This window comes from Polypterus senegalus, chromosome 3 (assembly GCF_016835505.1).
Source record: "Polypterus senegalus isolate Bchr_013 chromosome 3, ASM1683550v1, whole genome shotgun sequence".
In the NCBI taxonomy this organism is placed as follows: domain Eukaryota; kingdom Metazoa; phylum Chordata; class Cladistia; order Polypteriformes; family Polypteridae; genus Polypterus; species Polypterus senegalus.
In genome coordinates this window covers 206,482,755-206,554,843 of record NC_053156.1, presented here as the reverse complement: position 1 = coordinate 206,554,843, position 72,089 = coordinate 206,482,755, and positions in this window count along the sequence as shown.

Sequence of the window (72,089 nt, the reverse complement as noted above, 5' to 3'; positions counted from 1 at the left end):
GTAAATAAAAGTTTTCATCACATTTTTTATAATGGTAGAATTACAAGGGAATAATAGGTTTTAACTAAACAAAACCATTGAGGCAGTTAATTTTAATTGTTTAAAAATATAACCTAATAAGTTTGTTTTTGCATTTTTGCACACTTTAGTCCTTTAAGTACATAACGTGCAGTCAAAACTTTACAAACAGCACATTGCATACAATACTTAAGTATACAATTTGTTTGGAAGGACATTTTCTATAACTGTTATTAGCATTTTGATAAACAGTGATTTAGTTCTACATTAAAAAAGTGAATGGCTGGGGAAATTCAACTAATCTCAGTTATATGGTTCAATGGAGACAGTCTTGCCAAATATAAAAGATCAGTTTTTACTTTTGTTCCCTTTCAGATAGGAACCTCAAAAAGTAATTACAACTAGAAGGTCCTTGAGTGTGCCACTGCATAAAAAACATAATGTGATTAATATTACTTCATGGTAATGAAATGCTCATTTATACATTGTAATCACCCCAAAGCCATTCAACCTAGTAAATTAAATTTTCTTCTTTTAACAAAGGTCAGATCTTGTTAGATTAGACACATAGTGTTAAACAAAAGCCTGATGGACATGAAGGTAGACTACACTGATACTGAAAATATTTTAACGCGCCTACTAAGTGAAGGATATTACAATATCTAAACCTACACACTGTACATTTCACTTAAAAATAAATAAATGAAACTCAGATTTCCTGTGAACACTAAAATGTTTCCTTTATGCTTATTCATTCTAGAACTTTTAATTGGTAGCAAGGTCAAATGTGATTGAACTGAACATCAATGAACTAGACTCCTGCTGCAATGAATACTTTCCTTTTTTTTAAAGAAGTACCAAAATTTGAAGAACTACCTTTGTCTAAACACATATAGTACACATGTCAAAAATGAAAAGATTAGTTTTTTCTAAAGCTTTCTTTCACTTTATAAAATATATTTAATGTGGTTTGGAAACTAAGACACTGTGTAAATGTTACTAACAAAACTAACAAACTCTTTGGATGAATTGATCTTCATGGTCGCTTTACCTTAATGATGTTATGATTGCAGAGTTAAGAAAAACAAATAAAAAGGAAAAGATTTAGATATCAAGTGCATATAAAATAACATACTGTAAAATAAAATACCACTCAGTTCAAGTTTGGTTAAAACCTTGCACATGATGATGGTATTGAAACCAGCCCCCTTGACTCTAAGCGGATTGAGCATCATTGATAAATAGATAGTGGATGAAAAATAAGATTACAGGTAAGGGACAATTGTTTATCTAATGATACAGTTTTACAAATATAAAAGCACAGCTCAGATTCTATCTGCATGGGTTTCTTGTCAATTTATTCATTTATTCCAAAAATCTGTCCAATCAGAATGGAACAAGTATACTGTGATCAGGTATATCTGCGTTCAGTAATGTTTCAAAAAGGGATCTGCACTAACAGATGAGTGCGTCATAAGCTTTAACCTTCCAGTTCATTTAAAGGCAGATTATATTACGGTTTGGTTGTTTTGGCAAGTTCAGAGAAATAGTACTTTATAAATGAAATAGTGCTCAACAATATGAAATCAGTTTGTTATCACTAATTCTAAACTGTTTATTTGATTAGTTTATTCAAATTTCACAGGATACCTATATAATAAAATTGACCCCATTTTCATATACAAAACATTTATTAATTGATAAGAACTAAAATCCAGAACAATCACTGCGTAGATGAAAGTCTTATTAGATCAAGTATTTATAACTTACAAAACTAACATAACAAATACTCGAAATATTGAGAGTAAGTGCAGAATGCTTCACATCCAATTCCACTTTATACAGTCAGGAGAGTTTTTGAATACAAGTCACAGCAAGAATTAAAAGTTTTTTCAAGTCCAATTTCCCAATTCCTAATTAAAGTCATAAGAGTAGTTTTGGATCAGCAGTTCTTAATCCCAATAGACAATGCTCAATGGTTTCTTCCAAAATGAGTGTTGTTTAGTTTCAGATACAGCTCAGTAATATAATAGCTGTTGAGCCCTGCTTCAAAACTCTTTAAGATTAGTTGGGAGCATAATATAGCCAAGCAAGAGTCACACATACTCAGAACCTCAAATAAAGTAAAAGACTTTTAAAGCAAAGAGGGTTTTATTGCAATGGAAATTTATGTCTCAGTCAAGTTGGCTAAATTCCTTTTATCCCCGATTATTATTGCTTTTTTATTTTTATTATCATGTTAAAAATAAATAAAATTATGTTAAAAAAACAGAAAGTAAAGGGTTATCATTGTTTGTTGCTGAAATTTGGTTTCATTTTTATTACTCCAATTCTCGTAGCATAATAAGTAATATGTTAAGAACTATTTATGGACAGTGAAAACAAAGAAAAGGCTGTTAAATATAAGAAGACACAGTTGTCTAGATATGTGGTAAAAGGATGAATGAGTGCTAGAAGAGCAAATTATTGAAGAAACATAAATATTCTAAAAGTGAATTAATAGGTTCAAGTCAAATGGATAAGAGGTGGAAGAGAGATCGTAAGGAAAAAATTCTAGATTTATTAATAGAATAAATGTAAAACAGGAGCTATTACATTAAGATAAGCATTGCCAATAATTTGTCGTTAAACCTTTATTTTCTGTATGTTTTGCTTCTAAGGTTTCCTCTCATCTCCTGCATCATATTAGATAATGAAAATTTAGACGGATTTCTTAATAGTGTTGGACATAATAACTATTGTTAGATAAATGTGGATAATTCAGTGTGTAAAGGTAAGTGACATACTAAAATGTGCCTATTTGCCATTTTATTCTTTTCCTACTTCGCTTGTCTGCATTATAGAAGTTGTATCTCGGTATTCTGCAGGAATACAAAAATGATAATATTCACTTTTGTGATTTTATTCATTGAATATAAAACACATTTAAAGTCATCCTGCAGTTTGCTAGAGACAACAATTGCTTTTATGGCAAACCTATCAGCTATGTACTGTATGTAAACAATCTATTCTTATCTGATGAAAAGTAATAGTATGACTTTTTTTTAATTAACAAATGTTTACAGGTAACATATAAGTAAAAAAGGAGAGACTATGGTACATGGACTGGTACTGCTGCCTAATACCATTGAAGTCCTGGATTCAAACTGTAGCCTGGTCACCTGATATTCGATAATTGCACTTTTTACAGTGTCCAGCATGCACATCTGTGGATTACCCTCAAAGCCTCATCTAAGGTATGTGTCACCACCCAAGGATGAGACGGAGTGCTGGAGCTAATCATGTCCTCTTCCCTCCACAGCACTAAGAAGACGCCTAGTGAGGGCAACTGACCCTTCCACTTCTGGTCTCCTGCCTATAAATAAAATTACAAAGAACTGCAATAGGTAGTAAAAACTGCCCTCTTCATCATTGGGAAACCTCTACAAACAATTATTGGGCACTTACAACAACAGATGACTCTTCATTACTCCATTAATAAAATGCTCATATCTCAAAAGGTGGTATGGAAATTAATATTGAATATATAACTAATCTGTGTTACCTTATCTGTGATAATGATGCTGTCATGAAAAACACTTGCATGGCCAAACGTCCATAGTGGTTTCCAATCACTATCTTGTAACTACAGTATTTATTAATATTATTACTTTTTTTTTACCATTTTTGTGGTTTTACACTTTAGCACATTTTGTAATTTTGTCCCACTACCTGCATGGCTAGAATAACAAATAAACTTTTATTGTTCAGTTGTTACTTATTGTGTTAGTAAGATGCATATTTCTAATGTTAAATTTATTGGTAAAATGTACATATTCATATTTCTTACTTATAACCAATGTTTGTTTGTACTCAGTAGACTATCATCAAATGGCAGAAAGAACACTTTCAAGAATTCCAATACCCAGTGGAGGCAGTGCCACAAGTGTTATTTGAGATATGCTTCTCCTTTGAATGTGAGCTTTGTGCTGTGATTAAAAAACTATTACAAGTGGGCAGTATTATAAAGCAATGGATGTAGATGAGATTTGACCAGATATCTTTTGGGAATATTTTGACTAAATGCTTGTTCCCCATTTAAAGGTAGGGACAATGCATCAAGCTATGAGAGGCTGAAATGTCTCATTTTTAAAAAAAGAGTAAAGGGAGGATATGTTCCATTTGCTAACAGATCATACAACCATCAGTTTCTCTCGAAAATCCTGTTCTGGAGTAGCAGAATGGAAACTCAGATACAGGAGGAGAAATGGCTTTAAAACATGGATCATCTCTTTGTCCTGGGACAGATAGTTGATGGGTCATGGAATTTTAAGTCCCATATGTATGTGGACTTGAAAAAGCCTTTGAATGTTCACTTGATGGTATCATCCATTCAACAATGAGCAACTGCCCACATGTAAAAGTTTAAGTAGCATTTTTCTTGCTCATAAATTATTGTAGCAGTGATCATGGTTTATTTACCTTGGCAGTGACATTCCTGTCTTTGGTGATTCTTCCTATGAAGTCAGTAGATGGATTGGGAGAGCATGAGGGGTCATGAGATTGCTGGAAAGGGGGTGTGGCGCTCCTGATATCTATGCAAAAGGACGAAGGTCCAAGTTTTAGAGTCCTGGTGCTTCCTGTCTTGCTATATGGTTGCGAGACATGGACACTATCCAGTGACCTGAGACAAAGACAGAACTTCTTTGATACTGTGTCTCTCCGGAAAATCCTTGGGTACCGTTGGTTTGACTTTGTGTCGAATGAGTGGTTGCTCATGGAGTCCCGAATGAGGCACATTACCTGCATTGTGAGGGAGCGTCAGTTACAGCACTACAGCCATGTGGCACGTTTCCCCGAGGGTGATCCAGCTCGTAAGATCCTTATTGTTGGGGACCTGAGTGGCTGGACCAGGCCAAGGGGTTGCCCACGCTACACCTGGCTGCGGCAGATAGAGGGTCATTTCCGGAGGGTGGGACTGGACCGCACGTCTGTATGGGGGGTTGCAAACCAGGATCCCAAGTTGTTTCGTTGTGTAGTGGGTGCAGCAACGCATGCTCCCCAACTTGACTTGACTTGATCATGCAAATTGATGCAGACACATAGTTTTGCACACAGTGGTGTCAAAGGTTTCAGTTTTACCATCCACATATGGTCATAGCTTAAGTGATATTCCTGCACATGGCCACTGGGGATACTTTTTGGCAAAGAGAGGAGGATTTAACAATATACAAGAACCTTACAGATATTACACTGCTTCTTTGGATCAAATGGAATGAGTTGATGTTGTTCAAACATATGGTTAGGAGGTCCAAGTCACCAACCATGGTCGATGTATAAGGCACAACCCAATGGGAGGAGATCCAGAGGCTGACTCAAGGATGGATGGAGGGATTACAAATACCAAATTCTGGTCAGTCCAGCTCAGTATGTAGCCACTGTAATCCTCACTAGAGATTGAGGAATGAAGGAACGAATGAATGCTGTACTGCATTATAGTATCATGAAAATCCTGTATCTGATTGGACTGTCAAGAAATACTGTACATTACATTCTATTTTACCTAAACATAATGAAAATAAACTCCAGTTGACATTTTGCATAACTTGGTAAAGGGGATTTGGAAAATATGAACAAATCTATAATAATAAAAGGCAAAGCCCTCACTCACTCACTCACTCACTCACTCACTCACTCACTCACTCACTCACTCACTCACTCACTCACTCATCACTAATTCTCCAACTTCCCGTGTGGGTGGAAGGCTGAAATTTGGCAGGTTCATTCCTTACAGCTTCCTTACAAAAGTTGGACAGGTTTTATATCGAAATTCTACGCGTAATGGTCATAACTGGAAGCTGTTTTTCTCCATTTACTGTAATGGAGATGAGCTTGAACGCGTGGGGGAGTTTCGTGTGACATCATCACGCCTCTCACGTAATCACGCAGTACGTAGAAAATCAGGAAGACCTCCAAAAAGCGCTGAAGAAAACATGCATTATATAATTGAGAAGGCAGCGAAACAATAAGAAGCGAGCGAGTGACATATACAACTATATTGATGAGTTCTGCTACTTCGGAAACAAAGCACGATGTAAACCTACACTTTAAATTAAGTTCATAGACAGGCTGCCACTGGCGTTTGTAATTTAGTGCCTGCCCATATAAGGCCGTCTGTCAGCGGCAATCCAATAGCAAACTCCCACATACATACAGGCATATTCATAAATGCTGCTACTGTGGAAACAAAGCACACGGTGGAAAAAGTCAATGTCCAGCTAAAGGAAGACAGTGTAAAAAAAAACCCGTGCATGCAGTGTGTCAGGTCTCGGATAAAGAAGAAGACGAGCTGTTTATTGATGCAGTAAGAAACGAATCGATGAATGAAACCTGTCATCTTTACAACGATTGACAAACACGGAATGTAACTTGAACACAACACATCCTACAAATACAAACCTGATTGAAAGAAATAATGATAATCAAATCCTTGATGACAGCAACACTCACAAAACAAATACTGTATATTGACAGTCATGTTACGTTATTTTTAAAATGTTCCCTTTTCTTTTTCATAACTTCTACTTCTCCACTGCGATACGCGGGTATATATTTAAATGTATATATAAATCCCGATCTACAGTACATACTCTCGCATAGACAAGCCACACGCTGTGGCTCAATTGTAGAGTCTTAAGCCTCTAATGCGGACATTCGAGGTTCGATTCTCGAGAGGGGATGCACTGAGTATGTACGCGCGCTATCCGATTCATTTTACCTTCGCATCTTCTTGGTTTGGGACGTATGAAAAAATATTCGGTTAACGCAGAATCATGTTACGTTATTTTTAAAATGTTTCCCTTTATTAGCACAAGCACAGCTGAGAAGCTTCGATGCATGTCCTCCATAACGCGTTAAAAAAATAACGCATTTAATCACACTTTCAATTCCAAGCAAACGGGAACTTTTGTCAATGCATGATTTCCTGGTACATCCATTACACTGATGCACACATCACAGCTACAAAAATGTTAGAGTCGAATAAAGCGCGTTCCTACGACTGATCATTTCGACTACCCGAGCGAAGCCTTGATAAAAGCGTGGTTTTGTGCACACTGAAAAGCAAGCAAAATTAGATGCATTACTTTGTGGCTCTTACTGGGGATCATTGGACTTCCGTGACCGTTAGTAATTCTAAATACATCTAATTACAAAATGTTCAATGATTACACTGTTTTAGCCTAATGTACAAAATAATTTTGGCTAAGGTTACTCAGAGTTTAAAGATTAAGTTGGTCAAATTACCTTTTATGTTTCTGACTTATTTTTTTAAGAAGAAAAACTGTACTTGATGTTGAAATTTTGGTTATTATTATTTAAAGACAATACTATTCTGAAAATCTACTTAAAGTACTTAAACTACCACTTTATTTTTAAGTCTGCCCAATTTTAACCAGGGATGATATTTTTGTTTCTGTTTTGAATTCAAATGCAGTTTAAAGGCTTTTTTTTTCAGAAATTAAAACAGCTTCTGTTTACAATATTCATGTACATGTCTATTATTTGATTCTGTCGCCCACTAAAACACTTTTAAATTAAAAAAAAAAAAACATTTGCGATTTGGGGCAAATTTACGTGTGCGATTACATACTAATTAATTGGATTAATTTTTTAATCGAGTCCCACCCCTAATATATATATATGTGGATATATATATGTAGATTTGTATATATATGTGTATATACAGTATATATGTAGATATGTATATGTGTATATACAGTATGTATATATGTGTGTGTGTATATATACAGTATGTATATATATGTATGTGTGTATATGTGTATATATATATATAACTGTGCATATATATGTGTATAGATGTATATATATATATATATATATATATTTATATATATATATGTTTGTATATGTGTCAGTGTGTGTGTGTATATATATATATATATATATGCCAGCAACACTCATGACAATGACAAAACAATTACATTGTCAATCATGTTACGTTATTATTAAAATGTTTCCTTTTCTTTTACTTGTCCGCTGCCAATCACAGGTATTTTGATATATATATATATATATGTATATATATATAGATATATATAAATATATACAGATATATATATATATATAAATATATATATATAAATAGATAGATATGACAACAACACTCAATATCAATGACAAAACAATTACATTAACAATCATCTTACGTTATTTTTAAAATGTTTGCTTTTCTTTTTCATAACTTCTTTAACACACTACTTCTCCGCTGCGAAGCGCGGGTATTCTGCTAGTACCTTATATACCACGGGTTAAATATAACGGCAGTATAAATTGATAATGACGTGAGCCTGAATAAAATGATGTAATTAAAAAACACAGCTATGTAATGTTTGATTCATCCCCTGGGAAATGTGTATATGGTTTAATTAGTCTGCTAAATTTCTTAGGTACATCCTTGGGGAGAAAGAGAAAAACATGAATGAAGCTGGGAAACAAAGCCATTCTAATTAAAGTTGTTTGTGTTTTTAACATATCAAATTGCCGAAAGCATTCACATTTTCATTGCAGTTATCAATGATTAAACAAAGCACCACAGGCATACTAAATTTATTCTGTGCTAAAACAAATATACATATTTGTCATTTGAAGTTCCCTGATGGTGCCACATTCCCTAACAATCAAACAAAATACAGAGATTACAGTACGAATACAAATCAAAATCCAGTTTTATCAAGAGACAATTTAAAACCAGTTTCTTTAACTATGCTCAGGAATGCTAGCTTGTTAATCCTAGCACAAACACACATTTCTTAGTGGGATATTTATCCTCCAACAAATTCCTGGGTATTTTTTTTACTGTGTCAGTGATAGAAACGCAGACAGTCTAGTTGAAAACACTCAGAAGCTGAATAATAATAATAATAATAATAATAATAATAATAATAATAATAATAATAATGATCATGCAGCAACTGACTGAAATAAAACAAAAACTTTGCCTTCTTGTTCCACTCTGCTTTGAATATAATGCTTGGGATTATTCATGTCATTTACACTTTCCAAAAAATTTCTTAATTTGCTATGAAATGTGAAAAACTGATTCCTACACAACTTCAGACAAAGGCCAAATAGAAATCTTAAAAATGTCATGAAATATAAACCATTTTTTTAGTAAGAGTGGCTAAGGTCAAGGCATTAATATATAATGGCAGCCTCCTAGGTAATTATAGGTAATTAGAACGGGCTTAGAGCTTCATCAAGTATGACAAGTTCAACAGGGCCAATTTTACTTTTCAAAACAACTGAGTAATGATCTGTGTATTTCTGTATTGGTTAAGATGTTGTTTAATACTTCAAAAGGACAATTCGCAACAGATTCGGGTTGTTGGTCAGGAAATGCACCAATACTGGAGAACCACAAGGAACAGTCCTGTCCCCTCTCCTGTTCACCCTGTACACCTCTGATTATAAATAAAACTGCACGTCTTGTTACTCACAGAAATTCTGTGAAGATTCTGCACTTATGGGGTATATCGATAAGGGGGTGAGACAGTGCATAGAACACAGATCTTTGTTTCTTTGTGCAAAGAGGATTGTCTGCAACTTAACATCAGCAAAATCAAGGAAATATTTAGTAACATTTGCTGCACCAAATAGCTTCTATGCCCAGTCACTATTCAACGAGTGTATTTAAAGATGGTACATTGCTACAAGTAATTGGAGGTCCACATCAAAGTCATTCTGGGCTGGTCTTGTAACACAGAGGAACTATTTAAGAGAGGGTAGAGCAGGCTCTTTTTTCTTTGGAGACTTTTAATATGGGTACTGACATCCTTTACGTGTTCTACAACTCTGTGACAGCTTATGAAATTTTCGGCTGTGACCACCAGGACATTGCAACAAACCATACCCCAGACATAACTTCACAGACACAGGTTCTAATATAAAAAATACCTTTCACAAAGGCTTTAAATGAGGCATAAGCCAACCCAAGTACAATTTTTCTTTTCTGGTTTTCTTCTCCACACCTCCCAGATGACCTTTGTCCTGTTTCCACCTGATTCTAACTCAAATGGATGAGGATGAGTGGTGTCTTTTATCTTGGACACTGGCATTTTTTCCTGTGCTATAGCATAGCAGTGCTCATATCCCTCAGTTGTTCCATTGTATTGGCCTCCCAATCAGGTAACGATCCTTGTTTATTCCCAGTCACTGTGCCAGTCCATGTGTGCCATCCATTACATGACTCTGGTAACAATCACTTTAAGAGAGACCAGTGGAATCAACAAGCTGTTTAAGAAGGCAGGCCCAGTTATGGGATGTACTCTTAAACTGCTGAAGGTGCTAGCTGAGAACAGAATGATGACAAAACTAATGGCTGTTATGAATAATGCTGTGGATCTTTTATGACATACTAACATTGAATACTTTCAGCCAACAAGTCAATTCAGCAGAAATGTGTCAAGAAACGCTACTGGGTTTTCCTTTATACCAATATATATATATATATATATATATATATATATATATATATATATATATATATATATATATATATATATATATATATATATACAGTGGAACCACGGTTTGCGAGCATAATTCGTTCCGGAAACATGCTCGCAATCCAAAGCACTCGTATATCAAAGTGAATTTCCCCATAAGAAATAATGGAAACTCAGATGATTCGGCTCCACAACCCAAAACTATTCATATAAAAATGATTAATACAAAATATAAATTAAAATACATAATACAAATTAACCTGCACTTTACCTTTATAAAGAATCATGGCTGGTGTGAGTTTCTAAACTCATGTGGGATTCCACCCAACGGGACAACACGGAAGCGCCCCAAAGCAATCGCAGTCTCCCAGCTCTGTAGCAGTTCGCCGTATAAGCGCATCCAAAAAGATCGCAGACATGCTATAAGCGCCTGTTGTCAATGGGTCATACAAGAAACATTATAAAGATCCCGGTACAATAAATAACAGCGCTGTTGCTGTTTCAAGCTGAATAAAGCTGTTGTTAAAGTACTGAGACTCAGCTTTGTGTTTTGGGGAACAAGATGGGGACTCGCACTTCACAGCGCACACACACAGTCACAATGCTGTAGTAAACAGATGTTGACTATATGAGTAAGGCACACAGACTCAGACGGAGAATAGGAGACGATTGCCAGAGAGAGAGAGAGAGACGGGCTGGGCGAGCGAGCGAGATAAGCAGAGAGAGAGAGAGACGTGCTGGGCGAGTGAGCAAGATAAGGAGAGAAAAAGAGAGACGCGCTGGGCGAGCAAGATGAGAGAGAGAGAGACGTGCTGGGCAAGCGAGCGAGATAAGGAGAGAGAGAGAGAAGAACCATCAGCTCAGTTGTGATCACATAACGCTCAGCAGACAAAGTGTATCCATACTACTCGTATTGCAAGACATCGCTCGTTTATCAATTCAAAATTTATTAAAATTTTTTGCTCGTCTTGCAAAACACTCGTAAACCAAGTTACTCGTAAACTGAGGTTCCACTGTATATATATATATTGTAATGGATGGCCGGCCATTTATCCCGGCCAATACCCCCAAGCCGCCAGGTGGAGCCCTCCTTGCAGCGTGGAGGTCCCCAGAAGACCAGCAGGGCATCATGGACATTGGAGTTTTTATGCAAAGCCCTGCTGGATGCCGTGGGGGCCACAGGAGGGAGCTGCAGGGAGGACCGAGGGCTTCTTCGTGCCCTGTGACCCGGAGGTTCGTCACAGGAAGAGCGATGGACTTCCGAGTTGAAGAAAGGGACTATTTACCCTGACCCGGAAGGAAAAAGGACTTGTGGACTATTGGGCAGAAACACTTCTGGGTCAGGGATTATAAAAGGACTATGGGAACTCCCAGACAACGAGCTGAGCTGGGTGGAAGGGTGGCAACGCGTCTGGGAGCTGGAGGATTGATTTATTGTTTATTATTGTGTAGTATTGTAATTATATGAGTATTGTGGAGAAGAGTGTGCTTTGTGCACTGTGGGAGAAAAATAAAGTCAACTTGAGGACTTTTACCTGGTGTCTGGAGTCGTGGACAGGGGTTCAAGTGAGCGAGAGTGCCGCCGTCGGCAGGATACTCTAGCGTTGTTTGCAGAGGACCTGAATCAAATATTTCTGTGGATAACAAACCCCGAGAAGACTACGGAATCAGGAATCACCACAGCATCGCCAAAACCCGAAAAAACCGAGTCCAAAATGGGAAAAAAGAAGGGCAAGCAAAGCGAAAACGCCAGCGGGAGTGCCGTAGGTGCAATGGCCGATGCTCAGGAGGAGTTAAGGAGAGGCCTTACAAGTCCGGAGAAACCTCCAGGAAGCAACGATCCCTCTAAGGTACGTGCCGGGAACGACTTTAAAAATCCTTTTATTGTTTCTCACCTTGTCCCGTGCATGTACCTTGGAGATGACCACCTGGAGGCTCTGAGGGGAAAAGGAGACTGCCCCGAAGACGACGACCTTCTCCTGTCAAAGCCAGAGCACCTAGAAATCGACTTCCGCATGATGGCAGCCGACAAGGGACATGGTAGCAAACCCGGTGCATTCTGGGAAGGAGGAGCTCCGCGTCCTGCTGTTTGCACCTTCGAGCCCGAAGAAACGGACTTGGTCTTTCCGAAGGGGAAGGGGGAGGCGAGCGAGGCATCGCTCAACCCACAAGAAGGTAAGGAGGGTCGGGAAGTAGCTGATCGGGATGTCGCTAAAGTATTAAAGACAGACCGCAGTTTGCCGAAGAAGGCAACCCGACCCTCCGAGAACTCCAAGTCCCAGAAGCCTCCGCGAGACCCGTCAGAGCACGTGCCTGAAGCGGGCGTGCTCATTGGCTCCCGGTCGGCAGGTAACACGAACGAGGAAGTGAGTGTTCTGCCGGTCGAAATGAATAATTATATAAACTTGCGGGAGCTCGAAAACTAATCAAGCCCGTAGCGAGTGTCTTGCAGGTCCTGACGACCACTGAAAAGATCGCCGGGATTTGGGAGCGCAGCCAGAGAGCCGTTGGAGAAGGTGAGGGCCTACGTGCGGCGATTTGGTGGGAGCCTCCGTAATGAATGATGCGGCGATACAGGTAAGCGAGACCCGTATCGTATATAATAGAGGGACGCGTGTGATCCGGGCCCGCTTTAATAAGTAGCGGGTGCCAATACACGGCGTACCCTACAAGAGAGGTCGGTACGTTAACCGAGTGGTCGGCGGAAGGGCTAATCGATCCGGGACAGCTAGACGGTGCTGACTCCCGGAGCGAAGCAGCCCTGAAGACGCCGCCGCCGGTAATTTGTAAAAGTAAAGGGGTGCAAACAGTAAAGGGTCTCTCTTTACTTAATAGAGAGACTCAGACTGTGGACAAGCCCCAGATTAAGCAGGAGATCCCGAAAATAAAACGGGGTCTCCTGACAAGAAAGGAAAGAAGCAAAAAGAGAAAAAGCACCAGTAGAGGCGGCAGGGGTTTCTCTCCCAGCAAAAGGGGCGGACCTAACAGTTCCTTATTGTTTTCAGTCCCGTAGGGGAAGAATACCAGGAGGACAGAGGCAGTGTTACGGGTGCCGAAAGGTTGGGCCATATTTATGGAACTGTCCTTGGAGAGAGGGGACAAGATGTCAATTTGGAATAATATTCCCCTAGGTTCTCCAGGGACCAAGATGTTCGTTTTAATCAAGGCTCAACCAGGACGTCCTCTTGAGGAAGACTTCCCTCTCGGCAGGCCGCTCCGAATAATAATTCGTCGCTGGGGAGGGGAATACTGTAATGGATGGCCGGCCATTTATCCCGGCCAATACCCCCAAGCCGCCAGGTGGAGCCCTCCTTGCAGCGTGGAGGTCCCCAGAAGATCAGCAGGGCATCATGGACATTGGAGTTTTTATGCAAAGCCCTGCTGGATGCCGTGGGGGCCACAGGAGGGAGCTGCAGGGAGGACAGAGGGCTTCTTCTTGCCCTGTGACCCGGAGGTTCGTCACAGGAAGAGCGATGGACTTCCGGGTTGAAGAAAGGGAATATTTACCCTGACCCGGAAGGAAAAAGGACTTGTGGACTATTGGGCAGAAACACTTCTGGGTCAGGGATTATAAAAGGACTATGGGAACTCCCAGACAACGAGCTGAGCTGGGTGGAAGGGTGGCAACGCTGCCTGGGAGCTGGAGGATTGATTTATTGTTTATTATTGTGTAGTATTGTAATTATATGAGTATTGTGGAGAAGAGTGTGCTTTGTGCACTGTGGGAGAAAAATAAAGTCAACTTGAGGACTTTTACCTGGTGTCTGGAGTCGTGGACAGGGGTTCAAGGGAGCGAGAGTGCCCCCTATCGCTCACAATATATATATATATATATATATATATATATATATATATATATATATATATATATATATATATACAGTGGAACCTCGGTTCATGACCATAATTCATTCCAAACCTCTGGTCGTAAACCGATTTGGTCATGAACCGAAGCGATTTCCCCCATAGGATTGTATGTAAATACAATTAATCCGTTCCAGACCATACGAACTGTATGTAAATATATATTTTTTAAGTTTTTAAGCACAAATATAGTTAATCAAACCATAGAATGCCCAGCATAATAGTAAACTAAATGTAAAAACATTGAATAACACTGAGAAAACCTTGAACAACAGAGAAAACTAACATTGCAAGAGTTCACGCTATACTGTAGCCTTATGACCCGATCACTGTAAACACTCTTCTTAAATGAGTTTTAAGCACAGGGGGGAAAAAAAGGAACATTTGAACAAATCCGAACCTTATTTAAAAACCAAACATAAACCACCAAGAAAGTAACATTGCAGGAGTTCACGCTAATAGCCTTACAACCCGATCACTGTGTAAACTTTTTTTTTTAATGAGGTTTAAGCACAGGGAAAAAAATGAACATTTGAAAAATCAGAAATTTAATAAACAACCAAGAAAAGTAAAATTGCAACAATTCACGCTACGAACTGAAAAATTAACATTTGAAAAATCCGTAATACAAAAACTAATCATAAATCACCAAGAAAACTCACCTTGCATGAGTTGAGTTCCGACATGAAGGAAGTGAGGAGGAATTGAGTGGAGAGGAGGTTACAGATTTGAGGGAGAGTCTGGTTACGCGATGGAGGGCTGTTCTCCTTCAGGTGTTTTCTCTGTGATTTCTTGGGTTTCTGGTGTTTTTAGCTGTTTAGCTGGTGGATCAGACGTCACGAAATAGCGGTCTAATGTGACTTGCCTTTTCCTATGCATTCAAATTTTTTGCACAATATTGTCAACCAAATTTGGAGGGTGTGCCAGTGCATTGTCCATCAGAAGAAAACTTTTGCAAAAGCCTCGTGCAGCCATACCACAAAACAAGGTCCTTGTGACACACCCCTTCGTATTTGCCCTCCACATCACAGGCAGTCTGGCTTTGTTTACATTGTGCTGCTTGAAAGCACGAGGGTTCTCAAATTGGTAAACAAGTACCGGCTTGATTTTTACATCGCCACTAGCGTTAGCACACAGCAAAATGGTTAACCTGTCCTTCATTGCTTTATGGCTGGGCATAGCCTTCTCTTCCTGGGTAATGTAGGTCCTCTATGGCATCCCCTTCCAGAACAATCCGGTCTCGTCACAGTTGAAGACTTGTTGCGGGATGTAGCCTTCATCCTCCAATAACTTTGTGAAATTTTTCACGAATTCTTTTGCAGCTTCAGCATTGGAACTAGCAGCCTCTCCATGCTTTACCACACTATGAATGCCACTTCTCTTGCGAAACTTTTCAAACCATCCTCTACTGGCTTTAAATTCCTCACTTTCCTCTCCCTGGCTTTCTTGCATAACATCGCCTCACTTACGCTATCCCCTGCAAATTGCTTCTCGTTCAGCCACACTAGCAACAGTTTTTCCACCTCTTCCAGCACTTGAGGCCTCTGCCTGATTAACGCTGTAACTCCTTTTGCAACATCAGCTGCTTTAATAGATTCTTTCTACTTTAGAATAGTCGAAATCGTAGATTTTGACTTCTTGGACTCGGCGGCAAGATCAGTAACACGAACGCCACGCTTATACTTTTCAATAATTTCTTTCTTTACTTTGATTTCAATTTTCTGCAAAACTTTCTTCTCACCACTCTTCACTTGCTTAGAAGCCATGGTTAACTGCAAAAGCACACAAAATACTGTAGAGCACAAAGAGTTTACAGGTAAAGCATGCACGTCTGACTGAGAACAATGAACAGGGAGGCTCAACATGTGCTTGAATACAGTAATCGGCGCGTACGAACCAGAAGAGAAATGAAATACAGCAAAAAGAGTTCACAGCGAAAGCACGCAAGTCTGACCGAGAACAATGCAACATGTGCGGAAATCATCGGCACGCACAAACCGAAAGGGAAACTGGCTTGTTTGTATACCGAGTGTATGGTCGTGAACCGAGGCAAAAGTTTGGCAAACTTTTTGGTCGTAAAGCGATTTGTACGTGTACTGAGACGTTCGTAAACCAAGGTTCCACTATATATATATATATATATATATATATATATATATATATATATATATATCAATATGTGGTTATGATGCCTCTATATATTTATCAATATTGTACAAAAGTGTTGTGCGGTAAATTTGCAACACTGGCACACCAAAATAATCTTGTTAAGTTTCTGCCTTAATTTTAGTATAAAATGGCAGCACACATAAATGCAGCAGCTTCTCTAGGTCCTGAAAAAAGTGCATGTTATTTTCTTGTCCGTCCTGAGTGTCCTGAGCATCTCACGTTAAGGCATGATCGAGACATGCTGATTTAAAAGGCATCCACAAGAAGCTTGTTGGATCGTGATCATCTCATGCTAAAAAATCTGAATTACAATTAATTACACTCACCCCAAGGATTATGGTTTTCTCTGGATTTGTGTTTTTGTCCTGTGCCTGCTTGCTGTTTTGGTCTTGTCTGAACTGGACATCATCTTTGGAGTGCTCACAACTTTGGCAGTTTATCACTGTGCACACACATCAGGGTACAACAAAACTTTACATTCAGAATGCTGTTTGCTGGGGATCTCAATTAATTCATCACCATCATCTGCATTTGTAAAACTAGACTGTGTTTGGACTGTGCCATGAGAGTATACCGTTAATCACTTAGTGTATAGTATTTCGTCATTTCCTGCTGTGTCTGTGTTTAGTTAAATAGTTACAGTCATCTGGGTTTTTTTGTGTGGGTTTCTGGGTGCACAATTGTCAGAGGGGGACAGTTTTTTGTACACTAAGTCATTCCATTTCTCTCTTAGGAAAAGAAACATGTCAATATTACATTTAAAACCCAACAGATTAACAGGCAATAGACACCCATTGTTGGCACTGGGGATGAGAAGTTAAATGGCTGTTTGCAGATTTTAGGTACTGGCTGTATTGCAAAGGTGTCACCATTTTGAAGTTTATGGCTGGTTGAGATTTACAAACAATACCACGTGTGATAACAGAACTAATGCTTCCTTGGAGGATCCTGGATAATCAGGTTACTGATTGTGTCAGGATTGTTTGTGTAAGTATTTGCTGTCTTGCAAAGGAGTCGCCGCTTTGAAGTCTGGTCTTGGAGGATGTCTGTATTTACCGGACTTGAAAATATTGGTTTCTAATCAGCATATCTGTACTTATTCATGATTGGTAACAATTCCCTTTTTTAACTTGTGTTTTCATTAATTGTTAAACCCAGGAAACGCAGATGTACCATTGTTTAATCTGATTGTCCAGAACTGATAATGGCAGGGACTGAAGTAGATAAAAACTCCTGGCAGCAGAAGGCAGGGCGGACAGTCCACGCTGCCAAGGTACTCGGACAAAGCACAGGGGATTGCAGGCAGACAAAGGTACCTGGCTGGCACTACGTGAGGCACAAGGACGGCAACACTTCCAGGGGGGAAGAGACAGTTCCACAAAGAGACGCCGGATGTTAGTTCAGTGAGAGAGGGAATCCGCATAAAAGGACCAAGCGAAGCTGACAGACGAGAAATGAGGCGTGCCTAGGTCCCAGACACACAAAGAGCCCAGAGTGAAAGAAAAAGGAACAACGAAGAGACGCTGACAGGGATTCAACAATTTGACACAACTTCTGTAGGGGAACGAGTGTCCAGTGAACAGAGTGCATCCATGGACAGTTGAACGATTAAGTGTTGGGGTAACACTGAGAACAAACTAGACTCTGCACCACTAAAGGTTGTATCCTCCAATTCTGTTTTTGATGGACTTTTAGAGTGTGGACTGTGTGTTTTCCTTTTAGAAAAAGGAAATTCATTCTTGATATTGTTAGATTTTGTTTATGTTCATTTTTTTCATGTACTTATTATTGTCTAGTGTAATAAAAGTTACTGTTGCTTTTCCTGATATTACTGTTGTGTCTTTCATTGTGTGTTTACTCACCGCCCAATTTACTTAGAATACTGGGTGCTATTAATGGTAAATTTCAGGAGTTCCCAGTCTCTTAATAAACTGGGTGGCGTAGTCGGATATTTAAATGGTGTCTTAGATTACCTGTAAGTGTGACCAGACACCTGTCACACAATATTTTGCTTTATTGTTTTTCTTCATTCATTATTTATTCAATACATTCTATATCATTTTAATTGAACTACTGTTTTCATGTCTCTTTGTGTATATATTGTGAGTTAAGGCTGGGTTGTGTTCCTGGGGTCCCCTAAATAAAATAAAGAAGACACTTTTGTAAACACTGTTAGCACCTCACAGCTGTTACAAATCTGCTACTAAGACAGTTTAAGTAAATATGATAGGTCAGACTGTGTGCTTAGTATAACATTGTTAATCAAAGTAAAAATGTTTAAAGAGATAACATTTAAAATCAATGATGTTTAATGATGAGTATTGTATTTGAGTCAGTTTAGTGATAAGAAGTATCTGATTTTAATTTTAGATCTAATTATGCTCACTGTTAGTTGGCTCTCAGTTTATTTGGCTTCTTAAGAGATATCCTAATATTGGAATTTTGGGTTACTGGTAGTGAAGAATAGGTGGGATAAAAAAACAACCTGCTATTTAAGATTAGCCCACTGTGGCCTGGATGATGTTCAGCTCATTAAGCGGAGTACATTTATAGTCATATTATTGGAGAAAATGTAAAATCACCCTCCAGTTATGGTGTAGACTGTCTGTCTTAAAAGTGCAGTCCTTTCCCAAAAATCATTTCATTGTTTATTAAGTCTATGCTTAGAATATCTCTTAAGGTTTCTAACCAGCATGAAGGAATCTCCAAAACAGAATCTTGGTACTTTTACAAACATAAGTAAGTTGAAAACATTTTCATATACCTCACATACTGTTCATTTATATTGTCGTGATTCCTGATACACTAACCTCAAAAAGCAGAGCAGGTCAAAAAAAAATTAAAAAATTAAAAATAAACACACATAGAAAACACTATTGGAAGGGCATCATATAACAATAAACACAATATCAACAAAATAATATTACATAAAGACTAACTGAAACCAAAAATAGACCAGGCTTTTGAATTTTCCCACTGATGATTTTCACTGAGACACTGCATTATTATTTCTAGTGGATGGCTCCACCTAGTTTAAATCCCATCTAAATATGCCCTCATAATATGTCCTTATGAACCAAACTCTGATCCTATATAGAAATGGAAACATTGCACAAATTCAACATAGACTGTGACTGACTTAGCAAATTAACCCAGGCTTCTGGACCAGAATTCCAAGTGCCACTAGGATACCCCAAAGCAGTGGGAAAAACATCTTTATCTTCTTCTTCCACTTCATCTTTTTCCACTGCTCACCAGTCAAGCATTTTCCTTCAGATCTCCACTTTGGCCTCCCTCATTTTCTCTCCCCCCTGTACTTTCATTCCAATCACTTTTTTGCCCACATATTTATTGTCTCTCCTAATCACATCTATGTATCACTTCAATCTACTTTCCTATACATTCTTAGATATCTCTTCTACTTTTGTTGTACCTCTGATTGTCTCAATTCTTATTCTGTCCTTTTTTGTAACTCCACACATCCATCTCAACATTCTCATTTCTGCTACCTCTAACTTCTCCTGCGCTACCTTTACTGCCCATGTCTCAGCTCCATACATCATCGCTGGTCTTATGATTGTCTTAAAAACCTTACCTTTAACCTTCACCTTAATTCTTCGATCACACAATACTCCTGACACTGTCTTCCAGTTGTTCCATACACACTGTACTGTATGGGTTGTCTCTTTCCATCTTGGGCTACCACTGATCCTAGATATTTAAATGTATCCACTCTTTATAACAGATCCCCTGCAGGCTAACATCTAAATCCTAATCATCATTAAACCTCATATGTTCTGTCTTATTCCTATTTGTCTTCAGTACTCTGTCTTTTAAAGTCCTTCTCCATTCTTCTAACTTCCCCTCCACTTCCTCTTTCTGGTGCTATGCAACACAGTGTCATGAGCAAAAGGCATGCACCAGGGGGATTTTTCTTTTATCCCATGACTCAACATCCAATAACCAGATCAAAACAGATAAGGACTTAAAGAAGATCCCTGGTGCAGACCTACACTACCTGGGATCTTGTCTGTTACCCTGATTTGTATGAGGAAGTGAGGAACTGGGTTAAAAGCAGCGTTGAGGTGACAGAGAAGGTTAGTGTTTATATGTATTTTTTAGAAAGTAGATATTTGTTAAATTGGGAAGTGGAGCAAAAATATGAGATGGGAGAGAAGCTGCAGGAAATACATATACAGGTATTTTATAAGGATAACAAAAACCCAAGGGCAGCAAATGTCAAAGCAAGTGAAACCCGGGCAGCAGAGACAGAACCCTTCAACAATAATTTATTATCTTTTCTTGGAAAGCTTGTTCAAGTTTGTAGCAAAGGTCACCGGTAACAGGATTAGTATTATTTTTTGTGTTCAGACCTTTAATGTATATAGATTCCACCCTTGCTCTTTTCTTTTTCTCTGTACATGCCACTAATATACTTTTGTTGAGTTTATAACTATATACTGATATTGATGCAACCCATTTTGACCCTGTATAATTCTAAAACTAAAATTTTGCTTCTGCACTGAAAACACAGGTTAGAATGGTGGTCAACAGCAAATATTTGTTTTTAATTTGTAGCTGTACAAACAAAACTTTTAAGTACATCTAAGATACAGTATACTGTAATTAGCTGTTGTGGTGATATAAAATACAAAAACAAGTCCTTCACATATAGACCCTTGACTCTATCACAGTTATGTTGATCTTGATGCAACCCACTTTGTCTTTTTTGTAAGCAGTGTACGATATCCAATAAGTAAAATATGAAATACCTGTCCCTAGGTCTGAAATTAATAGTCAATATAATTTTGAACTACCATCAATGCTAATTTTAGCTGTTGACATGTCGATGGGTGAACAACATAACTTTGAGATAAATGCTTACTTGCACCAGTTTGAGCAGAGGATGAGAAACTTAAAGGATAGCGGAATCAAAAATAGAGCCGACAAAAATGGCTGGCCAAGACATTACAAAGTCTGGGAGTATTTTTCAACAACTCAAACCAAACAGTAAAATGTAACATTTTACAAATAGAAGTTGCTTTCCACAGCATCATGACAGAGCTGCACGAACATTTAAAGTGTAAATATTTGAGAGCCACCTCAACCATATTTCCTAGGTGACTTTCTGACTAATGGTTTCCTGGAAACTTGTAAACTGAAATTTCTCATATGTCCAACCTATAGCAAAGCTTATTAAACAGTTTGAAAGTTTATTTTATCACCAACTAGTATATTATTTAATAAAGAGCTCAAGTAGCGTGTTGTAAGGAGAAATTGCAACAAACAGCTGACAAAATATGCAAGCCACTTGAACCTCTCCCCTTAGATCATGCAGCAACATTCCTGTTACAGTATATGCAGTGTTTGTAAAAGCTTTATGTCTGCAATTAGTTTCTAAATTATTTGCTTAATATTATAACTATTTTCTCAATTGACACTGGGACTGGACAGTTGATGCACAGCAAGAACTGGCAACACATACAAGGGGCAGTTGTGGATTGAACTGACTTCAACAAGACTCATCTCTGGCAGCGTGTGGAGTTAGCGTCACCATCTTAAATCAGTTGAAAGAATGGATTTCCAGAGGTCTATGGGCAGAATCTATTGGTTTGTAAACAGCTGTCTTGCAATTTTTATGTAAAGGTTGTGGTAAAAAAAACATCACAAATACCAAGATAAAGTTTTGGGGACCGTCCCCATATATTGTTGTCCAGACAATAAGAGAAAATGAAGTGATTCAAAGCCTTGAAAAGTACAATGAATGATTTTACTGTTACAAAAGGTGGTTATATAGGAGAACAAAAACATGTGACAGGAAATGGTTGGCATATGGTGACGTGGCAACAGGACCCGGAAACAACGTCATTCTGATGAGCCGGAAGTGAGGTGATTTGTGGGTGCTGGAAGTAACGTCATCAAGATTGGCCGGAAGTGCCATCATCGCGGTCATTCTGGGACCCGGAAGTTGCAAAATTATTTTTCTTCTTGTTTTCTGTGGGACCCTTCTTGTTTTCTGTTGATGAAAGAGACTTCAGGTTAGTACCATGTGACAACCCCTTATCTCGCGATGTTTTACTCACCTTTAGGCTCTTTGATTGCCTCCTAATCGCACATGTTTGACAGGTGGCTAACAAGTGGCATGCAAGTAATATAATTAAATCAAAATGATACATTGATAGAGTGAAGGTATTTGGTGTATGGCCGGTGAAAGTTGTGGAACACAACACTACCATTTATCATTATTTCTAAAAGGAGAAAACAATGTTTATGCAACCCGTAAGTAAATTGAAATCTCCTGTAAAGTTTTTTCTAGGTTATTTACTTACTTGTTCATATTTAGCTTTGTCATTGAGAAGCAGGAAAAAGCATACTTTGGGTATACTTAAAGGATCCGGATTTAAGGTAAGAGTTATATTCCCAAAAAGAGATCTTGTTTTGAATTTACAGATGGTCTGAGTTCTGGTAAGAAGAGGCTCTACTGCATTATGTAATTAAACGATGATGTGTTCCCATCTGTAGTGAATTATTTTCCCTTGTTCAAATGGGAAGTTGAAAAGACCAGTGTGGACTGCTGCCTTCCTCAGTATGTCATGGAGCTTTCAAACCTATTGTGATTATTTTGTTTAAAATTCTGCTGCATTTGAAACCTTACAGTTTTTTTTCTTGTAATTGTTATTGCTTATTGTAAGATAAAAGAAAAAAGGTGATAGAAACTGTCTGCCCATTAAGCTAGGACACCCTGACTTCATTTGTACCAGCACATTTTTGATTTTAAAATAAGAAAGATCATACATAACATTTAACTGTATGTTTTGTTCTGTAACTGTTTACACATGAGAGGTCTTATTTCCTAACACTTTTAATATGTTTAACTTGTTTGTGACTTTACATAACACTTCATTTAGAGGTGTGTTTCTGGAATATTCCATCTATGTAAAGCTGATTGGGGAAAATGAAAACATACTGTATTGAAATGTATTATGTAAATCAACCTAACTTATAAAAAAAGATTTTCTCTTATTGTTTTAGTCTGCCATGATACTTCGATGAAGGCACACGCAGGCTCCGCCTATAGATACAAAAAATGAAATACACCCATGTTGGAATTTCATATATAACAATGACTTAAGACTCTTTTCTATTTAGTATTTTCCGCAACACTCATGCCAAAGCTACAAGAAAATTCAGCTTTACCATATAAAATCTGAATAATTGGTATATAATAATGATAATTGGTATAATCTTAAAAACTGTAGTTATGAATCTTTTACTTACTGTTAAAATTCATAAGTGCATAACGTTTAACACACCACATTTAAAATCACTATATGTGATGCAGATGTTCTATTGCAAATAAATGTCACTTAGAACAAAATGTTAATATTTTTCATCATGCAAGATAATTAACGCTGTCCACATTTGCATTCGGGCTGGTCTTCTACTATTTCATTACTCATTACCTTAGTATCTCCTTCAAATATAGACACAACAACACAAAATTTCCACTCCATTTCCTACATCTTTCTGTGATGTGATTTACAGACACCTCTAAGGCTTCTTCAGCCCACATGGTTGGCTCTAGCGATGGACATTTGAAATTAAATTACCATGGAAAAACCATTAATTAATGTTGTATTTTCAAATTTCCTGATGTTTTGCAAATGTTTCAAGCTTGGTGCATTCATACAGAAGCAGTAATGCTGGTTTTACTATTAAACTGTACTATTTAAGTGTTAATTGTACTCAAATCCTTTGATATTTGTAATTCTATCAGTACATTCACTGTTGTGACTCTTGAAAATTTGTATCCAGAATTCACAATCCCCAAATTCTTAAATATATATCCAAAAAAGTTTCAAAACACACACATCAACTAAACCATTAAAATTGCCTGCCATTCGAGGGACATGATGAAGAGCAAGCCACACTCACATCACAGCTGTGCATTGGATTTTGTGTTATGGTCTCACTGTTTAAAAGTGTTGTACCTTTTATTTTTAACCATTATTTTTACCCCATTGTTAAATACAAATGTCTACAATGAAAGCACACAGACTCAGTTCAATTCTTCAGTGAGTAATCATTCTTTTAAAATGGCCTTGTTTAAATTATTTTGCTCACTTTTACATGTGTTCATAATATGTTTTCATTGTTTAGTTATATTACAATGAAGAACAGTGGACTGTGTCCTGCGGGGGGCACTCACTCCCTCGGAGTGATTTCTTTTGTTATTGTGTATTATTATTTAATCCGAATCTATATAGATATAACATAAAAGACTATATCCCTCCCTAGTAAGAAATTGCATAGAAGAAATAACTTAACTTTGTTTAATGTCAGCTTACACTGCAGATAGTACAAAGGCAAATGAAGTCAGTGATAAGAGGAGTGGAGTCTGTCGGTGTTGTCATTGCAGATGCGGAATTCATTCTCAGGAATATGTGATGACGTCTTCCTTCTGTTTGTTGGCTTCAAAAGTGGGCCGGGCAATGTTCCAAGGCTTTATACTCTTTCTCTACGCCCAGGGGCCCCTCAGACAAGCATGCAATTCCAAACAAGGCAAAACAAGGACACAATTCTGTGCTGACTTAATAGATAGAAACAGCACATGGTTACAACTCCCACTGTCTGATTGTGCATGGTGTCCATTTGTCCAAGTCTGTCTTTTAATCATATTGCTTGCTTGGCAGCACTTAATCTAGCTATGTGTCTGCTGTACCACATGTTAGTAACAAAATCAGGTTTTTGTGAAACAGATTTTGCACAGAGCACAGTGACATATTAAATGTATGCTTACAATCTCATATTTTAGTGTTAACTTGCATACTGCATACAAATATTGAGTCTATTGAGTTTTAAACAGTAGGTCATTGTTTTTTTAAGTGTGTGTGGATACTGTAACATTTTTGCTCACTGCCAGAATGAATCCTTTTGCTCTTTACATGGATCTTTTAGGTGGCTCACTATCCTTAAACAGACTGATCACCATTGCCACACTAGATGGAATTCTATTTGTGACATTGTAGGCTTGCCATTTTTACAGGAGCCCCTGATGCTAGTTATGGAATGCCAACATACACTATGAGTGTCTCATCCCCTGGCTGGTGCAGCTTGTCAGTGCAGTTACAATATTTTATTAGCCTGGTCAATAAGTAATTTCCTACAGCACTGAACTTCCCTAAATGAATACTACTAGCAAATTGACATAATAGAGCAGCTGCAGTTTTCAGTCATTTCCCATCACTTTCTGACATGAAAATTACAGACAATTGATTAGCTGAAGTACACTGATCTTTTTCTTCATATTCAACAAGCTGTTCTTATTGCTCTAACATTACCTATAACAGCTTGCAGAGTGGAAAAGTCGTTTAACTCATTGGAAAATGTCAAACATTGGCCAAAAACAAGCATGTTAAATGCATGTTTATCTGGATTCTAATGGTTTGGTCTTTACCAGACTAGGTTTCTTGTAAGAATGTAAGAATGAACTAGCTGAAAATGTTATTAAGTTTGGACAACATAAGTGCCAAGTACAACTTTGATTTAACTCTCATTATAGTCTTCTCTCTTCAACCTTACAATCTTAGACTTTACCAGTCCATTGGCCTGCTAGCCACACGACCTATCGAAGACAAGTAATAAAATAATTAAAAAATATTGCCTATCTCTTGCCCCATGAGTACTTTCAGCTACTTTCCTTGGCAATCATGTGTGTGAAAACGTTTCTTCCCTATCAAGCATGTTGCCGTTAAGTCTGTTTCTCAGACTGTTGTCATTATTTTCAGGACAGCTTTCTCACATCCTGTCTGTTTTTCTGCTTGCTTCCAGTGAAGGTAACTTTCCATATGCCTCCCATGCTGTTTCTCCTGCTTGTATGTCTGACCCTCGCACTTGATAATTTAGTTGCATCACCAAAGACTGCTCAGAAGGAATGGTCACACAGACTTTAGTGTTTTATTATATAGCAAATAATATCACCAAATGATATACATATTGTAAAAAATGCATTTAGAATCAAGAAATTTATTTGGGGTTGTTTAATATTTCTGTTTAATATCAGTCAAAAATAGAGTTTAAGTTGACCTCACTTTCTTATTAGAGCTACTGTATTGTTTTCTATGAATGTTGCTTAATTTTGTGGTTCACAGAAAATTCTGACCCCACTACCCCCTGTCGCAACCCTTCATGAAATTTCTCGCAGACGCCCAAGCCTATACAGTAGTTTTAATCCTTTTACTGATCTCTGCATCATACCTGATGCCAGCAGTTTAGGCTGTGCCTCACATTAACCTGAATAGATTTAAATGATTATAATAACTGATGCGAGGGTAGTTGTCCTTGTCTGCACCCAACCTAGAGCCAAGAAATTTCAAAATGAATAATTCATATGTATTAATTGGAATATGGAATATTATTATCCTGCTGCAATTACATTAAAATAACAATAGAGTACTTAGTTTACTGTTGTGTATATTTGGTTTGCTTTGATTTTCTTCCATGAGAAAATGTTCATATAATTCAACTGCTTTTTCATTCATTTCTGTATTTTTTCCTTGAAGCATTTTAGAAAGGAACATCTAGCCTTTGTTCTCTTGAAGTGGCCACCACTGCTAATTGCCTGTTTACCCAAATTGCAACTTGGTAGGGAGCTGAAGGTTTGACAAGACTGAATGACTATATGAATAATTCATTATAATTACAATATAGTTCAAAAGATGACATGATCCATACAACCAACCTGTTTAATCCAACTGAGGGTTGCAGGTAGATAATATGATTTAAAACAATTTTAAACAGTGTGAGTGCCTTTCTTTAAAAAAGCAACCCAGTTTATTATTATTATTTTCTCCTTGAGGCTGCCAGTAGGAATGTATTGAATTCTATGACATGGCAGACAAACCTTATAAATGTTCACAATGACATGTTTGATATGCACATAGGATAACACAAAGTTGCACCAAAACAAGGAGGGTCCAGCTTTTCAAAATTCAAGTTATAATGTAAAAACCTCACCTGAGAATGAAAACCCTAACCTTTTTCTATAGAATAGTTTTTTTAATTAAAAAGAGGCAAAAAAAAATCAGCACAAAGAAGTATGTGTAAAAAACTATAAATAAAAAATGATATAGTAAAAATAATTTTAAAAATAAAATGAAATGGACACCCCTCCCAAAACATTATATACAACATGTAAGAAAACAATTGAAAAGACAAGTTCACTAAGTTCAAACTAAATGTCTGTGTAAAAAGATTAATAGATAGAATTGTATAAAACTGACAGAAAACCTGAAGTATGCCTCATTTTATGATTTATTAACTGCAATCCCCTGACATAAAGTATGACAAAGGCACAGAAGAGGACGTGACCCTTAGCTCACTCTGTCATTCAATTTATTGTCATTTTGAAGTCACTTTAATGTTTTTGACATTTTAAATAACTAAACATTTAACATGGGCATTACGTCAATCCTTGGTATTGTTCATACTCACAAAGATTCAGAATGGGTGCTAATGAGCTCACCTAGCATCACTGCCATAAGGTCATGTGCTAGCTTGAGTGTCACTGTTATAGAATAAAGATATAAAAAACAATCAAGAAATGTAAAGCAATTTAATGTCTAGAAAGCACCATTTAAAGATGTAACCATCATTTTTATTGGCCACATAGCCGTGACAATTTGACCTTATTCTGATATCAGTGGGACTGTTTTGCCCATTTATATGGGCTATGTCCCCTGTGATTTACTGACACACTGATGCTGTCTAGATAAGCAACAAATTGCAGATTGACCTTTGCAGCAGTTAATTACAGTTTGACCTAATTTTATTTTGATTTACTGAATTTGTAGAGGAAGGCAATGGTAATGTCAAAGACAAGACACACAACTTTTGGTGCCTTTATGTATGATTTGGAATAGTACAACAATGAGAGAAAACTACCATGATAATTGCAGTGTGACCTCATTTTGCAATGTTGATTTACTTCAAATGCAAAAGGAAGCAGAGGTAATGTCAAAGAAAATGCATAAGCCCCTGAATATATGATTTGGGTTGGAAATAAAAAATTCACTAGAGAAGTTCATCTGAGGAACTGATTGTGGTTACTTAAAATATGAGAAGATTACAGAATTTTTCATTTCATATTTACTTTAGATGAGAACTATAAAAAGTCCAAGCATTATGCTGTTCTACACTGCAAAGTATGATTGAATCAGTTACGCTTTATTTGGTATAGCATTACAGGCATAATCTCAATATAGTTACAACACAAAGAAACCCACACGATTATGAGGAAAGTAGTTGTAAGAGCAGAAAATACAAAATGTAAATCAGTTACTGTATTCAGTCCAAGATAATCTGGGCTTTCCAAATAGAGACTGCAATGCCATTTTTGGTCCTTGCATATCCTATAATGACGTGATGTGAAAGCAATGATAAAACATGAGATTTGATCACTCATGAAGCCCATTAGAAAGATAAATGTATTCCTTTTAGAAATTCACAAGTCAATTGCGGCAAAGGATAAAATATGCTCTCCAAATACAATAATTTGTGGATTACACAGCGAATAAAAAAGGACAGCTTCCCAACACAGATTGTAGCAAATGTAATGCTCTGTAAACACTAAAAGATTTTGCATTTTAAAAGCACTGTGAATGAGCTTTCAGACAGGCAAGCACAATGACAAGATAATTGATGGTTGAATACTGTGCTCACTCACACATTGTACAAGAGACTTTCTGTATATTTTCATCTGCCAAGCACAGATGAAAATAACAATGACAAGCAGCAGGTGAATGCAGGGAGATCAGCATCAGCCACCTGTAGACTGAAGCATTCTGGATCTTGTCCATTAAGCAAACATCACAGATTAGGAAATGTTAAATGTCACTTGTAGAAGTATATTGTCACATTTCAGAGGCCTGAACATGGTTGTCTATATTATTACAGTCATCCATCCATCTTTTTTCTACCACACTTAAATCATTCAAGGGACTGTTGCATGCAAGGTAGCACTGGATGGGTTCCTGTACACTGCCAGGTACATTCATGCACTCCCACATTTACTTACACAGGGTCATATAAAAATTGACTGATATTCATCCAGTTTGCAATATCAGTGAATTTGCAGAGATTCTAACTAATTTTGTGTGGTCCTCTGGAGGGAATGACAGGTATAGCTGTATATCATCAGCATAGTACTAATACTAAAAACCATGGGTCTGGATTATAGAAACTATTGAGGAGGTATAGAGAAAGAGGGCACAGCACCAACCCTTAGGGCACTCCAGTGCTTGCCTGGTGCACCATAGACATCTTTCCACTCCAGTAAACATGGTAGGATCTGCCTAAGAGGTAGGACTCAGACTACACAAGAGTAGTCCCAGTGATGCTAAGGTCAGAAAAGGTGCAAAAAAGGACCTGGTGGTTGACTGTATAAATGACAATTTAAATGCTTATTCAAAAATGTTATTGATTAGATCCTGTCAGGTTTTGAAAAAGTTTTGTACAGAGCCTTTAAGTGCGAATTAGATTCAGAATAGTAAATAACATTAGTTACCCACTGACTTAGAATAGGAGAATTAGGATTCTTCCAGTTGAGCAAGATAAGTCTATGTGCCAATAGTGTAATAAAGGCAATTACAATTTGTTTGTCCTTCTCCGCTTTAAGCCCATCTGGAAGTACACCAAACACAGCTGTTTGTGGATTAGGAGGGATTGTGACACCAAGGCTGTCAGAGAGGCATTGAAAGATTTTGGTACAAAATTATGTTAATTTGGTGGAGGCCCAAAACATGTGGCCCAGTGAGGCCAGAACTTGATTGCTGCATTCGCAGGTTGGATCTTGCCCTGGAAACATTTTGGACAATTTTAAACAAGACAGATGCGCTTGATATATAATTTTGAGTTGAATAATTCTATGCTTTGCGCATATGGAGTTCGAGTGAATTCTGTGCATTGCTACTTTCCACTTTGGTTCTGAAATGTTGAGTGAGAGATCCTTTTCCCACTGTTGTCTTGGGTCTTTGAAAGGTATGGTCCGTAAAATAGTTTTATTTGTTACAGAAATGCTGTCTGAGTCCTCGAGACAGAGCAATATTTTTTCTGGCATAAAGGTAGGTGGGAAGTGAGGAAAATTGGGCAGGTTCTGTTTAACAAAGTTTTGAATTTGAAGGTAGTGAAAGAAATGTGTTGCTGGAACGTTAAGTTTGGGGTGTAATTGTTCGTAGGATGCAAAGTCGTCGTCTATGTACAGATCTCTAAGTAATTTAATCCCGAATGTTTCCAGGTATTAAAAACTGCCTATGTTTGAGCGGGTGGGAAAAGGTGGTTCTCGTGCAGAAGTGCCACAGAGAAAAGCTTCTCTGTCTTAAAATACTTCCTACATTGGTTCCATATTCTGATTGAGTGAAGCACAATTGGGTTGTTAGTATATTGGTGATAACTTGTATTCATTGAAACTTTCTGTTCCAGGCCTTCTCTGATAATCCCCTTCATCTCCATAGCATTTCGACAATGAATTGCCAGTGGCTCAATGGTGATTGCAAAAAGCAGTGGTGACAAGGGGCATCCTTGTCTGGTACCATGCTCTAGTTTAAGGTACTATGAATTCATTTTGTTAATACAAACCCAAATTTCTCTAATGTAGTGAAAAGGTAGTTCCATACAACCATATCAAATGATTTCTCTGCATCCAATGATAATATCTCTGTGGTACTTGACATTGTGGGTGAATATATTACATTAAACAGGCATTGAATATTGCAAGCTAAGTGCCAGCCTTTAATCAATCCAGTTTGGTCTTGTGATATTACCGAAGGCAAGACTTTCTCCATCCTTCTAGCTAGAATTTTGGAGAGTATCTTAGTATCATTATTCAGAACTGAAATTGGTCTGAACTATGCACATTTTAATTAGTCATTTTTTTTTTTTTAGGAAAGATGATCATTAATGCTTGGTGAAAAGTTTGAGGTATAATTTTATTTTCTCTAGCTTCTGTAAATGTTGCTAATAGAAGGGGAGCTAGCTGAGTTGAGAATTTCTTATAAAATTCGGCAGGGTAGCCATCAGGGCCGGCTGCTTTCCCACTCTGCAGTGAGTTTATAGTATCTAGTAATTGTGATAGTGCCAGAGGTTTCCAATTCCTCTGCACTAAGATTATCTATTTGTAGTATCTGTGATGCAACCAGAAATGCATTAGATTGTGTCTTGTCTTCTTTAATCTCAGTAGAATATAAGGATTTATATTAGTCTCTAAATGCGTGCATGATATTTTTAAGGTCAATGATTTTGTCTCCATTTGTGTTGGTGATTGCTTGGATTGCATTGCAAACTTTTTGCTTGTGGATTTGTTGAACTAAGATCTTATTAGCTTTCTCTCCATGTTCATAATAATGATGTCTTGATTTAAGTATGAGTTGTTCAGTTTCATTAGTCGTTAAGTGGTTGAGCTCTGAATGGAGAGCCTGTCTTTTCCTATGAAACGCCTAATTCTCTTGTTAGGCAGGTTCTTGATAAATTCTAGTAATTTTGTTGATTAGCTCTGATACTTTCTTGGTTTCCAATTTATTTCTGTGGGAAAGATATGAGATAATCTGCCCTCTTAAGAAGGCCTTCAGGGTTTCCCAGAGTATTCCTGCAGAAACCTCTGAGGATGTATTTGTCTCTAAAAAAATTGATTTGCTTGGATATAAATTCTGTACAGCTCTTGTCTGCTAATAAAAGTGTATTAAGATGCCATCTGCGAAATGAGTATGCGGGGCATACTGATTTTAGCTTCAAAATCAAGGGGGCATGGTGAGTGATGCACTGGTGAGTAGAAGCAATATGTTCTTGAGTTTGGATTTAGAAATCTCCAGTGGTCTGATAAGTTGTGGTCAGTTACAAATTGTGTAATTGTCTTTGCAGTGTTAGGTGTCATCACCCATGTGGCAGAAGACCTATCTAGATCTGGATTTAAAACACAAAGTCCCCAGCCATTATAATTTTTTGAGTGTTCACATTGGGAATGGATGCAAATACATTTTGCATGAATTCCCTATCATCGACATTGGGTGTATAAATATTTATCAAAATCACTTTACAGTTAAATAAATTATCTATGACAATCACATATTTACCTTCAGGATCAGATACTACATCTGATACTACAAATGAGGCTGTTCTATGTATAAGAATTCCCATACCTCTAGTTTTCTTTGTATAGCTGGAATGGAACATTTGGCCAGTCCAGTCTTTGTGCAGCTGAAACTGAACCTTGCTTCATAAGTAGGTCTCCTGTAAAAATACTATTTTAGGGTTTAGGTTTTTTAAGTGAGAGAATACTTTCTTTCTCTTTAATTCATGATTCAGGCCTTTAACATTTCAGCTCACAAAGTTAACTCTCCAGTCCTGAAGACATTGCTTCTGAACATTTGTTGTCATTTTTAGTCTTAACTGAAAATAAGACAGCTTTGACCTTAATTTCCAATTTTCCCAGGAGTTATTACCATGAAACCTATTGTTACGTTGGCACATAATTATAAGGATTAAAAGGATTGAGTAGAGATAGCTTGCTCTCTTTCTCTCCCCATTAGTCCCCGCCCATTTTGCCTCCCCACGTGAGGCTAGACCCCACTTCCCAAAGTCCCAGTCCTCTGAAATACCTAGAGACATAGCATGTCCAAAACAAAACAAGCCTCCCATTAGCGGCATATAAGAAATAAAATTGAGATATCTATTACCAATACAGTCCCATGACTATAAGCATAAAATATAATCTTCAACAATCTTGAGATAGTAAAATAGTAAACCCAGGGAATGGTGCTAAAAAGTGGCCCTGGATAAGCATAATAAACCCTAATACAATAATAACAATAAACCAAGGGTATGATGTTAAACAGTCTCCTTTAGAAGAGAAAAAAAATATTAATTTCTTCCACACTACATACATATGCACATATAATTGTAATTAAAGCATAAGCAAACAGTGTCCGAGAAGGGAAAAGGACTTATAAATGCAGTACCAGTATCACTGCTAGCGGATCAAACAGCCAACAAGATCTTCTTTGCCATGCCATGACAGGATGCGACTCACGATCGTATTTTAAGAAAGTGTCAAGATCAGTTTTCTTAACTCTTTTACTGCTTCCTATGTAGAGATAAACATGTAATGCTTGTCTTGAATATCCACTTTCAGTTTGGCAGGGTATGTGATCTCGGCTTTCCGTAAGTACTGTTAAATCCGGGAAAATACGAATATGATTATCTTCAAATGTAATCTTTTGTTTCTGTCTGAGAAGAGTCCTCAATTATTTGGGAGAATAGCTCAGCTACAAATTTGAACTTTCACAATTCTCTGGGAGACCTTCGATTCTAATATTATTCCTTCTGCATCCATCTTCCAGTGCAGTAAGTCTGTCTCCGAGTTTTTTGTATTCGTAATTTGCAGCCATTGCTTTCCCGTCAGTGGTAGATGCCAGATGTTCGGCTGTTTCAGTTCAAGTCGTGAATGTTTGCTTAACGTCTTCCAACTGATCGCCAAGTACTCTCAGTTTTTTCTCAAACTTAGATGCATTTTCCTGAATTTTTTCCTGAATTTTTTCTAGCATAACTTTTAAAGGCTGCCTCAAAGCAATTATTTACACGTACATCCAGGTCTCTAATATCCTGCCGCACCTTCTCGTTTTTCTTGAGCATATCATTTATTTATTTCTTTATACCTGTCTTTATATCTTTCTTGAACTCCTTTATGTCTTGAGAAGTGACTGTGGCCATTGCACTGATAAGTACCTTCAGTTCGGTCAGATCGTTTTGGCCTTCGTGCTCCACAGGTGAAGTGATAAGCCCTGTTACAGCTGATGCTGCCGGCTTGCGAGGAATAGATGAAAATGCGGAAGGCAAGGCCATTTCCAGTTTCAATGGATCTTCTGGAATCGAGGAGCTATTGTTATCTGCATCACTTGCACATCGCTCTCAACTGGAGACGATACAGTGGCCCAGGGTCCCGGGAGATCTCTGCTTTCACCTGTCTATTACAGGTCAGTCTCTGTAAGGCCGTAACCTTGAGATTGGACTTGGACTTGATGCCTGTCTAGGTTTGGGTGTAGCTTTGGATTTATTTTCCATTTCTTTCTGAGCCTTTCTTACTGCTCATGTTTGTATATGCTTGCTCATAATGTAATAGAACCTCCTCAAGTTGGGTACATACAGGATACCTTGGCATGATAAAAATAAGAGAAAAATTAATACCGCTGCTAACGGAGTTCCACTTCAGATGTCCATCTCCCGTAATGAACAAGACCAAATCCCCATATTTTGTGAGTTTTTTGGGTGATCTTCCACGAGGCAGGGTCACTTCAGTGTCCATCATTGCAAGGAACTTGCCTCAGTTCTATAAAGACAGGGACAACCCACAGCTCCTTGCAGTTAATTCGAAGGTGCTTGGGAGTTAGTGAGTGTTTATTGTGATTCTATCTGTGTTTTGTACTTTTTTTTTGGATATTTTGACATTTTGCTCTGTTCTTTGACTTCGGTATTGGATTACTGTTTTGGGACTTGGTTCACTTTGGACTGCCTTTCCTGGCCAGTCCTTTTTGCCTTTTTGTGCTCCACTGTGCTTCATGTTATTCTAGAGCAGGGTTCTCCAACCATTTTTCCACTGAGAGCTACTTTTACAAAATTAAAATGGCCAAGAGCTACTCATGTTTTCTAACATTTATTCTCATAGCTTATTTCAACCCAAACAAGCTCAATAAGCTTGTTTTGCCTGAATATTTACAAAATGTTGGTGTCCACAACTCACATTCTGCATTAAAACATCACAAAAATATTTAGTTCAGCTAGTTCACCTGCAAGTGCATTTTATATGTATGTATGAATTTCTTTCTAGTGTATCTCACACTATTGAATTAAAACATGAATGCTGTCAAAGCAAAATAATGCATTTCCAAATACACAGATGTTACTTATTCATTTGTCATTCATTTTGTTACATGTCACTGTTTCACTTCACAAAAGTATTCACATGTCCAGTTGCATGTTTGATGTGTTTTTAAGTTAGTCAGATGGTTGGCACTGCATGGAGTCAACAAGAGAGGCAGGTGTATGGTGGAGTGTAGTCACTTAGGTTCACTCTTATGGAGTCATTTCAATGTTCATCTGTCTTTGATTTCATGTCAATTGTTTTAGAAATGGCAGACTCACAGAGGTATGTAGACACAAACAAAGCAGACATTTTCAGAGCTGCTTGGTGAAGATTCTTATAGTTATCTGGCTCTACTAAGCTCCGGGAATGCTCAGAATGCTGTTGAAACTTTTAACTGCACATTATTTTGAATGTTTACTAATATACAGTATAACAGTAGACACTTGACTTGAGCATTCCTAGTTTTCCTACTCTTTCTCTGTGCATTTAGCATTCATTTGCTCAGAGGTTGACGTGCTTGATGCTTCCTGAGCAGCTCTTCTTTTTTCCACTATAGCGGCCCGCGTCTTCTCTTCATGTTAAAACTGATTAAGTCAGTATTTGTATTGAAATTACTTTGCACATTTTCCTTAATTTTTCACTAAAGCTCGCACTTAAGTGTTCAATCTGCCATAAGAATGATTTAAGATATAAAGAGGTAGAGGTGACAGGGAAGGTGGGAGGGAATGAGAACGGTGCCCGTACGCATGTGCCGCATGGCCGCCCTGCTGATCGCTGCTGGGAGTTGATTCTACAATAAAATAAAGTAAAAATAAAAGAGGAATAACCTTGGAGGTCAATCACCACCCATCCACTTAACGGATTTAGATCGGGTGTTTTTTTCTACAATTTGCTTGAACATTCCAGTTGATTTTGCGACTTCTCTCATTTCGCTATGTATTATAGTTCGCTTACAGTACCGATTTATTTGCGAAATTCCGAGATCCACGCAACGGGCGAAAGGGAGGGGACTTCCTCACTCACTCGCCAGCTTCGGGGCATGTTCCTTAAATCTGTTTAGCTAGCAAACAAGAAAACAATTGAATTCAACTTTGTTTGATATTTAAAAGTGTTACTCAGATCTTGATGAGTTTGAGTCTGGATATTCGCTTAAGTGTATGCCACATTGAAAAGATAAATTGCAATTCAGGTTGTGTATTGTAATTTTGTTTTAAAAGGATTGTGATATGATTTTTTGGAAAGATTGTCCACCCCTAATTTGACTAATCAATTTTTCATATTTATGTAGGATTCATTAACCCTTTGGTGAGCTACTTGGAAAGGGGTTGCGAGCTACGTGTTGGAGACGACCGTTCTAGAGGATTTCTGTCAAGATTAAATCTTATATTTTATAAATATTCCCACTGCAGTGGGCTGGTGCCCTGCTCTGGGTTTGTTTCCTGACTTGCATCCTGTGTTGGCTGGGATTGGCTCCAGCAGATACCCGTGACCCTGTAGTTAGCGTCAGAGGGGGACATTTTTTGTACACTGAGTCATTTCATTTCTCTCTTAGGAAAAGAAACAAGTCAATATTACATTTAAAACCCAGCAGATGAACAGGCAATAGGCACCCATTGTTGGCACTGGAGGTGAGAAGTTAAAAGGCTGTCTGCAGATTGTAGGTATTTGCTGTATTGCAAAGGAGTCACCACTTTGAAGTTTTTGGCTGGTTGAGATTTCAAACAATACCAAGTTGTGATAACAGAACTGCTCCTTCCTCGGAGGATGTCTGTATTTATCTGACTTGGAAATTAACATGTTTGACAATATTGGTTGCTAATCAGCAGATCTGTGCTCATTGATGGTTGGTAATATACATTTTGTTAACTTGTGTTTTCATTAATTGTTAAACCCAAGAAATTTAGATGTGCCATTGTTTAATCTGTTTGTCCAAAAGTGATAATGGCAAGGACTGAAGGAGATTTAAGCTTCTGGCAGGAGAAGGCAAAAGAGAGGGACAGTCCACTGAAAACGCTGCCAGGACACTTGAAGAAAGCACAGGGGCTCACAGGCAGACGAGGGTATGTGGCTGGCACGACGTGAGGCACAAGGACGGCAACATTTACTTCCAGGGAGGAAGAGACAGCTCCACAAGGAGACGCCAGTTGTTGGTCCAGCAAGAGAGGGAAGCTGTATGAAAGGACCAAACAAAGCTGGCAGACAACAAATGAGGCATGCCTAGATCACAGCAACACAAGAAGCCCAGAGTGGAAAAAAAGGAACGATGAAGAGACGCTGATAGGGATTCCACGATTGGACAAAACGTCTGTTGGGAAACGAGTGTCCGGTGAACAGACTGCATCCTTGGACAGTTGGAAGATTAGTTGTTGGGGTAACACAGTGTACAAACTGGATTCTGCACCACTAAAGGTTGTATCCTCCAATTCTGTTTTTGATGGACTTTTAGAGTGTGGACTGTGTGTTTTTCTTTTAAAAAAAGGAAATTCGTTCTTGATATTGTTAGATTTTGCTTATGTTCATTTATCTTTTTCATGTATTTATTATTGTCTAGTGTAATAGAAGTTACTGTTGCTTTTCCTGAAATTACTGTTGTGTCTTTCATTGTGTGTTTACTCACCGCCCAATTTAAAGAAACCTGTGTGCTATTATTGGTAAATTTCAGGAGTTCCCAGTATCTTAATAAAACTGAGTGGCGTAGTCAGATACTTAAATGGTGTCTAAGTTAGATTACCTGTAAGTGTGACAAGACACCTGTTGCCTTAGGATAATAGCGGGTTGGATAATGGATGGATGGAAGATTCCCACATGGCCCTCTGTATTCCTAGCCAAGTTTTTTTAGCAGTGTTTTACCTTCTAGTAGGCATTTTTGAATCTTTTCGGGACCAACATGCTCTGGGAGTCTTGAGAAAACACTCTGCTGGAAGTATTTGGCAAAAGGCAGAAACCATTCCTGAGTTGTGTGCTAGCCAATTGCAGGCCTACCTATACACACATAAACATTCACTTAACTTAGAGTCACTGATCAACTCAATTTTTTGGGATGTAGGATTAACAGAAAAACACCCACACAGACACTGCAGTTATACTGCTGCTTAAGTACTATCTATCTATCTAATATTTTCAGTTTTCTGTTTTAGGATTTGGGGTAAAGTAGCTCTTCTTAGGGAATGACTCAAGTCTACTGTACTATATTTAAATTAATAATAATGTTTAAACTAATGAAACATACATATCACTTTAAGTAATAGCTGTGCTTCATGGAAACATGTTTAAGAACACGACAGTTAACAGAACAAATTGATAAGATTCGTTAAGTTGAATGCACACAGCCAGACCTACCCTTCTTGGTCACTTGCTCAGGTCAAACCTTTTTAGATTCTTTGCGGATTGACTGGTATCAGAAAGGCAATCATGCCATATAATTGCCTTTCCTGCAGCTGGCTCTGACCTTTGTCTGCTTTGGAGTTTAGAGGTTTAGTCCCATTCCACATAATCATTTTAGCAATGGTTACTGAAGAATTGCACTTCTCCTGTTAACCCAGGCAAGTGTAACATTTTGAAAAATACAGTACTTCTGGGTCTGAGAACTCTTTATTCCTGCATTTCTTTCTGCTGTACTTTCATCTTTTTAAATTTACATTCTTATTAAATACAGATACATAAACTGCTTACCATTTTATTTCTGTTGATTAGACACTGCAGCATATCTTATTCTCCAAATACTGTGTTTATTACATTGTACTTAATATCATAAAATTATCAAAATATTGTGATTTTTATATTTTAACATTACCAAAACACACAAGTAGTTTTTCAGCATTTACAAAATAAATATCTCACAAATGCACAACATTTAAATAAACACGTCTCAAAGACATGGGTCTAAGGTAATTGGTATTTCAAAATTGTCACAGTGTAGGTGTATTCATGGCTGTGCCCTTAGCCCTGTGACACTTAGAATTGGTTCTCATTTGAACCAAATGCTACATGAGACCTGGAGTAGAATAAGGCTGTTTTGATGAAGAAATTTGAAAGATTTTGAAGGAGGAGCATAATGGCACAGTGATTACCGTTAGCATTGCTATTTAACATCTTATAGACTTCAGTTGGTACATGTTAGGTGAACTGATGTCTCTAAATTGACTCAGTATCAATTGAGTGTGGTTGTATTCAGCTTCCTATTTGGGGCTCATGTTTGTGAAAAATGGTGGCAGGACAGGCTTCAGTTACCAGCATTGGATAAAGCAGAAAAAGAAGGGTTTGTGTTTGGCTGGCATGGTGGCATAGTGCCATGCGATATAGATGTCCTTTTTCTTTGAGGTATAAAATGATTCAAGTTTGGTTACCCAGGCTATTCGTTTAACTTATAGGATGTACCTCTTTTATCTGTATCTACCTTAACACTAGAATCTCTGAAGCCTACGAAAAAACTCATAAACCCTGGCCACCTTAAATTCCTTCGCACCTCTCCTCATCAGCCTGCTATATCATCACCAACAACGGAGCTTAAGTCAGTTGCAAAATTCTCAGAGCTCAAGTGTGTTTATCTGGGTGTGAGGTGCCTGGAGTTGTATAGGGTAAATAATATATCATTGTTTGGAATACATACATTTCATGTGTGTTCTGGTCTACAATGATATGTGTGAATGTAGGATGACAGAAATTGTGAGGCAAGAAATGCTAAACACATTCATAAAACAGAAACTTTTTCCATGTTATACTAACAATGACGTGAACTGTATAATTTGTGAAAACTTCAGTCTAAATATCAAATAAACATGTGTGCTTTTATTCAAGAAAATAACCAAAGAAAAAATCTTTCGGTTTACATGTTGCTGTCAATGAGTTAAAAACCGAAGGTCAAGTGTCAATCGACAGAAAGAAGATAAGCATTTTTGGATAGTGCAGAGGTAAGAACTGCTTATAACCAAAAGGTTGTGGGTTCAAGTCCAGGCGCTTTGCGATTTGAATAGTGAGCTGCTATTATTATTACTATAATATAATAAAAACAAACATTTGATTTGAGTCTATAACATCCTTTGTAAATTTTTGCTACTTGTAAAAGCACTTTTTTTATTATTCAGTTTTATTCTGTCAGTGATGTTTATGTGGTACAACGAACTTGCCGCTCCCTCTGTGAGTTGATGGCATTTATCTCCATTCTTTTCACAAGAGCAACAATGACCACAGTGGGTGCTGTGGTTGGTGCCTGCTCAGAACTATTTGTTATACCGGCAATCAAAGATATGATGACCACAATACGAATGCAAGATATGGAAAGGGTCAGGGTTAGAAATATGTGGCGTTGGATATCAGAGTATTACTATTTAGTGTTTACAATAAACCCTAATCACATTTATCCCTAAGCTTAATTTCACAGGAAAACAGGTAGCTCTGCAGTCTACTTCTGACTTTACGCTACAGGAAAATAAGTAAATAAATTAAGGTAAATAATATTTTATCTGGCTTTTATATATTATTATTTTTTATTTATATATTATTATATTATTTTTAAGTAACATATACAGTGAAACCTCGGTTTGCGAGCATAATTTGTTCCGGAAATGTGCTCGCAATCCAAAGCACTCGTATATCAAAGCGAATTTCCCCATAAGAAATAATGGAAACTCAGATGATTCGTTCCACAACCCAAAACTATTCATATAAAAAATGATTAATACAAAATATAAAGTAAAATACATAATACAAATTAAACTGCACTTTACCTTTAAAAAGAATCATGGCTGGTGTGAGTTTCTAAACTCATGTGGGATTCCACCCAACGGCGTCCCAAAGCAATCGCAATCTCCCAGCGCTATAGCAGTTTGCCGTATAAGTGCATCCAAAAAGATCGCAGACATGCTATAAGCACCTGTCGTCAATGGGTCATACAAGGAACATTATAAAGATCCCGTTACAATAAATAACAGCGCTGTTGCTGTTTCAAGCTGAATAAAGCTGGTGTTAAAGTACTGAGACTCAACTTCGTGTTTTGGGGAGCAAGATGGGGACTCGCACTTCACAGCGCGCACACACACAGTCACAATGCTGTAGTAAACAGATGTTGACTATATGAGTGAGTCACACAGACTCAGACAAAGAATAGGAGACGATTGCCAGAAAGAGAGAGAGAGAGACGCACTGGGCGAGGGAGATAAGGAGAGAGAGAGAGAGACGCTGGGCGAGCAAGCAAGATAAGGAGAGAGAGAGAAGAACCATCAGCTCAGTTGTGATCACATGGCGCTCAGCAGACAAAGAGAATCCATACTACTTGTATTGCAAGACATCGCTCGTTTATCAAATCAAAATTTATTAAAAATTTTTGCTCGTCTTGCAAAACACTCGTAAACCAAGTTACTCGTAAACCGAGGTTCCACTGTAACTGTTTTTTTATATAGGGTGGCTCACGAAAAACCGAACCATCTCCGACTCCAACGTTGATGTACGTCTCTTAGCCTGTACATGAAACGAGCAATGGGGTCCGATTCTTTTTGCAGTTTGCAACTGACCAACTCGTGAATACTGTTCTTTGCTGGTAGGTTTACGCCAGGAAACTTCTGTGTGAAAATGTCCCGCGTTTCCTTAAAAGAACCTTGTAGACACATATGCCTCCACTATTCCAATCCTCTGTTGCAGAGAATACATCTTTTGGATCTCTTTCACACACGTCGGTACCCACTCTCTTACAGCTTCCTTACTAATGCACAGTTGGGGCTGCAGACCCCGTCACGACAACAAGGTCCGCAATTGCATCGGTACCGGCCTGTATAATAGCTCGATCCAGGCGGTCAGACACGGTTCGGTTTTTCGTGCGCCACCCTTTATAAAGACCATCACAAGACATACTCAGAAATAGGACTTTGCATGGTACCGTGGCAATCACTGTAAGCCTTGCTGTTTCGTTGAAGGACATGCATATTGCAGATTCACTGGCAGGACGATGCCAACCTGTTGCTGCATCCAAACAGTACCATCTTTCGCCTTTTCACCTGGTGCTGCTATGTTGTACTTATGTGTGAGTGGACATTTCTTGCGGGGAGGGCTTCTGTTCTGTGTTTTTCCAATGTAAAACCCTCATCTTCATCTGAGTTCACCTCTGTTATAGCCCGTCTTTCAGATCAGGGGGAACATGAACGTGACTGAGAGAATAAAATTGAGTAATGAAACAAAATACTAACTTTACAAGTACCATAAATTTGCAATGGCTGTTACAGACACAAATCAAATTTATGTTTTTATTCTAAAATAGTAGTAATAAATAGCCACTCACTACTCAAAACTGTTAATGCATGAACAGCTCAGGATCGAACCTGCCACCTTTCGACTTGAACACAGCAGTTCTTACCTCTACAATAGCCAAGCAGACGTATATGTAGGTGTGTGTGTCTTAACCTATCCCAATTTCTTTTACTTTGGTTAAAATCTTGAAAAAAAGCACACTTGTTTTGTTATATGTGTACCTTTTGTGAAAGTGTTTATTTGATATTTGGACTTCAATCTTCACCGCATTATACAATTTACATAAGCATTTGGCCAATTATTAGTAGAACATGAGAAAAGTTTCTGTTCTAGTTATGTGTTCAACATTTCTTGCCTCACATTTACTGTCATTCTACATGAAATGTATGTTTTCCAAATAACAATATATTATTTACACTAAACAACTACAGGCATCTTACACCCAGATAAACAGACTTGAGCTGGGAGAACTTTGTATACAAATAAAGCTGCGTTGGTAAAGGGAATGGGATAGCAGGCTGCCTGCTTCTGGTGCTGATCGACACAGTTGCAAAACAGAAGATGCTGATGAGGAGGTGCGAGGTAATTTAAGGTGGCCCAGGATTACGAGTTTTTTCATAGGCTTCTGGGAATCTAGTGATAAAGGAGCACCAGGGGCCTCAAGTATAACGCCGTGCGTAGAATTCACATTATAACATGGCGTAAGCACAAAAGCAGGAATGTGCGTACGCACAGAAAAATCCAGATGCATAAATCTGTGCGTTTGCCAACTTCCACGTTCTTCCGCTACATAAATCCCAATCAGCATGAAAAGTAATGCATGTGCACGTGCCTGCTGCCCCACCCCAACTCCTCCCAGAATTATGCCTCTTTGAATATGCAAATCAATATACAGTAAATAGCCCTTAAGCTCAGCCTTCTGTGAAAAGGCAATGGCAAAAGCAGGAGGGAAAATAGAAGAATTTCAGCGAATACGAAGTGGAGGCAAAGAAAAACGTACTATTTGTTGGTTTAAGCAGTGGTATAAACAACAAAAGGAAGTTGATCGAGTGACATAGAATGTCAGAGAAACTCAAAAGCTCACGTTCACAAAGTCGCACAGTGCCCAACATAAAAAAGAAGTTCTCACATATTAAAGTTGTTGTGAAAAGGCGAGTCGTAGCCTACCATCTGAGTGTCATATGAAAGCTTATTAGGGTACAGAGAAAAAAAAAAGGCACACAGTGTGGAAAAAGCATGAAATGTCAACTTTAATCTCTAAATTTCCACTTTAATCACGTAGTTTTTGTCATTAAAGTAGAACATCATTAACTTAATCTTAAAATCATTTAATTTACTAGTTTCTCAATCCCATCGTAACTAAAGTAGCACGTTAAATGCTTTGTTTTGTACTGTATTTGATCTAATATGTGCTCTGTGTGTGTGAATCACTAAGTGCTTCCGGGCTTTCTCTTCCTCTGACAGGACACAGAATCCAATACATTTGTGATATTACAGCTCTCTGAATAATTAAAATACTGAGATGTATACATGATCTAATTTTCATGATGATAGGAGTTAAAGCATGTTATTAAACATGGGAACATGTTGGCGCATTGATTGTTCATGTCTCACGCAAGATGCTTCTTGCGCCATATGCTACCTTCGATGAAATACTTTCTACAAGGAGCACTTGATAGACTGATTGAGTGCATTTAGAGTTCTTGGGATGAAACTGTTTCTGAACTGCGAGGTTAGTACAGGAAAGGCTCTGTAGCATTTGTCATATGAGAGCAGTTCAATAGACAGCATGGCTGAGGCAGTGTGTGCTTGATGCTGTATACCAATAATTCTCTTTCCAATCAGCTGCTGTACAGCTGTGATTCACACTCAGATACAGTGATATAAATACTCTGAGTGGTGCAGTGAGAGTAATATGGAAAAAGATGATCTGATGTGGGGTCCGAGGTGCAGTGAGAGTAACAACGCTAAAGCAGTTATGGTATTTGGAATAGTTTGACCATTCTATAGACCATTATATTGTTACAGGTTAATTACAATCAGATGCATTAAAATAATAAACAATATGCGGTTAATTTTAGTTTATTTATAAAACAGCGTCAGGGATGTGGATCTTAAAAAGAAAGGATAACCACACAGGAACAGTAGCACTGCTTTGACGCTGGGTGCCAGCAGTCTGCAAAACCGAGCAGAGAACTTGCGTACGACATGGTATGAGCTACCGTGAAAATGTGCGTGGCTTTACGGCAAGTTTAGGTTTTATACCTCGCGATTTGAAAGTGGAAATGTTCTTACGCAACATTTTTGTGCAAATGCACCGTTTATACATGAGGCCCCAGTTGTGTTTCTTGACACTGCTGAATAATTTGTTGGCTGAAAGTAATCCGTGTTAGTATGTCAGAGAGAGAATGTGCAGCTTTGTTTCCGCTCACAGCGTAATGTATAAAAAGTAAACTTGGTGTAAAGCCACGCATATTCTTATGCCAACTCAAACCATTGCATATGCAAGTTTTCAGCTTGATTTTGCAAACTGGCAGCTCCTGGCATCAGAGCAGTGCTACTGTTTCCCTTTATTTTGCAGATTCACATCCCTGACATGGCTTTATCAAATACACTGAAATTAACCGCATACCGTTTATTTGTTTAAGGCATCCGATTGTAATCAACCTGTAACAATATAATGGTCCACAGAATGGCCAAACTATTTCAAATACCATAGCTGCTTTAGCATTGTTACTCTCAGTGTACCACTCAGAGTATTTTAACCCGCTTCATCTGAGTGTGGAATCTCAGCTCCACAGCAGCTGATCTGAAAGAAGATTATTGGGATACAGCATCTAGCACACTCTGCCTCAGCCATGCACACAGCCTATTTAAACTTCTCCCATGTGGCAAACACTTCAGAGCCTTTCCTTTAGGGACCTCATGGTTCAGACAGTTTCATCCTAAGAGTTATAAACACACTCAATTATTCCATGAAGTGCTCCATATAAGTACAATTATCTCACTGAAAACTTGCACTACATATTATTAATAATTAAACATGTGACGGCGCGGTGACTCAGCGGTAGAGATGAGCTGGTGGCCTATCAAGGATTGTTCCTGCCTCATGCTGCATGCTTGCTGGACTGGTGTGACCTTGGATGGATAGAATAATTAAACATGTACAACAAAGATATTTCAATGTTTCTTAAAAGTTTCAAAGAATTGGTGTTCTAAGCTTACAGATGGCTTGACATTTATTACAAAGCTGATTGGCGATTGGTTACTTGGAGAAAGAAAAGGAAGGACAGGAATTGGGTTTAGTACTTTTGAAAGAGACAGTACTGCTACAATAAATTATTTAATCGAGGGTTATGCACGGTACAGCAAACATCTTGCAGAAGGCAGGAACAATCTCTGGACGGAGCTTTAGTGCATCACTACCACTGCGCCCCCGTGTCCCATGTTTAATACATGCTTTAATTCCCATCATCATGCAAATGATATCAAGTATACATCTTAGTATTCAAATTGTTCAGAGAACTGAAATATCATGAATGTAATGTACTCTGTGTCCTGTCGGCGTAAGAGAAAGCCCATTAAGAAGCTTGTAGTGATTCACACACATAGAGTACATAGAAGAACACGGAGAATACGAAGCATTTAACATGCCACTTTAGTTACGTTGGGATCTGAGAATCTCTAGTAAATTAAACATTAATTTTAAGATTAAGTTTACGATGTTCTACTTTAATGACAAAATAAACTACGAGATTGAAGTGGACATTTGACTTATTTTTTTTCTTTTCTCTGTACCTTAATACGCTTCCATATGATGCTCAGATGGTGGGAAATGACTCACATTTTTACGTCGACTTTGATATCCGACCACTTCTTTTTTATTTCAGGCACTTTGTGACTTTCTGAACTTGAATTGTAGTTTCTTCGCACTCTGCTTCACTCGATCGATTTCCTTTTGTTGTTTATGCCACTGCTTAAGCCAACAAATAGTATATTTTTCCTCAACTCAACTTCGCATTCGCTGAAATTTTTTTTTTCACAAGCTTTTTCCATTGTCTTTTTACCGAACACTGAACAGAAAGGGCTATTTATATTGATTTGCATATTAAAATATGTGAAATTCGGGGTGCTGCGTTAGGATCGTTACCGGGATTTATGTAGTGAAAATGCGTGGAAGTTGGCTTATTCATGGTTTTTTGCATCTGAATTTTTTTGTGTGTACAGTAATCCCTCCTCGATAGCGGGGGTTGTGTTCCAGAACCCCCCGTGATAGATGAAAATCTGCAAAGTAGAAACCATATGTTTGTATGGTTATTTTTATATATTTTAAGCCCTTATAAACTCTCCCACACTGTTAATATTATTAGAGCCCTCTAGACATGAAATAACACCCTTTAAGCAAAAGTTTAAAGCTCCATGACAAGACAGAGATGACAGTTCTTTCCCACAATTAAAAGAATGCAAACATATCTTCCTCTTCAAAGAATGTGTGTCAGGAGCAGGGAATGTCAGAGAGAGAAAGAGAGAGATAGTGCGAGAGAAAAGCAAACAATCAAAAAATCAATACGTGCTTTTTGTTCTTTTAAGTATGCCAAAGCACCGCGATAAAGCGGCATTTTTTGCAGGAGTGTTCGGATCCTCTAGGCAAACAGCCTCTGTGCAAACAGCCCCTCCATCAGGCAGAGAGAGTGAGAGAGACTAATGTTGCTTGCATATGTTCCAGCTTACTCTGAACTTGTAAGGGAATATGGTAGTGTAAAAATAACATAGCGGAACAGATATATGAATTAGTTGTACACTTTCTAAAACAGAATACAAAAGACATTAAAACTGAATAGTATAATTTAGCATACCAGTTAAATTTGAACCTAATTAATGTTAATCTAATTACTGTAAGTAAATTAAACAATTTCAGACATGATACTGTTACACTGAAGTCACTTAAGGACACCAGGTTTACCGGGTCCTAAAGACACTGTTATGTACATTTAATTTTATTTTAAATGATTATGCCTTATATGAGTAATGGTACAAATTTCCAAAAAATGTATCTTAATCAATCAAGGGAGAATGTAAGCAGTTCCGAGGATATTTTCCAAAGTTGAGAACTGCGCAGTGCCTGATGTTGAAACAACAAATGTCACCTCCCCATCTCTGTGCAACTTGGCTCACTGTCACTAGCACCTGCTAGGTCTGTATGCAATTTTGGAGTGGTGATCTTTTTCTGGTCACATTTCTGTTTCTTGTTCATGCAGGTTCATGGTCTACAACATCTGCAAAATGAAACCTTATATGAAAGAGTATACAGCACAATTTCTGGTCCAGGCTCTGGTCTTATCGCGTCTGGACTATTACAACTCACTTTTGGCACGAGTGCCCACATGTGCTATCAAACCACTGCAGGTGTATCCAGAATGCAGTGGCCCCTTGTTTTTAACCAGCCAAGATGGACACATGTCACTCCTCTCTTCAGGTCGCTGCATTGGCTCCCTGTAGCAGCATTCATTAAGTTCACACAACAAACAGGCCCAAGCCTGATGTTACTCAATTGTTTACCACTGTTGTAAGTCATTTTGGATAAAAGCATCTCAAAGCAAATAAATGTAAATCTAAATCTATGGTATAAATAATATTCCCGTGTCATTCTTTTTCTCCCAGCTTTTCACCTGTTTCGCCAGTACTGTAAGGAAGTAATTATAGTGGAATCCAAGTACTCTACAAAATAGTTTAGTTTAAACAAACTTATCTATCAAAACATATTAAAAGCTATATGAAAGTTTATAAATTATTTTAATAACATGCTTTTATGACAGGTTTAAGTAGTAATTTCAAACACTTTACCATGCTTTTAAGGTTAGAACTTCCCAGGCTGCTATTAGGCACTATGATCTTCTGTATCTGAAATGACAGTATGTTAGAGCCACTCATGCTTAAATGTAATCGTTTTTTTATGAACCAAACTGCATATTTTAAAAGACACATTCTGCCTCTTTACCCTGCTTTTACCCTTGTAAGCTTGCCTAATAGGAATTGGCAGGATATTGCTAACTACATAAAGCAGATGTTATTTCAGGAAACCATCTTTTCTTTTTTTCTGATTCATGCCATCAAAAGAAAGTAATGGATTTCTTTGCTTGCAATGTAACTAAATATTATAGACAGAAAATATATATTTTTCATGTATGTTATTTTAGTCAAATTTCACTAATCATATTCTTTAAGGATGTCTAAAGAAAGAAACTCATTTTTTAACACAATAGTATACTGAATACTGAAGAATACTGAAGTAATACTGAAAAAGGAGCAAATGGCAGGGTTAATTGTCTGTACTGATGTCACAGAGCTCCAGGGATCTGGGTTCAGTGCTCATCGTCTGTAAGGCATTTGCATGTACCTGTTGGTTTACCTTTGCACATCCCAAAGGTAGGAAGCTGGCAACTATAAATACAAGCAGCTCTGGAATGAGAAAGTATAGGTTTGTGTGCATCTTGCTGTAACCTGGTATCTCCTTTCAATACTGGTTCCTGCCTTACCATAAAAAATACACCATTTTGGGTTGAATTCAAACTATACACCAATAATCCATTATGATCATTGTCATTTATTCATGTACTTGATCCTGTTGTAAGAAAAAAAAAAAGACACAGGGGACAGTGCGGCACCCGAAACCCAAAACACAACAACAGTGACACAATTCCAGGGACCAAATAAAAGATTTATTAAACTCAAATAACTCAACATGGCTTCTTTTATATTCGTTATAGTAAAGCACCAACAACTTTTCTTTCTTCTCTCTGTCTCTCTTTTCTACTTCACTCCTTCAGGGCAAGCTTTGAGTGGCTCCTAAAATAGGGATTCCAATTCCTAGCATGCCCTCTGGGTATCTAACAGCATATCCAAACCCAGGATTGCTGCAATGTGAGGTGACAGGGGAGATAATACTTCAAAGTTGTTGTCTTAGGGTTGCCAGACGTCCCTTATATACGGGACATGTCCCATATTTGCTCATTTTGTCCCCTGTCCCATACTGACCTTTCAGGGACACCCAAATGTCCCGTTTTTAGTTCATTTTCAAATATTGTAATACAAATACATTTTTACTATCTTCTTACAGTACTTAGTTGTAACTTTATAAGTAATTATATTTTCTTTTCTCAGATTCTCTTGATGAAAATAACCCAAATGTAATGAGAAAACTAGTGTTTGCTGCCTGTTTGCAACTTGTTCACTTGCTATGGTTGGCTGAAGACAGCAACACTGTTACCGATTTGCTCTCCAGCCATGCTACTATGCAGTTCTGTATCAGCATTGCAACATACAGTGTCAACAAAGTGTGTTGTTACTACTTGTCACGGTCCGCTTTTTTTATAACTGCCTGTATTAAATAATATTTCTCTGTTGTCCATATTAAATAAATATTTTCAAATGATTTCACTTTTACAGAATTGTTTTTAGCTTGTATTAAATAATTTTCAAATTATTTTACTTTTGTTTTCCTCATAACCCATTAAAATCCTTAGTTTATGTTTTTAACTTATGTCTCTACTTTTATATAATATATTGGTCTGCGTGTGTAGGGGGCATGTATAAATTTACAAATAAGAAATATAGAGAGAGATTTTAAGAGTTTACCGTATTTCTAATTTTCTAATCTGGCAACCCTATGTCTCCTCCAGTATTTCCAAATCACTGATCCCCTGGCTGGGTACAGGTTCCTATTCCATCCAGGCACAGGTGCTAGTTGATGTGTGCCTTCTCTTACATAAACCTGGGGTACCTTGAGTGACCACAATTAATTACAATACAATACAATTTATTTTTGTATAGCCCAAAATCACAAAAGAAGTGCCGCAATGGGCTTTAACTGGCCCTACCTCTTGACATACCCCCGGCCTTGACTCTCTAAGAAGACAAGAAAAAAACTCCCAAAAAAAAAACCCTTGTAGAGAAAAGATGGAAGAAACCTTGGAAAAGGCACTTCAAAAAGAGACCCCTTTCCAGGTAGGCAGTCAGTGGGTGTCAAAAAGAAGGGGGTCAATACAATACAATAGACGGATCAGAACAAATCCTTAATACAGTATAAAAATAAACATTTTACAAGTGCGGACCAGAATTTAACAGTAGATGATATCACAATAATTGATGTTGCTAAGACTTTTGTTGTGGTAAAATTGCTGCAGTGCAGCAGAGTACCAGATTGCCTTCTTGGGTGCTGTTTTTTAGAATGATGAGGACTACTACTTCAAATTTTAAATTTTGGCTGGTAAACCAACATAAGGTGTATTACAGCCACCTACTAAACTGTAGTGTGAAGCAGAAACTCAAGAAATGTACCCTAACTTGAAAGGTAAAGAAAGTCTGATGCCTTTCAAAATAAGCACTTAAATACAGTACATGACATTGACTACATTCACTCTTCATAGTCATTTGATTTGGTCCCAAAGATCTCAATTTATCACTAAAATATCTCCTTTGATTTTCATAAGCAGTACTTTCAATAAATATATGTCGCACTGTTTCTGGATAAGTATATTTTCCTAAAAGTACCCATAAAATGTATATTAAAGATTTATTTAAGCTAGTTTGTCCAAGATGTTAGTTCCACACACCATCTTGGCTCCCACCACCTTCTAAACTTTATAGAAATATCTTCTTTTCTTTTCCAAATTACCATTTTGTTGCTGAAGAAAAGTATTTAGATTTTTTAATTATGGCTTTTGTTTCACATATATGCAGTGCTATCACTAAAATTATACTCTTAATTTGAAGCCATCGTTTTACTAGCTTCGTCTGCAATCTTGTTTCCTTCAATCTTTATACAGTAAGTGGGGATTCTTAAAAAATAAACACTTTTGCCTAGATCCAGGGTTGGATTGCTTTTTTTCTATCCCAGCCAAAAGTGAAAAAGTCGCGCCCAGTAAATGGAGTCTTGAAGAGAATTGCTACACATATTGCATATCAAGGAGCAATTTCCTGTTTGGTGTTTTGTGCAAGTAATTCACAAATGTCAGATTGAAATGCTGGTCCCCCTTGGAGATCCCTGCTAATCATACAGTAATGCATGTAAGAGAGGGGTGGGGGCTTTCCCAACAGGGGATAATCAGTGCCAAATACCACCTGAAGCCACCCCAATGTCAATGGTTATGTCTATTATAGTTGACAAAATGCCACCCCCAAAAAACTTTGCCACCTTAGGAAACCATCTAGTTCAACTATATGGTAGAGCCAGCCCTGCCTAGTCCCGGCACACTCTAAAGATGTTGTCCTACCTCTAGCAGAATGTCTGACCAACAGCTTGAAGTTCCTGCTTTAATAATTTTCAAAATTGACAAATTCATTTCGGTACTATAATACATTCAGAAAGTATTCAGACCCCTTCACTTTCTACACTTTCTACACATCTTGCCCTCAGAGTCTTTTAAATGCTGTTTACCAAACTTAAGCCAGCTGTCATTTGCCTTTTACTCAAGGGTGGCTTCCATCTAGCCACTCTATTACAAATGCCTGAATGATTGAGTGCTGCTAAGATCGTCACCCTTCTGACAGGTTATTCCATCTCTTCTGAAAACCATTGGGTTTTCAGACACATCCCTGACCAAGGTCCTTCTTCTCTATTTATTCATTTTTGAGGAACAACCAGTTTTAGGAAGAGTCCTGGTGGTTCCATACTTCTTTCATTTCACAACTATTAATGCATCTGTGTTCCAGGGATCACATGCTTTAAAAAATGGTTTTATACCCTTGCCCTCAAAAATTCTAAGCAAAAAGTTCAAAACATAAATAATAATTTCCCTAACTACAATGATTGTTCAAAGAGTACCATGACAAATACTTATTTTATCAAAAAGCTTGGACATTTAGAAGTGTGCATCTGGGAAAGATGATTTACTGCTCATAAAATGTTTTTCAGACTTCTAAAAGACTCATAAACCAGACCAGGACCTTTACTAGGATGTCTAAAGGTAAGTCTCACCCCAGGAAGCCACCAAATTCCACAGGCACGTTTTGGCCTACACAGACCCAAAATGGGGAGCTGACTTTATATGTTCAAAATCATCTTAAATGTCCCAAAATATACGAAAATGCTTCTCAATTGAGAGATATTATTAAATGTCTGTCTTGACAGACAGGTCCAACACAGAGCCTTGTTAAATGAAAAACTTTATTTATAATAAAGAAAGAAACAATACAAATGGTAAAAATGACTGTAAATCAGGTAAAAAGGGTTTTCATAAAATGGCAACCCAGCACAAACAAATACCAATATAAAATCCAAGAACCAAAAACCAAGGACTGAAGCAATAAATCCAGAAACCAAAAAATATGTACTCACAGCACTAATGTTGTGTAATTGAGTCTCAAACATGGCAAAATTGGGATGAGGCCTTCAAAATATGATCACAAAGCTGGCCAGCCCAGAAGAGGCTCACCCAGCCCTGCTTACTCATAAAGAGAAAAGGCAAAAAGGAGTTGCACAAACGTTAATCCAATGGTAAAGAAGTCCCAAAATGTTAATTTAGAATTGTAATTGTAGAACAGAAGCCAGAATGCAAGAGAAATCAGAAAAATCCAAAAAAAAAAAACAGCAATATTCAAAACAGCTATGAAAAAAGCAACTATTTCCTGATCTGAGCTTACTTAGTTCTGGCATTAAATAGCCAATAATAGGGCTCAGGAGGAATAATGTCAAGGTGGAGCCACTTCTTGGAAAACTAGAGGAAACTACAACAGGAATAGGTCTGGAAGACCCACAGCAGAATCATAGGACACATTTCTGAAAGTCAGGAGTGTTTGCATAGGACATGAACTACTGAAATGTACTCAGATATTAAAGCACAGAACAAATAAACAATTAGAGATATGGATGCTGAACAGCTGTCTCCCTGTAAGGTGCCTATCATGCAAGCCGCAGACTCTCAAAAACTTGTCTTCTGACTCTGTTGTGGCTTTACGTCTGCTAGACCAGTTCCTATCAGAGTTCCCTCCAGTCTTCATGTTTCTTCCAATGGTGTAAGAAACTGTACTCACTGACACCTTAGGGTTTCTTTGAAACGTGTCTAAAGGAAAGACCCATACTTTTAAGGGTTATAATAGTCTATTTGTCTGTCTTTGATAATTGCACTTTTCTCGCCATTATGAAAAAATGCTTCAGAGGGTTAACAACACATTTTGTCATAACACTAATCAACAAACGTTCAGACACTTGTAGAAATTGTTTACATTGATTTTCAAGGCTTAATCAACTGACAAAAATTAAAAGTTGTTAACCCACATCTTGTTCCCTGAAAACTCTGAAAATTACATTATTTCTTAGTTTTTGTTAACCTGAACATTTTTAACTTCTGGCAAGTTACTGTTAACCTTTGTACCATTCCAGATTTTTTTTATTGATTTTACTAAAAGCAAGTAACATTCCATACAATCAAGTCAAACTTACCAAGACTAAATTAAATTCAACCCCCACCCAAGAGAAAGAGAGAAAGTTTTATGTTTTCTTGTGATGTTTACCTAAGTATTTAAATTGATCTACTATGATAAACCAATCTAATGTTGTGTGCTAGAGACTTCACTGGAAAAAGCACACTTTTATTCAAATTAATTGTGAGTACAGATATCTTTTGAAATTCTTCTAGTGCTGTTAGGACCTCAGTTTTAGAATCATTATTTGCATATACTGATATTTTCTGTTCAAGTCCTTAACTGATAATTCTCCTTTATCTCATATGCATTTTGGAAGTGAACAGCCAATGGCTCAATGGCAATTGAAAATAGTAGTGGTGACAGGGGGCATCCTTGTCTAGTGCCACATTCTAGTTTGAAGTAGTCTGAAGTAATGTTGTTAATACAAACTGAAACTTCTGGACTGGTATATAGTAGTTTGATCCATGCACAAATGTTCGGGCCAAGACAAAATTTGTGTAACGTAATGAACAGGTAGTCCTATTCAACCATATCAAATGCAATTTCTGCATCCAAAGATAATATCTCGAGGGTATTGAAGTTTATGAGTGAATATATTTCATTAAATAGGTGTTGAAGATCGGAAGCTCAGTGGCTTCCTTTAATAAATCCAGTTTGGTCTTTTGATATTACCGAAGGAAGCACTTTCTCAATCCTTCTAGCTAGAACTTTGGAGGGTATCTTAACATCATTATTAATTATTCACATTGGTCTATATGATGCAAATTGCATCAAAAGTCCTTACATTTTTAGGAAAAATTAATGCTTGGTGAAAAGTTTGAGGAAGAATTTTATTGTCTCTGGCTTCTACTAAAAGGGGACCTAATTTGATTGAAAATCTTTTATAAAATTCAGTAGGGTTGCCATTAGGGCCTGCTGCTTTCCCACTCTGAGTTTATAGCATCTACTAATTCTGACAGTGTCAAAGGTTTATACAATTCCTCTGCACTGACAATATCTATCAGTGGTATCTGTAATGAATCAAAAATGCATTAGATTGTGTCTTGTCTTCTTAAACTAGGGTTACCAGACATTCGGCAAAAGGAGGACCTTTTCGGCATTATGTGAATGAAAAGTGAATTTAAAAAAAAAAAAAGCTAACCTTCACAAGGATCATAAATTGCACCGGCTGTTACAGACTGAAATCAAATGTATGCTTTTATTCTAAAATAGTAAGACTAAGAGCAGTTTACTTCTCAAAATGGAGTAGTGCAGAATCAAACTCGCGACCTTTTGATTCCAAGGCAAGAACTGATTCTATTACACCACGGAGGAAGTTATAATAACCTGCTGTCAATGTCGCATGTTAAGGCGGCTTTTTGTTTTTGCAGTTATATTTTTGAATAAAAGCGCATTTGTTGTGTTATATTTGAACCTTTTATGAAAATGTTTCTTTGCTTTTTGGACTTCAGGCTTCATACATTATATAGTTTATGCCTACATTTTGTCATCTACTACTAAAATATAAAAAAAGTTTCTGTTTTAACAATGTGTTGACACAGATTACTGTAGAAACGGAACAGACATGAAATGCGTGTGTTCCAAATAACGATCTATTATTTCCACTCTAAAATTCCACTTCACTCCCAGATACCCAATCAAGGCATGAGCTGAGAGAAGTTCGTGCACGTTCTAAATTGGTGGGGGGATGGAATAGCTGGCTGCTCCTAGCTTCTCTTTATCAGCACATTTAGAAGACAAAGGACGCTGGCGGAGAGGTGTGAAGGGATTTAAGAAGCAATTTAAGGTGGGACGGAATTACGAGTTTTTTCGTAGGCTCTGGTAATTCTAGTGTTAATAATCTGCAAATTTTTATTTTGTAATCCTGGGCACAATGCCAACATTGAAAGAGCATTTTCCTTGATCAACGCACAGTGGACAAAAGAAAGAAATAGAATGTCTGTTCACTCTGTCAGATGAATTCTTCTTACCCAGTACAATTTTAAGAACGTTCCACGCCTATGATGCCGAAACGATGAACTGCTGCAAAAAGTCACCTCTTCTGGAAAATATGAAACTGCATTGTTATAATATAATTTTTAATTTTGATGACTTGTTTTGTGACCTATCAAATTAGTTGTTTTTAAAGTTTTCATTGTAAGACACAGTTCACACTGTGTTTCGTGAATAGAATGGGACGCGTTCTCCTTTGTCCTCCTTTATGACCTTCAGTGTCCTCCTTTGGGTTCACAAGTATCTGGTAACCCTACTTGAACTGAGTAGAATATAAGGACCTAAAGTAGTCTCTAAATGTGTGCATTATATTTTCCAAATTTTTCACTTATCATAAACTACTTAAATTTTAGTATAAACAGAAAAAATGTGGGTGTGCTCTGAAACGTTTGACTGGTAATACAGTAATCCCTCGCTATATTGCGCTTTGACTTTCGCGGTTTCACTCTATCGCGGATTTTAAATGTAAGCACATCTAAACATATATCACTGATTTTTCGCTGGTTCGCCGCTTTCTGCGGACAATGGGTCTTTTAATTTAGGTTACATGCTGCCTCAGTTTGATTGTCCAGTTGATTTCATACAAGGGACGCTATTGGCGGATGGCTTAGAAGCTACCCAATCAGAGCATGTATTGCATATTAACTAAAACTCCTCAATGCTATAAGATATGATTCCCACGCTGTGCTTGTTTGCTTCTCTCTATCTTTCTCACTCTCTCTGCCTGACGGAGGGGGTATGAGCAGAGGGGCTGTTTGCACAGAGGACACGGACGCTCCTCTACAAAATGCCGCTTTATTGCGGTGCTTCTGTATACTTAAAAGCATGTATTGATTTTTTGATTGTTTGCTTTTCTTTGCTAGCGCTCTCTCTGACATTCTCTGCTCCTGAGGCGCTCCTTTATGACGGCGCTCCTTTGAAGATAAGATATGTTTGCTTTCTTTTAATTGTGAGAAAGAACTGTCATCTCTGTCTTGTCATGGAGCACAGTTTAAACGTTTGACTAAAGGGTGTTATTTCATGTCTAGAGGGCTCTAATAATGTTAACAAGGTGGGAGAGTTTATAAGGGCTTAAAATATATAAAAATAACCACACAAACATATGGTTTCTACTTCGCGGATTTTCACCTATCGCGGGGGGGTCTGGAACGCAACCCCCGCGATCGAGGAGGGATTACTGTATATATTTGTCTGAGGTACACTAAGTTATTTGCTCTACAACAGATTTATTTCAGTGGTGATTTGGAAAAGTCTGTTGGCCATTTTTCTTTATTTAGAGTTGAGTGCTTCCTGCTGGGAACTACACTGTATTCACTCTTAGTTTAAAGTTTAGTTCAGTAGCTGTACAAAATTGTTTATGTTCAGCTTGAACCTCCCTAATTTTAATTCCATTAAACTTTAACACAGCATTGTCTACAAGTATTAACTTATTTTAGGGTTAGAATTTTTATACAAATCCTGTATTATTTTTTCAAAGAAAAATATTTACTGTACCCTATAACCACTGACTGGTTCACTCAATGTACAGTATGTTTGTTTTAACTTCCTAAAATGTACTTGAATAAGTGTTAAGCTAGTAAACTACCGTGTTTACGCGTGTACCACACGCACATTTCTTCCCGAAAATTAGCATTAGAAAATCATGTGCACATCATACATGAGGAAATATAATCTGTAATGTTTACTTCTTCTGCTTGGGCTCGCTCTCTTGCTTGCGCTCTCACTCGCTCGCTCTAAACGCTTCCTATACAATCACAATGCGCGTCGTACACGGGGCAAAACAAATTTCTTTGTAAAAATTAGGGTGGGCTTACACAAGGGCGCGTGCTACACGAGTAAAAACAGTATATTCATTGAGGCTAATACACAATTTTATTTAGCATTACTTTAGGCAAAATAGCAATATTTTTAATTGTAACTTATTCTGTGGTGTTTTTCTTCCATTATTAGCTTCACACCTTAATTTTGTTAATACAGGTTTTTCTCTTTCTGAATTTATTTATATCTCCTGTCAGTATATGTTTAGTTTTTGCTCACTTAAATTTTCTGCTGTTTTCTCACTCTGTTTATATTGGTGGGTGAATGGAGCATTTTTAGAGTTTATGCATTGTTTAACCATTGGAGGTGGAGAGTGTATAGAAAGAAATCGATCAGTGTTATTTAATGCCTCATTAAATTGAATTCTAGGTGAGTAAATTGTCCTCATAAATATTCTACCTACACACTTGAACATATTCTTGTATGCTGCCTTAATTAATGTATCAACTAATCAAACGTTTATTACTTGGGAAGAAGTAAAACAAACTAACAATAGAAAATTTTCAATGCTGTGATCAAAGCTATCACTAGACTGTCACTATTGTAAGTAAGCGTGTTTTTTATCTCTATAAAATTTGACAATAAATTATAACTTATAAAGTTGCCTGTTTAATCCTCTTCAGTTGAATAAAGGTTTATGCAAAAAATAAATAAATAAACACAGAGACATCTTAATTTAAAAGCTTTGTTCCACTTCTAAATATGTATAAATTGTTTTGTTCTCTTCCTGATTTTAGGTTTAATAGATTACAAGCTTACTGAAAATTGTGTTAAAATCATTTTTGCTTTAAAGGAGATGTATACATCAAATAAAAAAGTATTTTACAAGTATATGAAAGTCTGAAAAATGACATACTGTATATGGTGTGCAGTTGCTGCAATGAAAAAGTAATTTAAAAAATATTTAATATATATTATTTAATATGGACAGCACTGAAATCTCTTAAGCCGCTTTTCCACTGCATAGTACGGCACGACACGGTTCAGTACAGCTCACTTTTGCGGGGCTTTCCACTGGGAACAGTACCTGGTACCTGGTCCTTTTTTTAGTACCACCTCAGCCGAGGTTCCAAGCGTGCCGAACCGTTACCAAAATGTGACGTGTAAACTCTGCTGGTCACTGATTGGCCGGAGAAAATCGTCATTACTGCGTCACTGGCTATTCTTTTCTTTAAAGGTACAGACACGCGGAAGTTTCAAAAGTTCCCCAGCCACTGAGTGTTTGTAAAACCGGGAACAATCACATCCCACCACTCTGAAGCACGGTTAAATGTGCAAACAGATGGTCTGTTGCGGCGACTTTTTTGCAAAATGTGGAAGATCTGTAATATACAGAATCAGCATTTTAATGTTACACTGGCAGTTAAGTTCATTTTATGCTTTGCAACAGTGATAAAAGTTAGCTAGTGACGTGCTTTTTTTAGATGCTTACCCTTGTGCGTCGTCGAGCTAAAGTGTTGTCGTTGTCTGCGTGTTGTTGTAAAAGTTCCACGGTGTCACGGCAGTAGAGGCGGCAACTATAACGACACGTGAGTAATCCCGCCCACTCTAAAGCGGTACTAAACTGCAGTCGAAACGCAAACCGAGCCGAACTGAGCCGAACCAAGGTGAGCTGTACTGAACCGTGTCGTGCCGTACTATGCAGTGGAAAAGCGGCTTTAAATCCAGCATCCTAGACCAGCTGCCAGCGGAGAGTTACTGAGCCTCTTTACGGTACCATTCTAAAAGTAAAAAGGTAGGTTTGAAAAAATTACTGAAGTAGAAATACAATCTAGTTACTTTAGAAATAAAATTAGTAAATATTCTGAAATAGTCATGCTGTGCATTGAAGAGCATAAACAGAATATAAATTGCAATAAATTAGATTGGTTATTAAAAACCATATTGGCAATACACATTTATATATATACTAGCTGTGTTACCAAGGTTTGTCCATGAAATTCCTTAAGACAATAGGTCTCTGTTATAGTGCCATCACTTAATTGAGTGTATCAATACTATGTAAATAAATATTTTTCTGTATACAATATTTGTCGGGTTTTTAAAGTAGGGTAATATAACCAGGCAGTGTGGTGTAGTGCATAAGGTTTTGGACCTGGGACTTTAGACTCAAAGGTTGTGTGTTCAAATCCTGGACCATTAGAATGTCACTTCATCTGCATATGCTTCAATTGGAAAACTGAATCAAATGTATCCAATTGTATCTTAAATTTTGCATATCGCCTTAGATAAAGGCACCAGTTAAATTATATGAAATTTATTATTAGGTCACTGGAACTGCTTACTCTTAAAATTGCTAAATACAATTGCACATGAGTAAAACATTCCTTTCATTTGATGAATTTCCGCTTTTTCAAGTGACTTGTATTTTGTTGATGCTAATTGCAGAACACAATTTCACAGAAAAGTGTACTGTTTTAAATTTAAATTTTGTCTTTGTCTTTTTCATTAGATGTATAAGGTTATATATATATAAGACAAAAAACAAAGCGTAAAGTTTTGGGGTATCCGTCACCGTATACTGTAAACAATTATGGTCAGTTAGTTCATATACAGAACACATCAGACATTGTGAAATGACAGGTGGCCAATTTATGGGGTGGAGACGGAAGTAGACATATGGAATGCTGGGAAGGAACCGTGGTGGTAGACCACATGGTAATGACATCATCAGGAGGGGACCAGTGGGAAGGAAGGAACCCGGAAATGATTTGTTTCTCTAGCGGGTTTGGGTGAATTCACGGCAGTGGTGCTTCGTTCTTTCTGAGGAAACAAAGAAAGAGAGGTTAGTACCCTGTCATTGTCCAAAACAATCCAAAACATAATTGCCGGTATTGAATCAAGATGGCCGCTTTAAAAGCCTTTGCAGGACATGACATCATCGGGGCCGAAAGCGGAACTGACACCATCAGAGGCGGTACCGGAAGTGAAGTCATCAGAGGCTAGGCCGGAAGTAACGTCATCAGAGGCTGGCCTAGAAGTTACATCATCAAAGGCACCAAAACCTGAAGTGACATCATCGAATGCACCGGAAACCTGTGGGATTTCCCGAGAATGGTCTGCAAGAGATCGAAAAAGACAGTTTGCACACCCTGCCACCCCCTAGTCAAATGTGGAATTGCCATTATTCAGGCCTTTTAGTTGACTCCATGTGTGACTATATATATATATATATATATATATATATATATATGTTGTGTTACAGAATCCATATATATATATATGTGTGTGTGTTTTTTTTTTTTTACCATACGTATCAGCAGACAATAAAACTCTTAACACACTGAATTTTACTTTAAATTATTACAAGAACAATGATGTTTACAGACTGCACTTTAAGACAGCTAATTTAGTGAATGTTTTTGCCTTTGGGGTTGTTTTCTCCAGTGTTTGAAGTGGCAGAATATCACTGCTGGTACAATGATTTGGGGGTTTCTTAAATGTTTGGGGGGTCCCCATTTAAAGTCAAATGTATATTAAAAAATTTGGAGAGCAGTAGAGAGAAGGAATAGGGCATCGCCATTCAAAGTAAGCAGATGCACGTGCAAATGTAAATGATTTCAGAGGGCAAGGTAGGAGTTCCCTTTCAAAATCTGTAGATGTGAATGCACAGTGGTGAAGCTTGTGGGGGATCCGTTATGTTTAAACTTATGCTGTCTGTCCTCCTTGTCTAGGATCCAAGGATGTCACCTCCTCCTCTACTTCTCTCTCCCTGTGTTTTTACTTCTGGTGAAGCAACACCAGTGCTCAGAGTCACAATTTCTGGTACCAGCACTGGAGCTTTATTGTGTTTGCTAACCACTGTGCTTTTGCTGAAGTTTCTCTTTTCCATTTTATACCTATGAAATAACCACCAAATGTAATTATTTCTCTTGTTTCCTGTCCAGGACATTGCGTTTTCTTCAATCGTTCTTCTGCAGTATTGGCTAGTGTTGCTGTCAATTGGTTCACTGCAAAAAGTAAATCTTAGTGAAAAATATTTCAATCATGATGTTAAATCTACTTTTCCTTATTGTAAGAATTATTGAATTATCCAAAAAATGCATATTTATGATTATTTAGCTTACTCGAAGAAATATTGTCAAGTAAATTTTGCACTGCAAATTGTTCTGTGCTTGCCAAGATTTAAAATCTTAGATCTAGAAATATGAGACTATCTTGTTTTAAGAGAGTTATTTACTAGTTTCTATCTCTGAAGTCACTGTATATTCTTAAAATGATCATGAATGAATCTTTGATGCCTTCATTAGTTAGGAAATCTAAAATCTGAGTAATTTACTTTTAAAATAAGCTACAATAGTTAGAGTATCAATCTGTTACATTCTATTTCATTAAAAAAAAACTTGTTTCAAGATTCAGTGACACAGACTCAAGTAAAACTGCTTGATTTAAGAATGACATACAAGGCATATTTAAAAATGTAACAAACATTTTTATTGAATGGTAATGCTTGAACCTGCTTTACGTACAAGGAAACGAAAAGACAGATTTTTCACTGTTCAAACCTGGGAGATCCTGACAGTTTAGAAATTTAGTCAGTCGAAAAGCAAGAGCTATCATAAAATACTCCAATGTTCAGATTGACATACATTATTAAAGATACACAGAAAACATGTATTTGCTATAGTAACTAATGAAATAGTGAAAGTTTGTAGCATTCTGCTTATGCCACTTGATCCAGAAATTAACCCGAGAATTAGGATGGCCTTATGCATGCTGTGGGGATGTTACAAACTAGTTGTAACTAGCATTAGAAAGAATGTTGAAATGGGACATCTCTACAAATTTGAAGTCATGAACTGCTTATTTTAAAATTTAACTGCTCAGTTTACCAGGATGAATTAAAGAATCTTGTGTTTCATTCAAACCTGCCAAAATATTTTTTTCTTTAGCCATTTTATAACAGTACAACAAGCTGTAAAAACTACACTAATGTGTGACTAATATCCTACAATTAAGCAACTGCATACATAGAAGAGAACCTATGAACTCAACTACAACTCATGATACATTTACTGTATATCCCATGGCCTATCACAAAGATTATATTTTATCAGCACAAACACACTTTCTTTGAAACTAATAGAAAAATATGAATTGTAATCAAGAAGCTCATGCACTAGTTCCGTTGTCTGGGCAAGAATGGGCACTGCCACTTCATATGCCAACAAGTCTTCATCAAAATTTTAAGTTTTACAACGTTGATACTCAAAAGCAACAAAAGAGGAATCCACAACAAAGATATTCTTTACCAGTCCAAACACAGGTAAAGTACCATCCACATCCAAAATAATCACAGACTTCCCATTAATGTACTTATTACCATTGAGGATAAACCATTTCACAGAGATAGCCGATTGCATGACATCCCTGCCAAAAAATGTTTAGCCTTAACATAGGCAGTATTTGTCACCTCTGAGACAGGCCCCAACTCTCTCTCATTTGCAAAAATTGGATGTTCAATTCCTGTTTCATTCTGGCAACATTCAAGCAACTGATTATGCTTTGCGAGTGATTTATAGACATTTTTAAAATTTAACTTAGAAGCCCAGTGCTTGAAATAACTGTGCTTTGCCTCAAATCGCATGCACATACACCTTACTAAAGGACCAAGAGATCTGATTTGACTAGGAAGATGCAGCATATAATGCTGCTTGGGTATTAAATTAGTTTCAGGGAAAAGTTGTCTAAACTGATACAGATGTTGCTCAATCATACTTTTAAGCCGTAATGCAGTTTGCAAAGAAATAATGGGAGCAAGAACTATCTGAACTATCTCAATCAACTTAATAATAAATTTAACATACTCACTGTCTACATTATTTAAAAGAAAAGGGAGTATTTTCAAAAGTATTAAGATTTGCCCACAAGACTGTTTCAGTTTGTTGTCATTAGCTGCTAAAGTGCTGACACTAACAGGACAAGGCTTATCCCGTATATCAAGAGGCGAGTAAGGAAAATTCTGAATGGCTGAATTGAAGACTTCTAATTCTATCTGTCCTGACAGAATAAGGTGTTTCCATACAAGCTTAACTTCCATTGGTGCAACACCTTCAAAAATGACATGCATTATGTCCTGTGGAGTTTGTTTGATTAAATCAAATGCAGGAAAATCAACTAGTTTGCTTCTTCTGTTAATTCCATAAGTAGTTTTGAGGGATGCCTTCAAGCTATCACTACTTGCTTTGCCTATTTCAAGACACTGCCTAATGTGCTTCTCTAGCGTTCTTCTAACAAACTTGTTCTCCTCAAAATGTTTTTGCATATCCTCAAAGGTGCATTCACACTGTCTACACTTGCTATATGCAAAACCAACACCTTCTTTGAAGCCAGCAAGCTCATGTTAGGCAAGTGTGTCTCCACAAAAGGCTATCACAGCACCAAACAAGTCCATTTCACCGTTTAGGGTTTCAATCTTAACCCCATTGTATAGCAAAATTATATCGTCTAGAATTCTTTTTAAAACAACATCAACACCCCACTGAGAACATCATTACCCTTTGCAATAGCAAGGAGTCTTATTGCAGCTAACTTTGACCTAAACTTCAGATCAATATTGCCTAAACTATAGTAAACCATTAACAATTTATTTGTAGAAGCATGTGAGCCTAGGGGGTTGCATATTTCAATTTCATCTGTGTATAAAATTATTTGCAATGCATTAGACCTTACAGAATATAAAGGATAAGATTTAAAGAGAGTCCCATCAGTAAAGTCATAGAAGAATCCCTCTCTGCTTCTCTGTGGTACAGTGTTCAACATGGTGAATATTCTGGAATTGGATAATAACTGCTTGAGACTTTCAATTAGAGGTACATAGAAAAAACTTTTGTATCTTATGGCCATGACCTTTGAACAACCTTTCTTCACCCAACAAATCTTCCAAGATACTACCACTTCTTCTGGGTTGAGTGGACTGAAAAGTTCACAAATACTTCTATTCTGTCCATATGCAGAAGTGGAGAAAGGATCAAGAAAAGTATCAAACACAGAGAGTGCTTCATCTTGAAATTGAGTGGTTGTCTCAGGATGTTCTTTAAACATTCTTTTCATTTTGTCCCTCAGAGTATCCAAAAGTGTGGCTTCATACTGCTGCACCCCAACATGATATTGTTGACCATTCTCTATGGAAAAAAATAAAAATTAGTCTCCCCCAAATTCCACAACAAGGAGATCCATGACATGCATGGATGAAAACTAACAAATTGCAAGGTATTACCATTTCAAACAAAGAGACTATCAAATATATCATTTATGGACCCATCTGTGCACGCTTACCTGTGACAAGTGGCACTGTTCCCGTACATTAATTGTAAAGGTTGCTGTAGATCTGGTAACATTAGGTCTGGTTACAGATGTTTGAACACCAGCTTCTTCCTTTAATAATGATTGTGAAAAGCAAGAATATTTATATAAATACATTAATAGCCTCTTAACAATATAGAGGTGGGTAACTAGCTATGATTATGTGTGTAGTTCTGGTAATGAGTAATTGCATGATTTTGCAGGTTCCTAACCCCTTCCTTGTACAAGAGCTCTAAGATATCAAGCAACCCAGCCAGCATGTCCACTTGAGTTCTTCGTTGGTCCCATAGGAGTTGGAAAGCGAGACTCATCTGGGTTACCACACTGGGCCCTGCCAACTTTTGTCTGCAGGTTCCAGATGGGCCCCACATGTGAATGTCCATATGCGTTAATGATAGATACCAGACGGGTCACATGAGGGAACCTTGTGGGTAAACACGGTTGCCCCACATGGGTTTACGTGAGGTATAGTACAACTTCAGTATATGGTACGTACATGTCCCTGCATGGGTTGTAAGTGGGTATTTCAAGGATGTATAGTGGGCTGCATAGACTATCATATTTTACACCACTTCTAACCACCACCCCACAAAAAAAAAAAAGTAATGAAGCGCCCATTCAAAGAATACAATTCATATTCTTTATTATATAAACCAATAACAAAACCAACCATATTATTAATAAGAATAAACATAAAATTAAATAATGTAAAGGTTTTTATTTCTATACTTTAATATTATTCAAATGTACATAATGCATTAATGAAATCATTTCATAACAATAAACAAATTCAGTTAAATAAATTATTTGTAAATAAAGTTTAATAGCAAATAAATAATAAGCAATATAGGGCATAGTTAAAAAAGTAAAGTAAAACATGTACAAAACAAAAAATTAAAATTCTGCAAAAAACAAAAAAGATCCCCAGTTGTGCTGCAAAAAAAACAATTTTGATCCTATTTGATGTCTAAAATTGTACATCATTCACTTGTCTATCCTGTATATTTTTGACAAGCTCTTGAGTACATCTAAATGAGACAGGAAAAAACAAAAACACATTAGTTATATAGAGTAGATGTGCCTTTGGAAAAAAAGAAAACACAAACATACACACATAACATCTTTCTTCCAATTTAGTAATGCAAATAGCCAATAAGCAAATTGCATAGCCTCAGATCAATACATACAGTCTTGATCAAGAAGTTCAACTGTGGTTTAGACAAAAAATCAAATTGCTTGTAATTTGATATCTACAATTAAGCAATGGCAAATCTGACTGACTATAAACAAATAATAGAGATAAAATAGGAAATGAATTCATTTAGGTGTAGGCAACCCTCCTCCTGCAGTGCAGATTTTCTGCAGGATTTTGTTCTAATCTTCAAACACCAATTGTGGCTCCTCCTGTAATACTAGTCTAAGTAGCATGTTATAGGTAGAGCCAAGGGTAGAATAGGAGGGATGGAATAAATGCTTGCACTCTATGATGAGGGCTGCCTAATTCCAATGTCTGAAGGAAACAATAAACAGCACAAAATATAATGTTCTTAATTTCCTCTGTGGAAATTAGGCTTACTGAGTTTTTTGGCTTGAATTGTAGGATTGCATCAATTCCATTTTTTCAGACTGAGTATGAGAAATTAATACTCAGTTTTAGGGACTTGCCAATATAAGCATTTTTGTAAAAAATGCAATTATGCACGAGGGTGAAAATAGCGACTCTGAAGATGTTTATTTATTTTTAAATAAATAAATATTTTTTAAAAGTATTTAACTAAGCCTATTTTTCTTGTCAGGGAAAAGTTGAATCCGCCATGGAGCTGCTGTAGAGCTGTGGTTCTCAAACAGTGCGCAGCTTTTGGAAGTAAATAACTAAACACCCTCGTCCTGACCCCGAGAAATTACACAGATAGAAACTCCAACACTTGCTAACAAGTTTTATTATTTTTGGTGTACAACATTTTAGCTCGTGTAATATTGTAATTCCACATAACATCCTTCTATCCACATGTTGTTTATTTTGCAAGCAAATCTGAGTCTACACACGCAGCAGCGCAATCAAAACCATTTTGTATTATTATAACTTTAAAACTGTTAATCACACACAAACAAAACAGACAGTATAAGTTTCTCACCTTAAAGCAAAGCAACGCCTCCATGAAAAAAATCCTCCTGGAAGTGTGTTAAACTCTGCTTCCATTTGAGGAAACCTGTAGCATCTTGCGGTCAGAAAAAAACGCACAAGCCCCAATGACTTTTTTTTTTGAGCAAGTACTAACATATTTAAGTCAACTCCACAAAAACTTTTTAACAAAGCTTTAACTCATTTAGTCTAATAAATTAAAAGTTTACTACACCAGATTACACATCTTTTTTTTATTTTCTTGAAAAAGAAAAGTTCGTCAGTGCATATTTTCACGGTGTATATATAAGTAACCTCCTCAGCTCCTCAGACATTGCACCACGAAGGCTGGTTCGCTTTCTTGACAGGGTGAAGACTGCACTATTACATACATCCATCTGAATCGCAATATGATTATTGGATTGGTTACCTACCAGGAAATGCTTGTGGATGTGGTCAGTTAGTAAACATTCACTTACACAAAATTTTAAAAATCGTATTAGCCCATCTAGTGCCCAAATAAAACCCACATGATAGCCCATATAATATTCACTTTCGTTGCCCTCGTGGGTGTGAAGCCCAACTCTTCATACGGCCCACTGCCCGGATAAATCACTTGTAACCCACCTTAAACCCATGTGGGCCCTACGTGAACATGCTGGTTGGGAAGTTTGCTTATTGAAATTTACCACATTATACGACTGGTGCTCCGTCTGAGGTGTTTCAGGTGGGCTGATATGTGGCGAGGCTTCCACAGTGCTGGTCGCTGCAGGAGTGGAACACTCAGAAAAAACTGATGCACCAAAATTTTCCAGCACTAGTACAGCAGGTGTGGGTGTTGTTCTCCATCCACTTGGTGGGCATCCAGTCGTCAAATACTGCAGGTGTGTCCGTTTAATGTGGCGAAAGAATGAGTTGAAAACTCTGAATTCTTGTTGACAACAATCAATTCCACAGAAAACCCAAAACTCTGGACTACGGCCATGTATTACATTAATGTGGCTAAGGAGCGACTTCATACTTAAAGTGACAAAAACGAAACAGATTATACACCGCCACACAGCCATAATACATCTTGTAGTGTGGTGGTTTTGCCTTCACTGGGTTTTTTTTTTTTTTTGAAGGGGGTGGTCACTGTTATTTTTTCCCGCTGCTTTTGGAAGGTTCGCCACTCTGCGTCTGATTGGATAACCCCAACCCGAGTAAAAGCCACCTAACAAATCAGAAGCATAGTAAGGCGGTTGGGAGTAATGTCTTTCATTATAAAACATAATTTAACATTCATAATGAAAGCCAGCATTTTATAGTTGATCAATGCTTTCAATTCTGTTGTTTAAATATTACATTTTTTTCTGCTCCTGCGTCCCTTCACGTTTGCCGCGATGACGTCAATCATCTAACTTGAACTTGAACTTTTCGCGCTTTGCCAACTGGAGAAGAAGCATTTTCAAAGGAATAAGAAAGGAGTGCAGAGCAGTTCAATGTCAGTAGCAAGCAAACATATTTACAAAAAATAATATTTTATTATCAGCTAGTTAAGTTTTATAGATAACACTTTTAGCTAATCCCGCGCCTGTTTTGTTTTTATATCAGGTAACGCTAACGTTCAGAAACAGACACTCGGCTGTAGACGGCTGCTCGACGTGGATGATTTGGACAATGCCACATTGTCGGTGTTAGGTGGTAAGTTACGCTTAACGTGGCGCCGTGCAGAGTACCGAAAATCTCTTTATATTCGACACCATTTTATAGAAGATACAAGAAAGGATATTGTATGCAATATATACAGTATGCTACACAGGATGCCATCTACATACATTTTACACCAACCGCATTTAACAGGAAAGAACACTGCACTCTCTACTAGTAATACACAAGCACATGCCCCGCTTGTCACCCTTTCACTCGCTCAGGCCTGTCTCAATAATAAGTTTTAAATCTGTCAACAATGGAGAAATTGAATTCCTAAAGAGAACGCCAATGGGCCGTTTGTGAGAAAATGTCAGGGGTATGACACAAATTATGCCGTAGAAACAACGCAACTAAAAGGTAGCAGCATGATGAATTTAATTTTAGCAATGATAAAAAAAAGTACATTTAAAACATAAATCTTTTAAAATGGTTGTTTGATATATACAGTACGTTTTCAGGGTCAATCTAGGTTGAGGACTTGTGTGAAAAACGAATGATGTCTTATTAATGTAGGCGGCAAAACAGGCAATTCTTAAGGGTTCATAAACTTTCAGCACCACTGCATACAAATTACATTTCAATCACATCACCTAGACCTAGTTTAACATTACAGGTACTGTATACCTGGTTTCAGTTGGTATTGTTAATGCAGCTATTAAAGCTCAATTTGAACCCAATCACTTTTGCTATTTTTACAGCTGCAAATATTGAGGAGGTTTTGAAAACACTCAGCCGTGATGACCTGAAGGACCTGTTTCCTGGCCCTGAAAATTTTCTCAGGAGGAAGAAGCTGTGGGGTGTCATCAGTCCAAAGGTAAATGCATGACACTTCAGAGTAGTTAATATGATTTCATAAGACATGTCTTTGTTTTATATAATTTTATTTCGCTTTTTTTTATTTTATATAAATCTCCCACTATTGGAATAGTCTGAGAATCCTACTGGTCAAGATGCCAACAGTTGTAGTGGAAGTGGAATTATACCATCAACTTCTGCCATGCCACCATGCCAACCTCAGACCTCCACCTCCATACTTGAAACCATCACCAAAGCAATGAAATTGCCAGACCCACCACAGTATGTGGTGTACACAGATTCAGAGTTAGACATGGTGTGCAGCCGGTACTTTGATTTGCTCCGCAGCAGAAGGAAAAGGATTGCAAAATGTCAAAGGAACTGAGTTGTAGACTCATAAGAAACACAATCACCAGCATGGTTGCAATCCTACGTGCTATTCCCCTAGGAAAAGAAGTGCGATACCCCACCACACATGAGCTGAAAGCAATGTCACAGAAGATCATTGACTATTATCTAATGTTACAGGATACTGGAGATTTGACATATGTAAGGTGGTTTTTTTTTTGGGTGGGGGCCCGCAACAAGAAGACAAATCAACTATTAAACACATATTAAACATTCTGTTTCCATAGCGGACCGTCTACTCCAAAATGTGTAAGCGACTCCAAAATATGAAGTCCCCAAGAAAGAGACAGGGCCCTATGCCCCAAAGAGGGGTTGCAAAGAGGTCTCTCATTGATACAAATAGAGAAGATGAGACAGATGGTGATTCAAGTGCTTCTGCTGCTTCAACCGTAATTCTTCCAAGCAGCAATGACAACCTCAGTCCAGGTATGTGCTAACTATGAAAGTGTTATACATTATTTCTGAGGAGGTGATCATGTACTACAATATTAATTATAAAAAAACTTTCTTGATTCCAGAATATTGATTGCTACCTTCTGATTCTGATAAACAACCAAGTCAGTGAGGCAGTGATGCAAAATTTCATTTTTTTTAAACCAGTGTTGGCTGCTTTTCCTATACATTTGCATATTGTGGTTATGCATGTGATATTTCTTAAACATATGATTTCTCAGCTGCAAAAGTGCTTAAATTAAAATGTCATCTGGCCCTGTCTATTCTGTTGTCTGTTTTAGCTGCCCAGGACAGTTTGAAGTTGCAGGCGAGGCACTACAAAACACTCAGCAACATGTACAGCAAGCCAAAACCCAACCAAAGTGACGTTGCTCAAATTTTGGACCTTGAATTTGAGGCCAGACAGGCCTTCATTGACTCAAATGCAATAAGGGAAGAAGAGAGAGTTACGAAAATCTTTGAGGCATATCCATGTTTCAGAGAGACACAAAATGTATGTCTATTAACTTACCTCACTGAAACTCTTGTTTGCTTCTTTGTGTGTATGGTATTTCAAGTCTGCATAGCGGTAGTGTAACTGTCAGCATAATTTTGTCTTAGGCAATGGATGAGCTGTGTCGCATCCTGGGTGGTGCCAACTGCAAATACATCGAGGAGACAAAGAGAAGATGGGAGGACTTCTGTGCCAAGGTGCAGTTTTATGGTGCTTGGAAGAAGGTCTTGAAACCCCCTTTTACCTTGAGCCTGCATGAAGGTACAGTAAGTTGCTGTTTAATATACCAAATTCATTGAAATCTGTCCTTCCCAATCCTATTCCTGGAGGATCTCCGAGCTGCATGTTTGGCAAGCGGTTTCCACTGTGATGTGTTACAATATGATGATACCAATAAAGCATCATTGAACTGAACCCAGATAATCATGCTGCCCTTGAACTGTTGAATTGGGTGTGGTGTAAGTAGGTTGAACACACCTGGGCTGATGAAGGCTGTTGATGATTTAATTTATTAGAACAAGAAGACCAGAAGCACATGGAGGGCAGTGGTGTTCCAGGAACAGAATTAGGAAATACTGGTGTATTTGACCAACTGATACATTTATTTAAAGTGTTCCTAATATTGCCCTTTTTCTTTTTCATTTTTTGGACCCATAGTGGGTTTCACCATTGCCCTATTGACAGCACTCCCATCACTTTTCCCCTCACCAACTCCACCACCAAAGTGGTTTGGGAATGCCAGTGAAGCACTGCTTTATATCCTTCAGGTGAGAATGATGTTGGTTCTCTTATCACTGTAGCCATTACAATGTGTGCTTGCATTTAGTACCTTACTGTTCTCTTAAAACTCTTCTACTCCATATTGAACTGTTTGTCCTTCAA